The sequence below is a fragment of the Rana temporaria genome, chromosome 1, assembly GCF_905171775.1.
Source record: "Rana temporaria chromosome 1, aRanTem1.1, whole genome shotgun sequence".
Lineage (NCBI taxonomy): Eukaryota > Metazoa > Chordata > Amphibia > Anura > Ranidae > Rana > Rana temporaria.
In genome coordinates this window covers 405,700,858-405,772,946 of record NC_053489.1, presented here as the reverse complement: position 1 = coordinate 405,772,946, position 72,089 = coordinate 405,700,858, and positions in this window count along the sequence as shown.

The following is a 72,089-nucleotide window of genomic DNA, read 5'->3' as shown; positions in this document are numbered from 1 at the left end:
TACAAGGAATGTAAACATCCCTTGTAATAGGACTAGTGTGTGACAGGTCCTCTTTATGGAGAGAGGCGGGGTCAATAAGGCTGGAAAGCATGGTATTGGAAAAAAAAAAAAAAATCATCTCATGCTTTCAGCTGCAATCATGTTCGTTCAGCACAGTGGTGTAGTGTATAGCACTTTGACCTAGCAGCAAAAGGGTCGCTGGTTCGAATCCCGCCCGTGACTTCATCTGCCTGGAGTTTGCATGTTCTCCCTGTGCCTGCGTGGGTTTCCTCCCACACTATAAAAACATTCTGTAAATCGGATCCTGTCTAAATAAGCCCTAATATGCAGTAGTATATTTAGGATTTGTGCTGCCCTAGGCCTGACTACATTTCTGCACCTCCTAATAGAAAAATGACCCACCTCTTCCTGTCAAAGCCACACCCTGTTTTTGTATGACCCGCCCAGGATTTTTCAGGGCGCACACACACACACACACACACACACACTAGTTCTGGGGGGGGGGGTACTGGACTCCCTTAATTCGCATAGTTTTTCTCTCACTTCCTGTTTGGCTATGGGGCAGGAAGTGAAGGCAAATCTCTCCAATTGGACACATAATAAACTGATAGGGCCTATAACCCTCCCTCACTCTATCCAAAATTAAAGAAAATAAAAAGTGTTGATTCTAGTTCAAGCACAAATTTCAGAGAGTTTTATTGAGAGGCCTAAGAAAATATAACCATGCCAATAGGCCAGGATACAGCGTTGCTAATATGTAGGAATGTGTGTGTTAGGGCCACCCACGAACACCACCCAATGTTAACTAAAAAATTAGTAATTTGCAAATAAGTAGTATCTGCTCATTTTTTGGGGATGTCTGCACCCCTGATAGTGACAACATTTGTGAGGTGTCTTCACCCTTTCTAATTCAAATTCATTCACTTCCTGACACATAGCCAAACAGGAAGTGAGGGTAAAACCTTACTAATATCTTTTCTTGGGGACACAGAGATCAATCTAAATAGTTTCCCATTATGTAAATTGCACTCTAGCATTTAGGGATCTTGGACTTTGGGGTCCATTTACTAAAGGCAAATCCACTTTGCACTACAAGTGGACAAGCAAGGAAGAAAACAAAACAACTTTGCTTCTACAGGATTGGATGTTAAAACCGTGAGTGCTTCCTCTCTGATTTTCAGCAACTATGCTTGTACTGCAGAGTGGCTTTGCCTTTACTAAACCCCAAACTAAATAATCATTTGGGGCAGGGATCCTCAAACTACGGCCCTCCAGCTGTTGTAGAACTACACATCCCATGAGGCCTTGTAATGCACCGACATTCACAGACATGACTAGGCATGATGGGAATTGTAGTTCCTGAACAACTGGAGGGCCGTGGTTTGAAGACCCATGATTTGGGGTGTACACAGCAGTGCTGGAGTGCAATTTGCTTAATGGGGACACTAGTTAGATTGACCTGTGTCCCCAAGAAAAGACACTGGTAGGGCTTTAACCTCACTTCCTGTTCAGCTGTGTGACAGGAAGTGAAGCCAATTTTGAGAAAAAAAACACAAAGCTCAACCAAAAAAAAAACACAAGCAGGGGTTCTAACACTCACTTGGCTTCCCTCAAACACCCACAATTTGAATAGGATTGCCTTGCGCTAGATTTAAGCACAGTGTTGTAAATCAGCACTTCAAGCCTGTCCACCAATAGCCCCCCCCAACAGGCCATGTTTGCAGGTTTTCCTTCATCTTGCACATGTGCTTTAAAAGACAGTCTGGACAGCAATTCTTGATAAGAGAAATCCACAAAACATGTCCTGTCGGGGGTACTTGAGGGCTGAGGACCACTGCAGAAAAAAGAAAATACTTACCAGTTTGTCTTTAATTTCCTTGAGATTAAACATGGCAAACATTTCATGCCTACACACCAGGAAAGAAGCTTAGACAAAAATCACACATAATTTGTTAGGCCCAAACCTATTTCAGCTGCACCTGTCAAAATATGTAGCATGAAAAAGTAACAAAAAACAAAACTTCAAAATTTTAAAGTAATTTTTATTGGTCAACAAAACAAGGAAAGCAAAAAAAGACAAACACACACAAACAAAAATACATTTCAAAAATCAAAATAAACATAGGTTTAACGTCCTAACATCTTCACAATTTGTTTTCAAAATAAGGCCGCAGAGACAAATACATCAAAGTGAACATCATTTAAAAATAAACAAAAACCATTGGCAAAATAAAATTAAACATGCAAAAAAACACATTTCTGTTTAGCAACAGCATGCCTGCCTGCCCCTATGTGGGCAGCTGAGGACTGATCGATCCACGCTTTTTATAACATGTGCTAGTAATGAAGCAATTGAAATCACATGAACAAATTTCAGTCTCTAGTTTGGGTGAGCTTGTGAGTGCTTACACCTGGTAAGTGATTTTCACCTTTTAGGCTGGGTTCACACTTGTCCGACAAACGGTCCTACATTGGGAGCCTCATGTAGCATGACGTGTGAAAATCAATGTTTCCCTGTGAGAGCTGTCTTAACTGGTCCTACACAAGTCAGTCTGACTTTGAAAATGCTCCCTGTACAGCTCAGCGAAGCTGGCCCCCCTACAATCAGCACAAATAAAAACTCAAGTGTGTTTCTTTAGTGCTACGTTTGTGCTGTTTTGTGCCGCAAAAATTTACGTTTGTGCTGCTTTTATTTTGAAGATATTGGCAATTGTTTTTTCCAGACTATGACATCACACAGCCCCCCTACAACAGCCAAATGGCACAAAACTGGTCTCGTTGGTTAGTGCTACGTTTGTGCTGCTATTATTTCCGTTCTATCTTATATCGTTTTTGCGTTATTAATGACTTATTAAAGGTCACCAAAGGTCACACAGCCCCCCTACAATGCCCAAATGACACGAAACTGGTCTCGTTGGTTAGTGCTACGTTTGTGCTGCTATTATTTCCGTTCTATCTTTTATCGTTTTTGCATTATTAATGATTTATTAAAGGTCACACAGCCCCCCTACAACCCCAAAATGACACAAAACTGGTCTCGTTGATTAGTGCTACGTTTGTGCTGTTTTGTGATGCTATTATTTCTGTTCTATCTTTTATCGTTTTTGTGTTATTAATGATTTATAAAAGGTCACACAGCCCCCCTACAACCCCAAAATGGCACGAAACTGGTCTCGTTGGTTAGTGCTACGTTTGTGCTGCAAAATTTTTTATTTGTGCTGTTATAGTTTTAAAGTTATAACAGTTTATTTATTTTTTTCAAACCCCACTCACTTTGCCCACCTTACAATCAGCACAAATAAAAACTCAAGTGTGTTTCTTTAGTGCTATGTTTGTGCTGTTTTGTGCTGTTTAAATTTCCTTTCTATCTTTTATCGTTTTTGCGTTATTAATGACTTATTAAAGGTCACACAGCCCCCCTACAACACCCAAATGACACGAAACTGGTCTCGTTGGTTAGTGCTATGTTTGTGCTGCTATTATTTCCGTTCTATCTTTTATCGTTTTTGCGTTAATGATTTATTAAAGGTCACACAGTCCCCCTACAACGCCCAAATGACACGAAACTGGTCTCGTTGGTTAGTGCTACGTTTGTGCTGTTTTGTGCTGCAACCAACCAGCCCCTTTTCATTTTGTTTGGCTGTTGTAGGGTTTTTCAGCAAAGGCTTGCCCATAGCACAAATGATGTCTCCCTGTGCGTACATATGCGCATGCGCAGACTGGCAACTGGTCAGGCAGATGAGCGCGAGCCTGTCATCAATGCTGGCGCAAGACAGACTATTTAAACAGGCTGCAGTTTGGTGTGCAGCTTCTGTGTGTTCGTTCCTGATTGCTGTGTTTGACTTCTGATCCTAACCCAGCTTGCTCCTGACCTCCGTTTGACTGCTACCTTCCCTGACCATGGCTTGTCTCTGGATTCTGCCATCTGTTCTTGCCTGATCTAACTCCCGTTGCTGATTTGGCTTGTGACCCGACTATCCTGTTGTCTGCCGTCTATGCCTGATCTGCCCGACCATTATGGACCCGGCTCATCTGACCCTGCATCCTGCTCATCAAGCCTGCTACAGCTCTTCAGTCCAGCAAGGTCTCGCCTGTCTCCTGCATCCAGCTGCTTACCCACAGTCTGCTGCCAGCCAAGCTCAGTGCCAGCTTATATGCCACCAGCCGGTTCTGCTGCCACCACATAGTCTACTGGACTGATCACAGGCACCCATACCTCGCTGTGTTCCAATTGCTGCTGTCTAACCAGGAGATCACTAACCAGGTATGGGACAGTAGGGCAGGGTGATGTCATTGTCTGGGAAAAAACAAATTGCTATTATCTTAAAAATAAAAGCAGCACAAATTTGTATTTTTATGGCACAAACGTAGCACTAACAAATAGTATGTTTGTTTTTAAGATTTAATAACATGGGGTGCAAAGTGAGTGGGTTGTTATCATATAAAAACAAGCTGCTATATCTTAAAAACCATAACAGCACAAATAAAAATATTAGCAGCACAAACATAGCACTAAAAGTTTTTATTTGTGCAGATTGTACGGGGGGGGGGGGCAAAGTGAGTGGGGTTTGAAAAGAACAAAAAAACTGTTATAACTTAAAAACCATAACGGCACAACTAAAAATTTTAGCAGCACAGACCAGCACAAACGTAGCACTAACCAACGAGACCAGTTTTGTGTCATTTGGGTGTTGTGGGGGGCTGAGTGACCTTTGGTGACCTTAACGATAAAAGATAGAAAGAAAGTTTAAACAGCACAAACGCAGCACTAAAGAAACACACTTGAGTTTTTATTTGTGCTGATTGTAGGGGGGGACAAAGTGAGTGGGGTTTGAAAAAACAAAAAAACTGTTATAACTTAAAAACCATAACAGCACAAATAAATTTTTTAGCAGCACAAACCAGCACAAATGTAGCACTAACCAACAAGACCAGTTTTGTGTCATTTGGTCGTTGTAGGGGGGCTATGTGACCTTTGGTGACCTTTAATAAATCATTAATAACGCAAAAACAATAAAAGATAGAACGGAAATAATAGCAGCACAAAACAGCACAAACGTAGCACTAACCAACGAGACCAGTTTTGTGTCATTTGGGCGTTGTAGGGGGGCTGTGTGACCTTTGGTGACCTTTAATAAATCATTAATAACGCAAAAGCGATAACAGATAGAACATGAATATTAACAGCACAAACGTAGCACTAACCAACAAGACCAGTTTCGTGTCATTTTGGGGTTGTAGGGGGGCTGTGTGACCTTTGGTGACCTTTAATAAATCATTAATAACACAAAAACGATAAAAGATAGAACGGAAATATTAGCAGCACAAACGTAGCACTAACAAACGAGACCATTTTCGTGTAATTTGGGCATTGTAGGGGGGCTGTGTGACCTTTGGTGACCTTTAATAATTCATTAATAACACAAAAAAGATAAAAAGGAAATGTAAACGGCACAAACGTAGCACTAACCAACAAGACCAGTTTCGTGTCATTTGGGCGTTGTAGGGGGGCTGTGTGACCTTTGGTGACCTTTAATAAATCATTTATAACGCAAAAACTATAAAAGATAGAAAGGAAATTTAAACAGCACAAACATAGCACTAAAGAAACACACTTGAGTTTTTATTTGTGCTGATTGTAGGGGGGCCAGCTTCGCTGAGCTGAGAGCTGCCCCTCCAATGGGGTTTAAATGTATCTATCCCCATGTATAGGGTTTTTGATAGATCTCTGTGGTGCACCTCATCATAATGCCTGGAGACCGAGTGGTCTTTAAAGCCCCTTCTAATGTTGCCAATGTGCTCATTGAGCCTCACCTTCAGGGCCCTTTTGGTCCTCCCTATGTATTGGAGCCCACACGGGCATTGGATGAGGTACACCACACCCTCGGAGGAACACGGAATGAATGGCTCCACTTCAAAACTCCGTCCTGTACTGATGGACACAAAATTACATATCTTTCTATCTCTACAGCTGTTTAAAGTGCAGACTTGACAGTTCTTACACCGATGGTATCCCGTAAGTTGTTGAAAAAAGGATCTCGTGCATTTCTGGGTTCGGAAACACTGGGAGCAATCTTGTTCCCAAGCGATGGAGCTCCTCTAAAAATGATTTGTGTTTTTTCAGGTAGTATACTCTTAAGTACCCGATCACTTCCTAATATATGCCAATGTTTTTGGATCAATTGTTTAACCCTACGGTGCTGTACAGAGGAAGTGGTTATAAATAGGTACAGATATTTTATTTTCCCTTTGATCAACTCTCTCCATCAGAAGTGATGATCTATCCACTCCAAAACATGAACAGGCTTCTGTGTTGTCTGCCAGGTTTTTGGAGAAAGGTTACGACTCAGAAGCATTAGCCCAAATGGTTAGAACCATTAGAGGAGTGGATAGATCCACCCAATGTCTCCCGCTCCTTGACCCAACCTGCCCAGCGGCGGGGAGTCCGTGCACACCAGGCCCAACAGGGATCAAGATCAAGCCAAAGTTCCAAAAAAAAAGGAGTAAGGGTACAAATTACTGAACCGGGCAAGCAGGCCCCCTCCGAAAGTTTCCTGCAAAGTTAGTGGGGCCTTCCCCAGTAGTCTCAATCCAGGTAGAGGGGATTTACACCAAGGCCCTCCTGGATACTGGGGCTCAAGTGACTCTTCTGTAAAGAGACTTTTATGACAAACACCTCAGACACTTGCCGTTGCAGAAGTTGGAAGAACTGGAGATATGGGGTATTGGAACTCAAAACTTTCCCTATGATGGTTATTTACCAATCAAACTAACCTTTGACCCCTCTGTGGCAGGAGAAACAGACTTTGGCAGTGGACTGCCCTCGCCCACCAGGAGCTAGTAAAAGTTCCCTCATTATAGGGACAAACACTGACCTAGTCAGGAGACTACTAACACCTTTGGCCCTTTAAGGAAAATAGGAAGCTGAGAGAGTATTGCCCCTGGAGATTATTAAAGTTAGGAAAACATGAGTGAACAATGTGTTTTTATATCCTGGAACGTAAGAGGAATGGGGTCAACCACTAAGAGAAGTCAGATATTTTTTTAACAGAAAAGTTTTTATTTCTCTCCAATAGGAGAAGAAGTCAGATATTTACAATCATCGGAAAGACCAAGGCAAAAATAGTATGTCTGCAGGAAACGCATATGACAAAGGATAATTTAAAATATTTAAAGAAACCATGGGTGAATCATATATACCACTCATATCATACTCAAGGGGAGTGTCCATGTTGATACACCGCTCAGTGCCATGGGAATGTATTAAGTATAAATGTGACCCTGAGGGTAGATATGCATTTATTTATGGAGTTTTATATTAGTTGCCATTTGTGTTGATGGGAATTTATAATCCACCTCATGGGGGTATACAGGTTTTGAATGAGGCAGTGCTGTTTCTAGCTCAATACCCTGATGCCTATGTGATGTGCATGGGGGATTACAATATGTTATTGGATCCAACCCTAGACAGACATGGAGGGGCGACCCCTAAACGGGTCAGTAGAGAAAATACGCTAAAAAGGCTTCTGGTTGAGATAGGTTGGACTGACCTGTGGAGAATTAGGAATCCACAGACCAGGGCGTATTCATGGTCAGCCCCAGGAGGAAGCTGTTTGTCGCGGATAGATATGGTTTGTGGGAATGATAAAGTTAAACCATTGGTACAATCAGTTTGCTACCTACCTCGGGGGTATCTGATCATTCCCCACTATTGTTCGGATTAAATATTGGTCCTAGGGGTAACCAGCCAACCTGGAAAATGCGTCCATACTGGCTAGCACAAATTGGGCCTGATGACCGTATACCAGAACAACTAGATATCTTTATTGAGGCACATGGGACCTATGCAATGGACGGTAGTGTATGGGATGCATTTAAGGCATACCTGCGGGGGGTCTTAAAGTCAACTATATCACACGTTAAACGTGTTAGTAGGCAAGGAGAGGAGGAACTGGCTAAACAGTGTACAAAAGCGGAGGATGAGTTTATATGCAACCCCTCGAGTGAAAATCAGGCAAGGTGGGAAAACCTACGTAGGCTATATAAAGGTCAGATAGAAAAAAAAAAGCCAAACGGAAACAATTCTTTTTACGGCAGAAATTTTTTGAACAGGGGAACCAAGCTAGTAGACTATTGGCATTTATAGCTAAACAACAGACACCTTCAGCTATTTCCAAGATACAAAATGAACAGGGGATATTAGTTTGTACAATAGAAGAAATATTGAAATGCTTCCATGAATATTATGTTAAAATGTATGCCACCTCATTAACATGTGCAGAGGAGTATATAGTGGGGTACCTGGAGGAAGTAGAGTTCCCAAAACTAACAAGAGAAAATGTGAAATTAATGGACGAGGAGATTACAGAGGCAGAAGTAAGGGAAGCTATCGGCTCGTTGGCAAAGGGTAAATCCCCAGGCCCGGATGGTTTACCCCTGGATGTGTATAGTCGATATGTAGATCTGATAGCTCCAATACTAACTAAGGTATCTAGAGAGGCCTTTGGGAGAGGAGAACTCCCACACTCCATGTATGAAGCAACAGTAGTTTTACTATTAAAAACGGAGAAGAACCCAAGTGAATGTACCTCATATAGGCCAATATCTTTGTTGAACTGCGATTATAAAATTTTAGCCAAGATATTGGCCAAAATATTAAATACTGTAATAACATCTATAGTGCATGCCGATCAGACACGTTTTATAATTGGCAAATCAACATCGATAAACATTCGTAGAACACAATTGGTAGTACAGATGAAGGAGTATATTCAGGAGACAGGGGCTGTGGCATCTCTTGATACAGCCAAAGCCTTTGACTCCATAGAGTGGAGATTCTTGCAGGCAACACTGGGGAAGTTTGGATTTGGGAACAGATTTAAGCAATGGGTAAGGATACTGTGATGCATTTGCCTATATGTCTCAGTTTAATTCTCCCTGCTTGCCATGTGTGATTCAGTCCTCGGCTAACAGGTTATTGAAGTGCTAATGTCCCCTCACTGGCCCAGATTCAGGTAGATTTGCCCATTACTTACACATGAGCTGCTCAGCTGAATTTCTCTGCGCTGGAGCAATTTTGCCAAATTGCCACCTGATTCAGGAATCGTTTGTTCAGTTAATTTGCTCCTGTTTAAGGCAAAGCTGAGGGCACAAGGCCGTGCAAGTCAAAGTGGGTGTGCCCCTATGTAAATGAGGAATTTTCGGCTCAGCAGAGGTTTGCGCCGGGCGCGCGCATGCGCAGTTAGAGCGCTGCCGTCTGCGCATGCGTCAAACTGCGCCTAGCATAATTTCAGGGCAAATCCTGCTCAGCTGCTTGCACTGAGCAAATAAATAGGAGCAGACTTGCGCAGGTTCTTTGCTGAATTTCATCCTGCTTTTTCCAACCCCCCCTGAGCAAGGAAATTCAGCCCATTTGCAAGACATGGCACCTCCCAAAGGGACCAAAAAAAGGAAGGCCAACTTTGTGGCTGCGGAGATGGACATCCTAATTGCTGCACTCCAGCAGCATAAGGAAGTCCTATATGGTGCCCAGCGGGCAAACACCACCATTGCCCAAAGGAGGGCTATATATGAAGCCATTGCCCTGGAAATCAATGCCCTGGGTAATGAAGTGCGTACCTGGGATGACATCCAGAAGAAATTAAACGATATGAGGCGCAGGGTCCGGGATAAACTGGCTCTTATCAGGAAACATACCGGTGGCACGGGAGGTGGGCCGCGATGTATGATCCGGCTCAATCAGGAGGAGCAGCTTATTGCCCAAACGTTCGTGCAGGAGCAGGTGGAGGGACTTGAAGGGTACGACTCCACTGTTGGGAACTTGGGGACTGGTAAGTTATTTTTCTTTCATATCTGCTGTGCATCATGGGAGGGGGTACAAGTGAACATATTTGTGGGTAGAAGTGAAGATGTAAGTATTATTTTTCTTTCATATCTGCTGTGCATCATGGGAGGGGGTACAAGTGAACATATTTGTGGGTAGAAGTGAAGATGTAAGTATTATTTTTCTTTCATATCTGCTGTGCATCATGGGAGGGGGTACAAGTGAACATATTTGTGGGTAGAAGTGAAGATGTAAGTATTATTTTTCTTTCATATCTGCTGTGCATCATGGGAGGGGGTACAAGTGAACATATTTGTGGGTAGAAGTGAAGATGTAAGTATTATTTTTCTTTCATATCTGCTGTGCATCATGGGAGGGGGTACAAGTGAACATGTGAGAAGTGTGTTGCACCAGCAAAATATTTCGTTTTGGTGTCATCCACAGGTGGTGATGAGGAAGAAGAAGCTGGGCCGTCTTCGGCTGCGGCTCGACCCAGCCCATCCAGACCAGAGCCAGGGGTCCAGTCAGGCCCCATGGACATTCTGGCTATGCTGGTCCAGGAGGAGATCGTACCGGGGACAAGTATGGAGGAGCAAGTGGTTTTGGAGGAGGATTCCTTTTTCCTCATCCAGGAGGACTCTGGCTCCCTCCAGGAGGATACCACCATCCCTGTGCAACCCAAAAGCACGTCATCCCCCTCCAGGGCAAGCCCCTCCAGGGCAAGCCCCTCCCTTGTGGACCCCTCCCCTTCTCCCTCTGTCCATGGCCGAGCCTCTCCTCCCAGGAAGGCTCTGTCCAAAACGAGGCATATACCCTCCAGCCTCCGTGACGGTCTGCTGGAGGAGCAGGCCCTGCAGACCCGCCATATAGGGGCCATGGTGGGAGAGGTGCGTCGTCTGGCGGACAGCATGGCATCCACCTCCACCTCTATGCAGCATGCCCTCACCCTGCATGCGGACCGGGACAAACATGTCGCACAGAGCCTGGGGGAAATTAGTGGCAACTCTAAGGCCATAGTCACCTGCTTGGTGGCTCTGGAGACCACACCAGCTTTATTAAGCAGGATGACAGCTGCGGTGGAGGCCAATACCGCTGCTGTGCAGGCCAACACCGCTGCAGTGCAGGAGGAGGCGAGAGTTACCCGCCGGCATCAGCGGGATACCACCACCCGCCAAATGCGGATGTTGGCCCAGACCAACACCATCCTTGCCCGCCTGGCCAACGCCATGGAGGGCATGCAGCCACCACCTGCAAGGAGTGTGGAAGTAGGGGTTGATGCTCCTCCCCCCCCTCCATCCCCACCCCATGCCTCCTCCGCACCACGGAGATTGAGGAGCCGGGGCACCCTTGGCCCAAAGAAAAAAACAAAAAAATAATTTAATGTCTACATTTTTTTTTTCCCACAGAATATGATTTTTTTTATTATTTTTATATATGCTCAGGATATGAGTTTTGAGATTTATTTGTAGTCCCTACACACGGTGAGGAGTGTATACTACAGTGTGACTGGTGTGTGAATGGGGGGGGGTGGCACTCCTGCTGGAAAAGGGGTGTCACCCTCTGCCATGTGAAAGGTGTATGAATGGACAGCAACATAATTGGAGCCTTGACGCGGCGTTGCTGCTCCCTAATACCATGGGGTATTGTTGGGTCTAATCCAATTTGGGGTGCATGTGTCGGGTGTGTGCTAGGGACTACAGTGGTGTACATACATGCATTATACTTGTGACAAGATCAGGGTGTGTTTAATGTGCAAAGAGACGTTCCACAAGACCATTCCGGATTGCTCTTCCCTCAGAAGATCCGGTAGTGTTTCTTGGGGGGGGGGGGGTTGCGTGGTTCAGGGGTAAGGTCATTGCGTAGCTCAATGTGCATGCCCCTTCTTTGAGCTAAATTGTGGAGAATACTACATGCCCCTACGATTTGGCATACAAAGTTGGGTGAATACAATAGGGTCCCCCCTGATTTATCCAGACATCTGAATCGAGATTTAAGGATGCCAAATGTGCGCTCCACCACCGCACGGGTACGTGCATGGGCTTCGTTATATCTTTCCTCTCCTGGTGTTTGAGGGTTACGAAATGGGGTCATCATGTGAAGTCCCAGGGCATATGCAGAGTCACCTGGAAGGGAAAAGACAGGAGGATGTTAGTCGTGCATGTGCCCCTTGTGATGTGTGCATCATGGGGGGGGCAGTCATACCTGACACCCATGTCACTCACCAATCAGCCAGCTGTCTCCATACATGTTCTGGTCAAACTCGGTTGGGATGGGGCTGTGTCGGTAAATAAAACTGTCATGGCTTGACCCTGGGTGTTTGGCACGGACATGCCATATGAGGCTATGTGCATCCACAATCATCTGCACATTTATCGAATGCCAATGTTTCCTGTTGCAGTAGATATGCTCGAGGAGCCGGGGGGGGGCGTAGTGCCACATGGGTACAATCTATTGCACCCACAGTGCGTGGAAATCTGGCTAATGCATAAAAATCACTGATTGCCTTCTGCCGCAGGTCAGCCGTGGTTGGTTTGATAAATTGTGTGCCCATTCGTCTGAGTATTGCAGGGATCACTTGGTGCACACACCTGCTCATGCTGGATTGGGACATCCCCGCCACCACTCCACCTGTGCGCTGAAATGAGCCACTTGCCAAAAAATGAAGGGTTGCCACTACCTTCACCAGTGGCTGCACTGCCTGTCCCCGATGGGTCGGGCTGCTGATGTCATCCTGCAGGATTGTTACCAACTCAAGGATGACCTCAGGGCTAAAGCGAAACATGCGATACACCTCAGTATCAGTCATCTGAAAAAGGTTGTAGCGCCCTCTGTAAATCCTCTCCCGTGCCCTCCTACGAGTCGGCTCAGTCAATAGAATATCAAGAACCATAGCTGCCCCTGGCATGTTGGTGCACAGATGTGAGGTCCCGAAAATGTGGGTGCTCTGCTTGTTCAGCTCGTCTGTCTAGGTGCTGCTGAAGTTGCGCGCTCCTTCAGATGACATTTGGCCATCTTTTGCTAACTTGCCCTGCTTTTAGCAGGAGCAAGTTTGCCCAGGGAAAAAAGCTTGCGCGCTTCCAGAGCAAGATGCGCATCACACGCGCATGTTTCTGAATCATCGGCAGTACCTAATTTGCATATTCGCTGAGGGAATTCCATGAAGGCGCAACTTACACCCCGCGCAAAATTGCGCAGGAGCAGCTAGGCTGCGTGCGCGGGAAAATGGCCGCATTTCAGGCTTAACTGGTTTACAGAATCAGCCGCAAATTTGCATGGGAGCAAATCAGTACTTGCGCGGCGCAAATCACACTTGCTCCCGCGCAAGTGCTTCTTGAATCTGGGCCACTATTTCTAAAGGTTAATTGATCTATTGTGTTGTGTGAAGGAGATCTGTGTTTAAGTGGCTTGTGTTAATTATTCTGATTGCTCCATTGTGGTAATTATCTCTCTATATGCGGGGTCGAGCTGTCTAGTTAGCGTCACTGATGTCATTGTCTAAAGAAATGTGTCTTCAAGAATCGGCACCGAGATGTCTGCCTGTCCTCTGTATGAAGAGCCCCCACTGTGTGAAAAGGGGGTGGAGATTTCATTGTTCTTTGATTGGTGATTAGCTTGTAACCTGTATATATATCTAGCTGAATGCTGCCATTAAAGTTGTGTTGTTCAAGCAGTAAGCTTGTCTCATGTGTGGCTTATTGGGCGATCGCAGGAATATCCCTCCTCGTGGAATATTGGGGTGATTATCTTTATGGGAAGAAGGGAACGTTGACGGGGATATCATACCAATACCGTCACAGATACTATATGCAGCCCCGCGATCTAAGCTATTGATTAATGGGATATTGACCCCATCAATTAACTTATTTAGGGGTATGAGGCAGGGGTGTCCGCTGTCTCCTCTTCTATTTGCTATTACAATTGAGTCATTAGCTTTACGATTCCGTCAGTCTGAAGAATATAAGGGGATAGAAATGGGCGACAGTACAGAACAGATTGGACTGTATGCAGATGACATCATATTGTATATGCGAGATACACAGGATACCCTGAGGAATGCTATGAGTATAATAGATACATTTGGTAGGTACTCAGGACTTAAGATTAATTGGCAGAAGTCTTTTCTAATGCCAATGCATCGAGAGGGGGAAATGGAGGAGATGACGGATACCCCACTTAAGATAGTGGACTCCCTTAAATATTTAGGCATCGATATAACAAGACAACCCCAAACGGCATTGGAGGCCAATGTTTATCCATAAAATTATATTAAAGTTAAGTTGAGGATTTGGAGTAAACTTCCTTTGTCAGTGGTGGGAAGAATACATTTAATTAAAATGGTCCTACTACCAAAGTGTTTGTACATCTTCTCACACTCCCCAGTAGTAGTGCCTAAAAAGTTTTTTAAAAAGTTGAATTCACAATTTATAAAATTTATATGGGCAAAATCTAGATGTAAAGTAAAGCTGACAACATTACAGCGCCAAAGACAGAGGCAGGGTTGGCGCTGCCAGATGTCTATTTGTATTACTTGGCAGGACAAATGAGACATTTGCGTAACTGGTTTACACAGGAACAAAGCTCGGGAGTAGAGAAGTATTTGTTAAATATATTACAAGCTGAGAACTTTTTGGTAGTATTAGAAACAAAACGTATACATACACCAGGGGTCAAGATCCGATGCTCTCATTGGTACGATCAGTATGGCGGGAGGTCAAAAAATGTATGGGCTTCAGGGATATCCCTGCTGAGCTATCTATGTGGGATAATCCCTTGTTTGGAGAACTATATACATTCGAGGGTAGTATATTTTGGAAGCAAAAAGGAATAGTAGCTCTGGAACAGGCAGGGGCGTAACTAGAAATCACAGGGCCCCATAGCAAAATGTTGTATGGGGCCCCCCCAGAGCCGCCCTAGTGTCAATGCAGCGTGACCTGTGCCCCATACAGCGTGACCTGTGCCCTATACAGCGTGACCTGTGCCCTATACAGCGTGACCTGTGCCCCATGCAGCGTGACCTGTGCCCAATGCAGCGTGACCTGTGCCCCATGCAGCGTGACCTGTGCCCTATGCAGCATGACCTGTGACCCATACAGCGTGACCTGTGCCCCATACAGCGTGACCTGTGCCCCATACAGCGTGACCTGTGCCCCATACAGCGTGACCGGTTCCATATACAGCGTGACCTGTGCCCAATGCAGAATGACCTGTGCCCCATACAGCGTGACCTGTGCCCCATACAGCGTGACCGGTTCCATATACAGCGTGACCTGTGCCCAATGCAGAATGACCTGTTCCCCATATAGCGTGACCTGTGCCCCATACAGCGTGACCTGTACCCCATACAGCGTGACCTGTGCCCCATACAGCTTGGCCTGCCTGTGCCCCATACAGCCTGGCCTGTGCCCAATGCGGCATGACCTGTGCCCAATACAGCGTTGCCTGTGCCCAATACAGCCTGCCTGTGCCCAATACAGTCTGAACTGCCTGTGCCCCATATAGCGTGACCTGTGCCCAATACAGCATTGCCTGTGCCCAATACAGCCTCACCTGTGCAGAGGAAGAGGCAAGCTGGCCGGATCAGCAGAGAGTGGGATTGCCCGCTGTAATAGCTTTTATTTGAATTTCCCGTCTTCCTGGGGCTCATCGTCACATAGCCCCACCTCTTAGCCCAACGCCTTTGATGACGTCACATGTCCGACACTGAACCGGCAATCTGTCGATCAAAGGTGCCGGACCAAGAGGTGGAGCTATGTGACATGAGCCCCGGGAACACTGGAAGTCTTAATGAAAGCTATTACAGCGGGCAATTCCGCTCTCTGCTGATACGGACAGCCAGGGGTGGACTGACAACTCATGGGGCCCCCGGGCAATAGGAGATTATGGGGCCCCCAGGCTTAGAGATGGCCGCCATCTTTTTTTTTATGCAACATGAATGTGGGCAAACCCATGCGGAGAGGCACCAAGCTCCGTGACATGCTGAGTGGCTTTGAGTTGGTGACCCACTAAATTCACCAGAAGCCTCTCATGGGCAAACAATTGCAGCCTCACTGTGCCCCATTAAATGCAGCCACTGTGCTCCATCAAATGCAGCCACAGTGCCCCATCAAATGCAGCCACTGTGCCCCATCAAATGCAGCCACTGTGCCCCATCAAATGCAGCCACTGTGCCCCATCAAATGCAGCCAACTGTGCCCCATCAAATGCAGCCAACTGTGCCCCATCAAATGCAGCCAACTGTGCCCCATTACATGCAGCCAACTGTGTTCCATTACATGCAGCCAACTGTGTTCCATTACATGCAGCCAACTGTGTTCCATCAAATGCAGCCACTGTGCCATTAAATGCAGCCAACTGTGCCCCATCTAATGCAGCCAACTGTGCCCCATCTAATGCAGCCACTGTGTCCCATCAAATGCAGCCCACTGTGTCCCATCAAATGCAGCCAACTGTGCCCCATCTAATGCAGCCAATGTGTCCCATCAAATGCAGCCCACTGTGTCCCATCAAATCCAGCCCACTGTGTCCCATCAAATGCAGCCCACTGTGTCCCATCAAATGCAGCCAACTGTGCCCATCAAATGCAGCCAACTGTGTCCCATCAAATGCAGCCCACTGTGTCCCATCAAATGCAGCCCACTGTGTCCCATCAAATGCAGCCCACTGTGTCCCATCAAATGCAGCCCACTGTGCCCCATCTAATGCAGCCCACTGTGCCCCATCTAATGCAGCCCACTGTGCCCCATCTAATGCAGCCAACTGTGCCCCATCTAATGCAGCCACTGTGCCCCATCAAATGCAGCCAACTGTGCCCCATCAAATGCAGCCAACTGTGCCCCATCAAATGCAGCCAACTGTGCCCCATCAAATGCAGCCACTGTGACCCTCAGTCCCCCCCCCCCCACATGGGGCACAGTTGGCTGCATTTGATGGGGCACAGATGCAGCCACTGTGCCATTAAATGCAGCCACTGTGACCCTCAGCACCCCCCCCCCTGTTGTCTGACCGACACTTGCCCCATCTTGGTGGCAGGTCAGGCAGTGGGTGACGGCGGTGAGATGTGGGACGGGCAGCGGCGAGCTGCTTACTCCCTGCACCTCTTCTTTTCTCCTGCTAGGCGTCCAATAGGAGCGCCTGTCCTTTCAGCCAATCACATGATGGGTATCAGACCCGCACTTCCTGATTGGCGGAGAGCCGGTTCATTGTTAGAAAAGCAAACATTAATTTGCTTTTCTAAACCCATCTGGATGGGCTCTGAGTGCTCTGCGCTCCAAGCCCACCCTAATGTGAAGCCTATTAGAGCCTAGGGCTCTAATCAGGTGCTTCAAACCCCCCCCCCCTGCAATTTAGGCACCCAGCGTCCTAAAAGGGGATGGACACCTGAATTGGGGGTGGCCATGGATAGATTCATGCAATGCATGATCTATACATTCTACATAGAGGGGGTGGTGCCCTTAATGGATGGACCGCATATATATACCGGTATATAGTGAGAAGTGCCATGCTTCTGGGAGAAGGATGTGCTGAACTTCTCCAATCTCTGCTACATCTCTCTACTCATCACCTGCCCACCAGTACACAGGCACAGCCTCCTCTCCTGTATTACCACATGCTATGTCTGTGAGCTGCTGGGGCACTACAAGTACCAGCATGGCAGAAGGGGCAGGAGCAGTGTGTTCTATCAGGATGATTTTTGGAAAAAAAAGTGCTGGTGTGTGTATATATAGGATATATATTTATCGATATATACACACACACACCAGCACTTTTTTTCCAAAAATCATCCTGATAGAACACACTGCTCCTGCCCCTTCTGCCATGCTGGTACTTGTAGTGCCCCAGCAGCTCACATGTGGTAATACAGGAGAGGAGGCTGTGCCTGTGTATTGGTGGGCAGGTGATGAGTAGGGAGATGTAGCAGAGATTGGAGAAGTTCAGCACATCCTTCTCCCAGAAGCATGGCACTTCTCACACACAGAAAAACTATCTAACAGCAAGAGGAGCCCTGCTGCTACACAGCCTCCCCCTCCCCCTCCTCACCAGGATAGGTAAGCACTGAGTGATACAATTCTTCCAGCTTACCTTTTATGAGGCAGCAATCCACCCCACACTGCAGGCTGTCCCCTCCTCCCTCTCATCTCTCCAGCAGTCGGCATCTCCTGCTCGTATGTCAAAAAAGCCGCGCTGGAGAAGGGGGCGTGTACACTGTGCTCCCATTGGCTGAGACGGCAGTGGAGAGGCGGGGCAGCTACAATCTCGAGATTTGTACATCAAAATGATGTCGGTAGTGGCCATTTCAGTGAAAGATGTCAAAAAACACTGATTCCAACAAACTGTCCCTGCTTTTACCAAGGCTGGCAACCCTGATGGGGCCCCCTAGTGGCCATGGGGCCCTCAGCTCACCTCTTCCTCTCCTCTCTCTTCACTTCACCGGGCCCCCCTGATCCTCACTCGGCTGCGGGCCCCATAGCGCCCGCGCGGGTCGCTATGGCGGTAGTTCCGCCACTGGGAACAGGTATACCAAAGTGGGAATATATGCTCATTTGATTATTTGAAAACTCAATATAAACTAGTCGGTACATTCTTTTATAGATTTTTACAGTTAAGACATGCGTTAAGTGCCCAATTTGGTAGTAAAAGTATAGATATATCTAGATTCCCCCTTATAGGAATTATGAGAACTGAAGGACCAAAGGGATTAGTATCCAAGCTGTACACATATTTTATGCAGGCCAAGATACGGGACTCTCCACTTCAGATTAAGAGGAAGTGGCAAACGATATGTCCATCTATGACGGATGAGATTTGGGGGGAAGCCTGCAAATCACATTTGACAGTATCACCTGAATGAATGAATGAATGAAAAACTTATAAAGCGCGGCGCATGCGAACTGAATCGCTTCTGGGCGCTAGTTGTTCGTGTCTCATGACATCAAAAGAGCAGAGTTTTGATCTGTCTTCTGAAAGTCAGGTGGTTTTCCTCCAACCGAATGCTGGTTGGTAAAGCGTTCCATAGTCTAGGACCCTGAAAAGCAAACCTTCTTTCTCCTTTGGACTTGTATTTGGTTTTTGGTACCCTGACCAGATTTTGGTCGGTGGATCGCAGAACGCGATTCGAATTGTGAGGTTCTATCTTGTCGCAAAGATATTGCGGAGCCTTCCCATGGATGCACTTATGTGTCAGGCAGAGTGCTTTAAATGCAATTCTGTCTTTTACTGGCAGCCAGTGAAGGGTTCTCAACGAAGGTGAGATTGATTCCCATTTTTTTTTCCCCAGTCACCAGTCTGGCGGCCGTATTCTGAACGACTTGCAGACGGGAGATTTGGTACTTTGGGAGTCCGAGGTACAGGGCGTTAGCATAGTCCAGTCTGGAATTCACGATTGTTCCCACCACGACTGCTACGTCTTCTTTGGGGATAAATGGAATAAGTCTGCGTAGTAGGCGCAACAGATGGTGCGCTCCACTGACTACTGACCCTATTTGTGCGTCCATTGTCATGAAGGTGTCGAAGATGACCCCGAGACTTTTGACTTTGGAGCTAGGGGTGATGATTTGGCCCAGAATGGGCGGGGGTGTCCAGGTTGTTGCCAGTTGACTCTTTCGGCTGGCGTGAAACATAAGGAGTTCTGTTTTTGAACTGTTGAGTTTAAGATAACTCTTTGTCATCCAGTTTTCTATCAAAGAGAGACATTTCTCTAAACTGGGATGATGATCCTTTTTGTTGCAGATGCGAAAATACAGTTGCGTATCGTCTGCATAAGAGTGATAGAGTAGTTCTTGGCTACTGATAATATCAAAGAGAGGGCGAAGATAGATGTTGAAAAGCACCGGTGACAGGGGGGATCCTTGGGGGACTCCACATGACACCGTGCGCTTTTCCAACGTGAAAGAACCCAATTTAACTGTTTGTGATCGGTTTTCAAGAAAGGAAGAAAACCATGGTAAATCACCTTCTGCGACTTCTGCTACCTTGGCTAGTCGCATCAGTAACAGTTTGTGGTCAACCATGTCAAAGGCTGCGCTTAGGTCCAGCAGAACCAGGAGACAAGATTCTCCTTAGTCTGCGGCCTCGAGGGCATCGTCCCATATTTTGAGTAAGGCCGTTTCTGTCCCGTGTCTGGGACGGAAGCCAGATTGTAATGGATCCAGTAGATTGTGGGTATCTAGATGCTGTTGCAGCTGTTGTACCACTACTTTCTCCATTATCTTGGAGAGAACATTTAGGCCTGTTATGGGACGGCGGTGAGTTGGGTCCTTGGGATCCAGGTTAGGTTTTTTCAAGATGGGCTGGATTGTGCCCTCTTTCAACAGGGATGGCACTGTGCCTTCCTTAAATGACTGGTTTATAAGCTGTGTGATGGGTGGTGCCAGGATGTCGGCACATTCCTTCAGCAGTTTGGTGGGGATGATATCATTGGGCGATGTGCTGTTCCGCAAAGCACCAATGATATTTTTTGTGGTATCGATGGAGATCGGTTCCAGAGTGAACTTTGTTGATTGTAGAGCGTTTCTGTGGGTGTTTTGTGGTTGATTGACGGTGGGGTTGAGGGGGGTATTGTTTTGCAAGATGCTTTCCCGGATTCTTTCAATATTGTTGATGAAGAAATCCGATAGTTCATTACAGAACTCTTGGGTGTCTGAGTTGGGGACTTCAAGACATCCTGGATTCATGGTCTGGGTGACCATCTTCAAGAGTTTGCGGGGGCGGTTAATAATAGATTGATACAGTTTTACATAATACAGCAGGTTTATCTTACTAAGCCTGATGGGGAGAGTAGTAAACGCGGAGTGTGCAAGATGTCACCTACCACGGGCTGACTTCGAGCACATGATGTGGTCTTGTCCGGGCATCAGTAGATATCGGAGACAGGTTTTGGATATATTATCAGAAGTAGTGGGAGGATGTGTCCCATTTACTCCAGAAGTATGTCTATTGGGGTTAATCGCGAGTCAGAGGTGGAATGTATATGCTAAGACTTGTTTACAAGAAACTTTATTTATGGCCCGCAAACAAATTGTACTTGGATGGATGCAACCTACGCCCCCTTCGAAGGGACAATGGCTTGGGGCGGTAAATCAAATTCTTCCATATGAGAAACTATTGTACGAGCATAGAGGGACACCCCAGAAATATTATAGAATTTGGGATGAGTGGTTGAACTCAGGGTTAACTTTTAGTGGTGAATAAGTAGAAGAGGGGCACTAATAGAAGGAAATTCTGATTATTGGAAGTCAGTAAAGAGGGGGAGGGACGCTGCAACCAGGGTAACGGGGTAGTTTGTCTTTTATTGTTTTGTTTCCTTTTTGTTACCTGTTGTTTTTTGTTTTTCAAGGTGGAATGTAATGTATAATTACACTTTTTCTGTTGATGTGGTTGTATTTATGAAATGGGAAAAGATTTAATGAAGAAATATAATAATATTGACGGATGTAGACATGTGAAAGAATAAAATAAAAACGTATTAAAAAAAAAAAACAGCTCTGGCCCAGGGGCAGAGTACTTCAACTGCAGGAGTGCACCCTATGTTGAAGCAGGCGTATCAGCGTCTAGTACTAGAACAAAAGGCTCCAGCAGAAGGAGTAGGCAGGATCTGGCGTTTAGGTAAAGGAGAGAGAGTACTACAGCCAGGAGAGGTGACTTGTCTGAGAGCATCCGTTAAGCTTACTTAGAAGCAAACTGGCCCCTTTATTGTCCTTGAAATGGACCAACGGAAGGAAGGAAAGAAAGGGGATAGAGATAATCCCCAAAGTGGTCCAACTGAAGGCCCTGCAGAGGAATCATGGGAAGGTCTCAGTGAGTGTTCGCAACACGACCACCTCACCTGTGAAGGTACCGGCCTGAATGCCGTTGGGCCAAGTGAGCACAGCCACCCCAGTCACACCATCTGACTTGAAGGAGGAGAGGGGTGAGACCCCAGTAGAGAAGTTCTACCCAGAAGACACCACCCTCCCACCAGATTGGAGAGAGAGAGTTAAAGCCCAGATCGCCCCATGGGAGGCTGCCTTCTCCAAAAACGAATTAGATGTAGGATGTGCAAAGAGTGCTACCCACAATATTCGTATGCAAGAAGACAAACCATTCAGAGAAAAGGTCAGACGGGTTCCTCTGGGGGACTTGGAAGACCTACGTGAACAACTGGCAGAACTCAAAGGAGCGAGATTATCAGAGAATCCAGGAGCCCCTACGCTCCTCCAATAGTGGTGGTGCGGAAGAAAAATGGGCAACTAAGGCTGTGCATTGACTACCGAACACTGAACAAAAGAACTAATCCTGACCAGTACACCACCCCCAGATAAAAGACGCCCTGCAGAGCCTGTCAGGGGCCAAGTGGTTCAGTGTGATGGACCTGAAGAGTGGGTATTACCAAATCCCCATGCACCCTGAGGATAAAGAGAAAACTGCCATCATTACCCCTGTAGGGTTCTTTGAGTTTGACCACATGCCTCAGGGGTTGTCAGGAACCCCCGGCCACCTTCCAAAGGCTGATGGAGAAAACAGTGGGTGACATGAACCTGATCGAAGTGCTGGTGTAGCTGGACGACATCATAGTGTTCGGCAGGACTATGGGAGAGCATGAAGAGCAGTTGGAGAAGGTCCTGAAGAGACTTCATGATGAAGGCCTGAAGCTCTCCATAGAGAAGTGCCAGTTCTATCAGCCCTCAGTCCACTACCTTGTCCACATCGTGTCTGCCAAGGGGATAGCCACAGACCCTGAGAAGCTGGATGCCGTCACCTCTTGGCCAAGACCCACTAATGTGACCGAGCTTCGGTCATTCCTGGGATTCTGCTCCTACTACTGTAGATTTGTAGAGGGGTTTGCCAAGATAGCCCGCCCACTCAATGAACTACTGAGGAGTGAAGGAGAGGATGATGTCCCATAACCAGTCAAACCTGTAAGGCCCACAATAGGGCCTAGAAAACCTAAAGAGTCCATCCAGGACCAGTGGACTACCAAGTGTGAGGAGGCCTTCATTCAGCTGAAAAGGAGCCTAACCACTGCCCCAGTCTTGGCCTATGCTGACACCACCAAGCCCTACGAACTACACGTCGATGCCAGTCGAGATGGACTGGGCGGGGTGCTAGATCAAGAACATGACGGCCACCTACGGCCTGTTGCCTATGTGAGTCGGAGTTTGGTCCTTGCTGAAAGGAACCATCCCACGCATAAGCTTGAGTTCCTGGCTTTGAAGTGGGCTGTGGTGGATAAATTGAGAGACTACCTCTATGGGGCAGAGTTTGTGGTCAAGACTGACAACAATCCACTCACCTACCTTCTCACTACAGCCAAACTGGATGCCACGGGACATAGGTGGTTGGCTGCCCTCTCTGGGTTCACCTTTAGTCTGAAATATCAACTGGGAGTTGGGAACAGGGATGCAGACGCCCCTATCTAGAAGGCCTCATGGCCCCAGTGACCCCACAGAAGAATGGACTCAGCTGACACCAGAAGGAGTGCAAGCCTTATACCAGGGAGCTGAACGTCAGGCTGGAGGAGGGTCCAGGGCTGAAGAGATTGGAGTTTCGGCTGCTGGTGTACCCAAATGCTACTGCAATTTGACCCAAGTGGGGAATGAAGGCCTGCCAAAGCTGTCAAAGAAGGATCTGAGAAGGGATCAGTTGGAAGACCCTCTGGGAAACTTGGCATTGAAGGCTCTGGAGAATAAATGCTCTGACATGCTCCTCACTGATTACTCAAAAGAGGCTTGTCTGCTACACCAAGAGTGGGATCGGTTGGAGCTGCATCAAGGGGTGGTCTACCGAAGGGGCCCCTCTGATGGTCCTGAAGAAAAATGGCAGCTGTTCTTTTTTTTATAATTACTTATTTTCTTTATTATGACGAATTACAACATATACAAAAAAGAAAATAAGCACCATACAAAACATATAAATACATCAAAACCATATAATATACACTACCCCCCTCCTCGAGAGCACCCTCAATTTTTTTTTTCTTTGCTTCCCTTCCTTCCTCTCTTCCCCCCTTTCTCCCCCTAAATCAACCCCCACCTACGGTAGAGAGAATTTTTTTTTTAAATTAAATTGTTCCTCCCTTTAAAAAAAAGAGGGGCTTAAGAGCTCCCTAATTCGTGACCCTTAATAACTCTTTAAATCCCACCACCTTATGGCCCCATATCACACAAAAAGGAGAAAAACAGAGGGGCTTAATATCACCCTATATAAGATAAATCCCTAATATTTATTTGTTTCGTGACTTGACATCTCTTCAAAACCCCGCTTCCCATTCTTATGGCCCCCTCCAACCAAAATCTTTAAAGAGGGGCTGAAAAAAATACATTTTTTTTTAACCCCACCCTCATTATCTTCATAAAGTGTTAAAGCGGTTGTAAACCGCATAAACTTATTTTTTTTTTTCAAACCTACAAGGCAAAAGGCATAATCGGCTAGTATGCACTGCATACTAGCCGATTATGAAATACTTACCTGGTCCACGCCGAGCAGGATGTCATCTTGCTCCGGCGTGTCTTCCGGTTATCGCCGCTCCAGCGCTGTGATTGGCTGGAGCGGCGATGACGTCACTCCCGCGCGTGCGCACGGGAGATTTAAAATCGGCAGGGTCCGGCAGATGCCGGTCCTTTCGCCGTGGATTCCCCCCTGCGCATGCGCCGCCCGCATTGCGAGGGGAATATCTCCTAAACCGTACAGGTTTAGGAGATATTCTTTATACCTACAGGTAAGCCTTGTTATAGGCTTACCTGTAGGTAAAAGTGAAAAAGTGGGTTTACAACCACTTTAACTAGTTTTAATTGTTCTACCTCTCTACTGTGCACATTATCCCAAAAAAATTAGTGTCGTTGAGAACTGAAAAAATAAATAAAAAAAGGGGGGGGGACCGAAATCCCTTCTCTCTTTCCATACACTTAAAGGATCACTAAATTAAAAAAAAAATTGCTGAAATGACTGTTTACAGGGTATAGAGACATAATAGTTAACTGATTCCTTTTAAAAACGATTAAGAATAGATAAAAATCAATCATATAATCTGCCTCTTAAGGTTCGTACACACGGTCGGACATCCAACAAAATTTCCCTTGGATTTTTGTCTTAATTGATTTGTCCGATCACACCCATAGCATACACACACTCAGACTTTTTCGGCAACCAACACGAACGTAGTGACGTTTCAACGTACGGCCGAGAGATTAAAAGAGGAAGTTCAAATCACGGACGTCACCCGTTGCGTTCCTTCAGCTACTATATAGTTAGTTGACGTTTCGTGTGAGTGCTTTCCCGATTTCCAGTTCGTGCCTTTTTGCTCGTTCCTTTGCGTGCGTTCGCTCGATTCCGAAATGTTGCGTAATCCTGCGAGAGAGCGTGCTGTTTATGGTCTTGGAGTTCTGGCTATTGCTCAAGCCCGGACCAGGACCAGGAAGAGGAGGACTGTTTGGACCAAAAATTGGTTGCTTCATCGGGAACAATTTTCACATATGTCATTGCTCAGGGAGCTGCAAGAAAACAATCCGAATGATTTTCGGAACTATCTTCGGATGTCAGATGCCTGCTTCCAGCGTCTTCTAAATTTGCTGTCCCCATATATTAGCAAGAAGGACACCTGTATGAGGCCTGCCATTCCTGCAGAGCAACGGCTCATAACCACTTTGCGTTATTTGGCCACAGGAAGAAGCCTCCAGGACATCAAGTTCACCACTGGGATCTCTCCCCAGGCTCTGGGACACATAATTCCGGACACTTGCTGTGCCATTATTCAAGTCCTGCAGAAGGACTATATTCGCGTAAGTTATTTTCTTTGATATCACATTAGATCCACATCATGATTTATCCAAAAATGTATTTTTTTTGTATATATTATGTTATTCTCTAGCCTCTGGTGTGACAATACCAAAAACCCCAAGTGGGTTGCAACATGATCCTTCATTGTTTCACCATATTGGTCCCATGGAAAAGGAGAGAGTTATTAACACTTTAACCATTCAACATCATCTCCCCAAAATGTATTTAATGTGCCACCAGAGGGAGTCAGGAAGCATATTATTATGTCTGATAGTCAATTTTTAGTCAACAAACTCTTTGAATTTTTTTATTGTTATCTTGCCCCTATAATGTATGTGTTAAAATTGCTGCAAATATTTTCTGCTTAAGTATTAACAAATGTTTCTTTGCTTGACTCCACAGTTTCCTTCAAACCCTGAGGAATGGCAGGATGTTGCGGCCCAGTTTGCCAATCAGTGGAATTTTCCCAACTGTGGGGGTGCCATTGATGGCAAACATGTCAGAATTGTTCCTCCACCGGCCTCAGGCTCTTATTTTTATAATTATAAGGGCTTTAGCAGCATAGTTCTGCTTGCTATTGTTTCTGCCAACTATGATTTTCGATATGTGGATGTTGGTATGAATGGTCGTCATTCTGATGGAGGTGTCATGGCTCATACCGAATTCTACCAGCGTCTTACGAATGGCACCTTACATTTGCCACCTGCGCAGGACAACGTGGAGGGCCTCAACTTTGTTTTTGTGGCAGATGAGGCGTTTGCTCTTGGGGAACATGTGATGAAGCCCTTTCCAATGAGCAACCTCACCCCTGAGCAACGGATCTATAACTATAGACTTTCCCGTGCCAGAAGGGTGGTTGAAAACGCCTTTGGCATTTTGTCATGTCGGGTTCGGCTTTTTCTGACTGCCATTCACTTGGCTGAATACAAACTTAACCATGTGGTGTTGTGCTGCTGCATCCTCCATAATTTTCTACGGAGGAATGCTGCTAACTACATTGGTTCTGGCCATACTGATGACCCCTCAGGTGTATGGCCAGCTGAAGATGCAGTGATGCCAGCCCTGCAACTTACTAGACCTGCTGTCTCCTCCCAGAATGCCCGTCTGGTGTGGGAGCAGTATATGGAATATTTTGAGGGTAGAGGGGCAGTGCCTTGCCAGCAAAATGTCCTGTAGTTTGTGTTAAATCTTTCTGATGTTCCTCTTGAAAAGCCTAATTTCAAGCTACTGTTATCTGGGTTTATTAATATTAATTAAAATCTGTTTCTAATTTTGCTGTGATTTGCATTAAATTTTTTGAACCAAGCAAATGTTGAATTTTGACTTTCTAAAGTTTGAAACAGCTATGTGGAGTATTATTATGTGTTGTGGTTCTGCTACACCCCTTTTCCAATAATACACTGTCACTTTCCCTAGACAAATATGCAAATATACTGGTAGTAGTGATCAGATAAATAAGAAGCCACACATTTTTTGCAAAAATATAATTGTTCAATCCTGCACAATCCAATGTGACTTTTTGGCATTTTACAAAATACAAAAACATTGGTAGTTCAGGAATAACACCAATTTTTGGTGATTTTTTAACGCTAAACATGCATCTTTTAAAACTGAGCAGTAGACATTGACAAGTGTTTTCAGAAGAAATTTAAACATTTTCAGCTTTATTCGCGCAACAAAATATTATTTACTAATGTAAATGTCTGACCAGATGCATTTGTGTTCATTCTGTGTAGCATTTTTTCGTGGGGCAAAAAGGCATGCACAGTGGTCTCCATGCGCTCCGTGGGTTCTGGTTGGCTGTAGCTCACAACATGTAGTCATCCTTATCACCGGAAACGGACTACCATGTTGTGAGCTAGAGCCGACCGGAACCATAATGGAGTGCATGTCAAACACTGTGCCTGCATCTTTGTCGCACACAAAAATGCACACCAAAATGAATGGAACTGCATTTGATGCAAAATGCCCCTTAGCACAGTCTTTCTCAACTCTCCTTCTCCTGGTGCAATCCCAGGGTCATATTGACAAGATGTTCCACTTTTGGCCTAGATACATTGTACATTTTTGGATGTGCATCTTTTCCATATTTTAAGGTCTAGCCCTTAAATTGAATAATGAGATGTTTAAGCACCAGGAGAAGAGGAGTGGAGAAATACTGAGCTGAGACACAGAAATCACACATAAAGATTGTCATTTTGTGTTAATGACCAAGCAATTACAGTATTGAATTGGCCGAAAAATCACATGTGCTAAAATGTGCGTATTGCAAAGAGAAGTAGTGCAAATTATTTGAATTAGAACAAACTGAGCATGTGCAACCAAGGCTAATTGCAAAAATGTCCCTGAAAAAAAAAATGAACACGAGGGAACAAGTGAAACTAGAAATGTACTACCAAAAAAAACTAAAATTTTGCTAACAGGTCGTAATAATCCCTGATTCGTCTCTGAACACCAGTGGCAGCCTCCTTTAGATTTTCCAGCTCTGTCATTGCCTGCAGCATATCAGCACTGATCCGACCAATAGTGCATCCTGGTAGTTGGTGGCCTTGGAAGAAGATAAGAAATTTGAATGGGTTTGATGGTCAAGTGACTGAGGCAATAAAAAAAGGAGCACATTATTATTCAGGGCTATTTTCTGAAAATACTTACCTAAACCTAGACACTCAATTCTTGCTTGCAACCTTTTTGCTCTTCATAATACACCTACACTACTAGGGAATGTACACACTACAGATAATACTCTGTAAATCTTGGGCCAGGTGCACATCCATGTGTCTTCACATGCATCTACCTAAACAACTCTGCCACCTCTCCCTTCTACATGCTCAAATGTTGAATACACTACATAATTTTATACTGTGTTGTGGGCGTGTTTGGTGTGGACATCTAAACAATAAACAGGTCTTGATTTTGCAATGCACATGTTCAAAAAACTTACTGGGGCAAACAACAGCCTTCAAAGGCTCATCTTGGAATTCTTGCACTCCTTCACCCTCAGCATATCTGGTGTCTGGGGATGTGCTGTCGACTGGTGGCTCTTTGCTGGGTCCGGCGCTATCCTCCAAATCCTGCAAAGGTTGGTGCTGGGCACGATCCTCTAAAATGAACCAATAAATCATCTATGAATCTTCCCCGAAATTACATTATATTACCAGAATCACATGTGCTGCTTTTAAAGTACAACAACCTTGCCCTGGTGAACCAGTTTGCTCCACACTAGTGCACTACACTATGCATTATTAAAATAAATGCAATGCTAGGGAACAGGAGTATGATGTCATTTAAAATGTGTGAATACATGTCTATATATAGGCCACATTAAACAACTCAGACAGATGACATCCATCACTCTTGTTTGCTATGGCAATATGGGATATATGATGTGAAATCTAGCAGGCGTGACTCTGTGTGACTCTGATCCCCAGGGCCTCTCCTCTACCCATGTCTACCCTGCAAATGTGTCATTAATGGTTAGTGATGAGCCACGCATCTAACATAAAGTGTAATGTGCCCCCTTAAGTTCCGCCCTGAGCCTTTGTCCTACCAATAAACACCCCTGTCACTGGAAAAATCACATTACTATTATTATTAACTTACGTTTTGGGGACGATTTTGGGCCTGTTGTCTCCCCTGTTCTCTCCCCTGTTGGAGCCCGGCCAAGGGATGCCTCCCTTTGTCCCCTGTGGTGTTTTTCTCTGTGCCTTTGTCCTGTGGAAAACATTAGAATACAGTATATGAAGTATTTGACTAAAGTAGCCAAGACAGAAAAAACAACTTTACAATTTTAATGAACTGCATGAAAACTTGAATTAACTTCTTCTGTAGGCCCCACCATCAAAAATACACATTAAAGTTCATCCATCTATAATGTACAGACAAATAATTATATAATTACATGTACTTACTTTTTTTGATAATGGTGCGGTGAATGGAGTCCAAATTTTCTTGCTCTCTGTGCTTCAAATCTGACCATCGTTTTCATATTTGGTCTTTCATTCGTTGGACCCCATAATCTCCTTCCAATACCGCAAGGACCTTTTTCAGAACCCAGTCTTTATGGCTGTTGGGCCTATCATAGTTCTCCATTTTACAATCGTAATCGTATTTCTCAAAGATTCAAACCATCTCCACCTTGCTCATGGGGGTGGCCTTGTGCTTTCTATAAACACCTCCACTGCGGGGCCTGCTCGTTTTCGTGGATACCGCCATCATGTTCTCCCTCACACATCCCAGAATGTCGCATGCAGAAAAAATAATGTTGTTCCGCCCCAGCGTCATGACGCACGTAGAGCGGAGCTTCACGCATGCGCAGGCTATATAAATCAAGAACGAGCGGTCGATGTCACGGACGCATGCACGAAGCCAGCGGTACGACTCCACGTGCAGCCGAAGGTATACGCGGAACGAAGGTAGGTGAATACATTGTGACACTAGTGGTTAATGCATGTTTGAGCTTATAGAAAGAAACAGAGATTGTATAAGCAGGTTAGGAAGTTAAAGCAAGGACTTATTGGTTGTATTGTATCCTTTATTGCAGAGATCTCCTAAAAATAATGCCTAAAGCAAAGGGTGGAAAGCTGAATTCAAAAGCCTTCATCACAGCTTTTATTGAGCTCTATAGATCTCACACCTGTCTGTGGCAGGTCACCAATAAAGACTACTCAAATAAAAATAAAAGGCAGGCAGCAATTGATGAACTGGTGGCAGAAGCAAAGACTATGTACCCCAGGGCCAACGAGACACAAATCAAAGCCAAAATTGGGAGCCTGAGGAGCACTTTTCTGAGGGAGCTCAAGAAGATTGAGGGTTCAAAAAGATCGGGAGCTGCAGCAGATGATGTGTATGTGCCCAAGCTATGGTACTTCAGCAGCCTGATGTTTTTAAAGGACCAAACTGAGCCACGCCAACATCTTTCCACACTTCCATCCGCATCAGCAGAGGCCACAGATACTGAGGCTGAACCAACACAGGATGAGGAGGAGGAGGAGCTCAGCTTGACACAGGTATAGTATTATTGAAAATATGGCCATTCAAATATACTATGATGTTAATGTGTTGTTATGATGGCAAGAAAAAAGAAATGATGCTCCTTTTTCAGACACAGGACCTTGGCAGCCAAGAAGAGGCTGGGCCCAGCAGCCAGTTAACACAATGCAGAATCCCTACACTGAACCCTCCTAGAAAAAGGGCCAAGAAGAGGCAACATCTGGATGAGGCCACAGCGGAATTTCTGAGTAGGGCCACATCGGTCATCACCACAGCACCCGATAGTGCAGAAGGGTTTGGCTGTTTTATAGCCAATAAGTTAAGGGAAATTGATGCCGATCAAAGGGAGCTATGTGAGGGGATCATGGTACAGCTCCTTAGCAAGGCCAGGAGATGGGAGCTAACCCCTAATTCACATGTCTGTGATTTAGATCACGCACCTACAGCGAATCTACAACAGGCCTACCAACCACAGACAGCCTAGCAACCCCTGACAAGCTACCAACCCCACCCAGCCTACCCACACCAGCCAACCTACCCACACCAGCCAACCTACCCACACCAGCCAACCTACCCACCCCAGCCAACCTACCCACCCCAGCAAGCCAACCCAACCCAGCAAGCCAACCCACCCCAGCAAGCCAACCCACCCCAGCAGCATGGTGGTCAGTGGCCAACTCAGAGCCCAGATTTTAGGGGATACTAATTTGTAGAACAATAATATGATTTGTAACATATTTTTTGTTGTGGGAAATTTGAGTGTCTAATTTTATGTTTTGCTTTTAAAAAATACCAGATTAATGGCAGAAAAGATTTTGCTTCAATATATTCTTGGTTTTTGTATTGTGTTGGGAGTGGGAAAAAAATGGCCTCAGCTGATGGGGATTGAAGTGTGGAGAGTGTTGGTCGTGGTTCAGTTTGGTTTTTTAAATTATCAGCCTGGTGAAGTACCACAGCCTGGGCACAGATATGTCTTCTGCTGCTGCTCCCCATCTTTTGGAGACCACAATCTTCTTGTGCTCCCTATATTTAATTTCATGCTCAGGTCCCCAAGTTTGGAGATTAAAACATAATTTATGTATGCCCTGGGGTACAGAGGCTTTGCCAAGTCAACCAGTTGTTATATTGCTGCCTTCCTGTTGTTTTGGATCTGTCATTATTTTTTACATTTGTTTAAAAATAAAAGGATGATGTTAAAAAGTCTTGGATTATGTGTGTAAAGTCAAATGTCAGTTTGTGAGTAGGCAGGCCCTTTGCTAATATTAAAGTGACACAAATAGAGTAGTTATTACTTTGACCAGCATCAATAATTGGGGATAATGGGGTTGACACACAAAAGAATTGAGAAATTTGCTGGATTCAGATCAACAAAATACACTAATCCAAAGTAAATACATTAGATTTTAATCCGTCCGTATCACCAGCAAAGCAGATTTAAATATTATGACATTAGAAATACAAAGAGAATATGTGCTGCTTTTTGAGATTTCATGTGCCGCGTGACGAATGAAAATGAACGCTAGTTTTACTAGACAGATGGCTTCCGGGTGCTCTTTACTTCGGAGCATGCGCATTTTGACTTTTTCCCAAAGTCCGATTGTTTTCTGTACACACGGTCGCACTTTGCACCATCGGACTTTTCTTGACCTAAAGTTGGTCCGTTCACAGGCCCAACTTTTTGTCCAATGAAAGCCAAAAAAGTTTGTCCGATGGAACTTACACACAGTCGGACAAATACGAAAAGTGACGGATTTTTAAGTTGGTTGGCCAAAAGTCCGACCGTGTGTACGGGGCTTTAGATGCAAAAACGAAACTAAAAGTAGTTTAGTCTTTGCATGTTATTTTATGCCTCTGTGCTGGACAGTGCCATAGAGAGTCATGGCTAGGAAAAAAAAACTAAACTCTCCCATGACTTTTTTCATACGGAGCCAGACAACCAGGAAGTGTCCAGAACAGAGCAGTTTTACAGCAACATCAGAGCAAAAACGAGCAATGAGGACATGAAACCAGGACTGCAGTAAGGTAAAGGAAGCTATTTAGCTTAAAAAAAAATTCCTTTAGTGACCCTTTAATCCTCTCTCTCTGGTGCCCCATGGGGGGGGGGGGACACAGTCTCTCCCTCCCCACCCACCCCCCTAGACCTCACAACCCCGGGCTAATCCACCCCCATTTCAGGAGAGTAATATATCCATCCCACCCATATATCTTTAAATTTGTCCTGCTGGTCCTTAACCGTATGTATCCATCTCTCTGCTTCAATTATCCTCTCCACCTCCCTTTTCCATTCCATTATATTGGGGACTCTGGATTGCTTCCAAAATCTAGGTATCAATGCCTTTGCTGCATTTAACAAGTGTAGTGTAACACTTCTTTTATAGAACCTAATGGATGATGGCATCACATGAAACAGGAAATGTAATGGAGATTGCTCAAAAGGTCTTAGGCCCCGTACACACGACAGAGTTTCTCGGCAGAATTCACCGAGAAACTCGGTCAAAACCCGGATTCTGCCGAGAAACTCTGTCGTCTGTACAGTTTTGGCTCGATGGAGCCGCCGAGGAGCTCGACGAGAAAATAGAGAACATGTTCTCTATTTTCTCGTTGTTCTATGGGAGAAGGCGGCCCGCCGAGCTCCTCGGCGGCTTCATCCCAAAACTCGACGAGGAACTCGACGTGCCAAGCACGTCGAGTTCCTCTGTCGTGTGTACGGGGCCTCAGTGTAAATTTTTTTATCCAAGGGGATATCTCATCCCAGAATACCCTAATATTGGGACACTGCCACCATATATGAAGAAATTAACCTCTTTGGTTACACCCCCTCCAACAATTGGCGTCCGACGAAGGATAAATCTGGGCCATACGGGTCGGTGTATGATACCATCTAGTCAGAAACTTATAAGACATCTCTTGTATATAAGAGCTTATTGAGGAGTGGTGTGTTGTTTCCATCAAAATCTTCATTTGTTCTGCTGTTAAATTGTGGCCCAACTCCCTCTCCCATTCTCAAATATAATATGGAGTTGTCTTATTTTGCGCACTCTGGACCAATCTATGCATCCGAGATAACATTTGGCCCGGTTCCAAAGGGTTAACACACCACTCCTCAAAAGTAGTCATGGAATTTACTGATCTAAGTTGATGTTTCCATTTATAAAACAGGTCTGTCAACTGCCAGTATTTCCAGTCCATCATTGACACCTCCCCAAATTTTTGAACCAAATCTCCCAAAGGAAGCAGTTTCCCTTGTGGGGCCACCCCTGCACAATTCCCCTCTCCCTCCCTTCCCTAGCCCTCTAAACTTCCCTTCTCTTCCCCCCAGGGGGAACCATGGGAAACCCTCCAGAGGGGTTATAGGCGATATTGGAGGGGCAAACTTTCCTGCCTTGTTCATTCTATCCCAAATGGATAACATTGTTATAGTTAATCGTGAAACATATTCCGACAGCCCCCTGTATGCGGTCGGGATCCAAGGTGCTCCCGCCAAATCCCTTCCTGACAATGTTTTCTCCAGGGGTACCCATACTTTACCCTTCGAATCGTGTCGCCAATTCATAATACGGGCTAAAGCCATGGCTCTATAGTAAAGTGCCATATCTGGGAGACCTACCTCCCCTTCCCCCTTTGATCTTCTCAAAATTTCATATGCCAGCCTGGGGTGTTTATCCCCCCAGACAAAAGTCCTGAACGCTTTCCTTATTTGTTTGAAAAATATTTGTGTGAGAGTTATAGGGATAGCGTGCAGGACATAGATGAGCCTTGGTATTGCACTCATTTTAAGGGCACTTACTCTCCCAAACCACGTCAAAGTATGGCTTCTCCATTTCTGTAGGTCCCTTAGTATTGATGAGAGCAGGGACTGTATTGAGACTTATTTTTTCAATAAACCATTTGTAAACAAATAAATTGTATAGGCGTTTGACATCTGGGGCTATATGTATTCCCAGATAAAATATAGAATCCAAACGCCACGCGAAGGGAAAAGATCTTTGCAACTTTTTCCTCATCCACAAGGGCACCTGATTCGGCATCAACACCGATTTCTCTATATCAGGGGTCTCCAAACCCCGGCCCGCGGGCCACATCCGGCCCGCTTGTGTGTTTTATCCGGCCCGCTGTGTAAACAAAGCTGCCCATGCTACCACACCATTTTTTTTTTTAACTAGACAAGCAGCGCCGTTTTTTTTCATTGGCTGCTGCCTGGGACCACCGAGGCTTGGCACCTCCCCTCTTCCCGCCGCTGTATCAAGTTATGATCCCTTCACGAGTGACATCACAGGTGCGGCACCTCCCCTCTTCCCGCCCGCTGCTACACTCGTGGAAGGATCGTTAGTTCAAACGAAGTTTGGAAGTGCCGCACCTGGACGTCACTCGTGGAGGAACTGTAGCTTCAAACAGTGGGCGGGGAGAGGGGAGGTGCCGCGCCTGGACATCACTCGTGGAAGAACTGTAGCTTCAAACAGTGGGCGGAAGAGGGGAGGTGCCGCATCTGGACGTCACTCGTGAAAGAACTGTAGCTTCAAACAGTGGGCGGGAAGAGGGGAGGTGCCGCGCATATGATGTCACTCGTAGAGGGATCATAACTTCAAACAGCGGGCGGGAAAAGGGGAGGTGTTGCACCTCGGAGACGGGAGCTGCAGAAGAGCTGCAATCAGCTAGTATGGAGGTAAGAGGCTGACAATGTTATTGTGTTGCACAATGCTGATAAGCACACTACAGGGGAGATTGCTACATTGCTGTGCTGAAGGGAACATTGCTGGGGACACTGCTGATGGGGACACCTCTGATGGGGACACAGGTGTCCCCATCATGGTGTCCCCATCAGCGATGATGGGGACACCGGTGTCGCCATCAGCGGTGTCCCCATCATCAGAGTCCCCATCATTGGTGTGCCCCTCAGCAGTGTCCCTATCAGCAATGATGGGGATGCTGCTGATGGGGACTCCGCTGATGGGGACTCCGCTGATGGGGTCACTGCTGATGGGGACACCGCTGATGGGGACATGGGGTTTTACCGCTGATGGGGACACCACTGATGGGGACACCGCTGATGGGGACACTGCTGATGGGGACACCGCTGATGGGGACATGGGGTCACTGCTGATGGGGACACTGATGGGGACACTGCTGATGGGGACACCGCTGATGGGGACATGGGGTCACTGCTGATGGGGACAACGCTAATGGGTACACCGCTGATGGGGACACTGCTGATGGGGACAACGCTGATGGGGACATGGGGTCCCTGCTGATGGGGACACCGCTGATGGGGACATGGGGTCACTGCTTATGGGGACACTGATGGGGACACCGTTGATGGGGAAACCGTTGATATTGTCACTGCTGATGGGGACACTGCTGATGGGGACACCGGTGTCCCCATCAGCGGTGTCCTCATCAGCGATGATGGGGACACCGTTGTCCCCATCATTGGTGTGCCCATCAGTGGTGTTCCCATCAGCAATGGTGATGGGGACACCGCTGATGGGGACATGGGGTCACTGCTGATGGGGACATGGAGTCACTTCTGATGGGGCACTGCTGATGGGGGCACTGGTGAGGAGACCGCTGATATTTTATACATAACTGATTTTTTTCGGCCCCTGAATACTTTTAAAATTTACAATGCGGCCCTCGTGTTGAAAAGTTTGGAGACCCCTGCTCTATATTTATTTTAAAGTTCGAGATACAACCAAACCTGTCTATCTCTCTCATCAGTTCTGTCAGAGACTCTTGAGGCGAGGAAAGATACAACAATAGATCGTCCGCATATGTGGATATCTTATGTTCCATTGAACCTATAACTATCCCTTTGATCCCCCTATTCCCTCTAATCATACACAAGAACAGTTCCAATACCATAGCAAATAACAATGGGGACAATGGGCACCCCTGCCTAGTCCCATTCCTTATTTCGAAATAGTCTGATAATCTACCATTAACTTTGACCCTTGCTCTGGGGTCTGCATACAATGCCATCACCCATCCCATCATTCTTTCCCTCAAGCCCATCTCCCTCAGAACTCCGACCATAAATCCCCATCCTACCCTATCGAAAGCTTTCTCCGCATCCATTGAGATCACCACTGCTGGGGTTTGATTTGGGCCTCTATGCATCCAATGTAATACATGGAGGGCCCGTATTGTATTATCTCTGGCCTCTCGGTTTTTCATAAATCCCGTTTGATCCGGGTGAATCAATTTAACAATGTGATCTTGTAGCCTCAAAGCTAGAATCTTAGACAGGAACTTAACGTCAGAGTTCAGGAGGGAGATGGACCTGTAACTAGCACAGTACTGAGGGTCTTTCCCCACTTTCGGGAGGACAGTTACATATGCCATTAAGGCCTCTGGTGGCAATGGATTGGAAACCGAAACAGAGTTGAGATATCTACAAAGAGGGGTCAGGAGTATAGAGGCAAACTTTTTGTAGTACATATTAGTGAAACCATCCGGTCCCGGGCTTTTACCCTGCGCTGCGACTGATATCACTCTCCCTAACTCCTCTATGGAGATGGGCTTTTCCATTTCCTCCAGGGCTGCAGATGTTCGCTTGCAGCCCTGAAGCCTCCAGATATTCCCGGATCCTATCCTCCTGTCCCCCCTATTTCCCCCCCCACAACCGAGTCTATGTTATAAAAAGACGAGTAAAACTGATGAAATTCAGCTGCTATTGCTTGGGAGTCTACTATCTGTTTATTCCCTGCCTTTATTATGTGTACGTGGCGCACCTCCTGCTGTTTCTTTAATTGTCTGGCCATTAACCTCCCACTCTTATTTCCTTGCTTATAAAAGCGATGGGCAAAGTATCTGTTTTTATTTTGAACTTTTTGATCCATGAGCTGTTTAAGATCCGCCCGTAGCATCTCTAAGTTTTGTGCGTCTCCTGGCTTTAGATAGGCTTTATGTTTACCTCTATTTTATGTATCTCCTCTAAAAGTGCTACGATTTCCTTCTGTCTTTCTCTTTTAATACGCGATCCCATTGAGATTAGCTCCCCTCTCATTACTGCCTTATGGGCCTCCCATACCACTTGGTCCGACACCCCATCCGACCCATTAATCTCAAAGTATGAGGCCAATGTGCCAGACAGGGATTCTACATTTTGCTTATCATCTAATATCGCTTTGTTTAATCTCCAAGTTCTTTCCCTGCTCCCAACCAATGCTGATCTCACCCCCAAGCTTATTGGGGCATGATCTGATATGGTGATTGACTCAATAGTCGCAGAGTCCACCAGACTCAAATAATATTGGTCAATCATCAACATGTCAATCCTTGAGTTTACATTATGCGTCTTGGAAAAATAACTATAGTCTCTGTCCTGCTCATGTAACACCCTCCAACTGTCAACCAAGTGTAGGGAACGGAGGCCCTGTTTAACACATCTTAACGCTTTCTGTGACAAAAAGGTTTTCCCCGATGAGGTATCTAAACTTGAGTCCATAGTAATATTAAAATCTCTCCCCAAGATTAACAGACCTTCTCTAAATTTCTCCAACTTTTCTAAGGTTCTAATTAGAAACTTCACAGTTTGACTATTCGGAGCATAAATCGTTGCTATAGTGTAGCACTGGCCCTGAATCTTCCCTTTAACAAAAAGATATCGACCTTCAAGGTCCTTTTGTATTTCTATAGGTATTAATGGACATTGTTTGTGTATTGCCATTGTAACTCCTCTTGCCCCCGAAATGGGTGATGGTGCATGAAACCACTGGTTATATAAAGAAAGGGGCATACGAGGGATCGACTAGCAGCTTCAGTGAGATGTCCCGATCACCGGCCGAATCCTCTCATGTTCAGACTAGCCAGGATGAGTCACTCAGAAAACCGGAAGTGACTTCCGGTTTTCTGAGTGACTCATCCTGGCTAGTCTGAACATGAGAGGATTCGGCCGGTGATCGGGACATCTCACTGAAGCTGCTAGCAGATATGGTCTGATCCTGTGAGAGTCACCTCCAAGTCACTGCTACTTCCCCCTGTCCTGGTTTAAGTGATGTCTTCAGGGTATCCTTCCAATCGTACATCCAGATCCGGCTGATGTGCCTTTCACCAACTCATTTTCAGCCTTTTTTGACCCTTTAAGCATACGCTTATTTGGGTTCAATACCTCCGGTAAGCCTCCCTTTCTGGTGGTGGTTATTTTCACATTGATTTACTCCGATTCACCTTGGTGTTTTGTATTATTCATCTATCAACAATTTATTTTTAACAATTTACTGTTATTGACTTATCATATATGGACTTTTTTTTACACCGGCACTTGGTGTTGACACAGACTTTTACGTGTTTTATCATCATTCTCATCTTAGTGCCACAAAATTGTTTTTGTATATTTTCACTGCTTCCTTGTTTCACTAGATTGTTTGTGGCTGCTTATCACCTTGATAGCGCAGATTTATTTTAGTTTTCGCATACGAGGGATCGACCCTGCCACAAAGTGCGTCTCCTGCAAAAGAACAATCTCGCCCCCAGACGACGCAGTTCGTGCCAGAGACGCCCCCTCTTGCCACCTGAACAAAGACCTCTTACATTGTTAGGCCTAGTACACACGAGAGGATTTTCCGCTGGAAACGGTCCTCCGGACAGTTCCCGCGGATAAATCCTCTGGCGGATTTTGATCTGATGGTTGTACTAACCATCAGATCGAAATACGTGCGGAATCCATCCGCGGTGACGTGGCCGCGCCGTCGCCGCGATGATGACGCGGCGACGCTGGAAGGTAAAGACTTCCACGCATGCGTCAAATCATTACGACGCATGCGAGGGAGGGGATCGGACGGATTGATCCGGTGAGTCTGTACAGACCACCGGATCAATCCGCTGGACAGGATTGCAGCGGATAGATTTCTTAGCATGCTAAGAAATTTTCATCCGCTGGAAATCCATCGGCCCGAAAAATATCCGCGGATAAATATCCGCTGGGCCGTACACACCACAGGATCTATCCGCTGGAACTGATCTGCGGATAGATCCTCTCGTGTGTACGGGGCCTAAGATATAATTTTCATTCTATCTGCCATCTTTCCGAACCTTGCCTACTATATTCTCCCCTCCAACCATCCCCACCCCCCCCCACAAAAGAGGGGGGGAACCGGATAGGGGAGCAGGGGTTGGAACAAGATCCCGGGCGAGCGAGAGAGAGAGAGGAGACAAAAAAACAAAACAAAAAAAACCCACAAACCAAACACAAAAAAAGAAAAAACACATATAACATATAAACCACCATATATACATATGGTTTACCCCCTAAAAGGGTGTCATGTCCGGTCAGGGCCTTACATCCATACCCGGACTCTCCACCCCGTCTACTCCTTAACGGAGAACCAAGTCCCCTACCTCGGGACCTACCCAAAGGGGGAGAAATTGTAAAAAAAAAATGTAGTGAGCACCCCTGCTCCCCAGGCTTTTTCTCTTATTTTTCCCTTTCACATCTCTCTCTTTTCCTTTTTCTTTCCCCTTGCCTTACATCATTTAACCCTTTAACCATTTAACCTTCTACATTTTCTTTCTTTTTTCTTTTTCCCTTTACATTTGTATTACATTTGCATTTGCTTTTAACATTTGCATCAGAGATAAAAAAAAAAAAAAAACAACACAAACCCTAGAACCGTGAAAGGGGGGAGGGGGTGGGGGAAGAGAGGGAAAAGTAGGGCCAAAAATAAACAACCCCAAGGACAGGAAAGGAGGGGAGGGAAAAAAAGGAAATATTGAATAAAACACAAAAAAGGAAAAAACAACCCAAACCACTAATAACACCCTCCTCCATCCGTCCCTCTCCACAGACCCTCCCAACCCCTCATCATTCACAACTAATACTTATAATAAGACCAAAACTGACCCCTCCCCCCCGCCCAAATATATCTCTAATGCCTTCCCTCTACTTTTCCTATTTGTCCTTAATCGGCACTTGTTGCCACTGTCCTGGTCTTTGCATAGCTAGCCCTTGATTCTTTAATCTCCAATCTGGGAAGTCCACCTGCGGTAACTCTAGTACATCTATAAAATGTTGCAAATCATTTTTATTTTGAAGTGTTGTTGTCTTCCCATTTCTTGTTGCTGTGATCTTAAAGGGATACCCCAACGATATTTCACATCAACTGCCCTTAACGCTCCCAACAGGGGTTTAATCATTCTTCGCTGCATAAGTGTTCTACGTGATAGATCTGATCTGGAAATAGTGCAATTTGTGCCCCCTCAAATTCAATTCCAGCCCCCTCTCGCGCTGCTCTCATGATAGCTTCTTTTACGGGGTATCTATGCATTCTGCAGATTACATACCTTGGTCTTTCTGCATTTTGAGGAGCTGGAAAGAGCGCACAATGTACTCTATCTATTTCAATCTTTTCTGGTGCAGGTGACCCCAGAATTGACCGGAATAGCCTACTAACTAGTGGTTAAAGTTCATTTTGTTGCTCTATCTCAGGTAGACCCCGTGGCCCGGATTCAGATACATTGGCGCATATTTAGGCAGGCATAGCGTATCTCTTTTACGCTACGCCGACGCAAGTCAGAGAGGTAAGCATGGTATTCAGAAAGTAAATGCTCCCAACGATGCGCCGGCGTAACGTAAATTCGTCAGCGTAAGCCGGCCTAAGTAAAAGTAGGAAGGAAGTGGGCGTGATCCATTTAAATGAAGCGTGACCCCATGCAAATGAAGGGCTGAACGAACGGCGCATGCGCCGTGACGTCAACGTATGTCCTGCGCCCCTCTGCGCATGCTCACAACTATGCCCGGCGTAACCCCTAAGATACGCCGGCCCACTGCCTATGTCCAGTGCATAAATACGCCCAGACATGCGCCCGTCAAGTGCAAAAGTTTACTGCTAGTACTCTTGTCTCTTGAGGTATGTCTGCACCAGGAACTACTAAGGACCGCAGGATGAAAAACTTCAGCCCTGAGGAGAAGGCTATAATTATTGATGCCCTCTCCAAATACGGCGCGTGCCTCTATGGGGCACAGAGTGGCACGACCAGCAAGGTCCAAAGAGATCAAATTTTGTTGGAGATTACCACGCAGGTGAATGACCTTGGCATTGCGGCTAGGAAACCCAAGCACATAGTTAAAAAAATAAACGATCTGCGGCGTCTGGTAAAAGAGAAGCTGGCGGCGATCAGGAGGCATCCCAGTGGCACAGGAGGTGGACCAGCCGCTAAGATCTCCCTGACTGCTGATGATATGGTCATTGCCAGGTGCCTGGAGAGGGAGCTGGTTGAGGGCCTGGAGGGCTTTGATTCAGTTGATCAGCCCTTGAGGACAGGTAAGTGTGTTTTATCTTCTTTCCGGTGTGTAGCATGTGTGGGGGGGCAAGGGAACATGTGACAAGTGTGTGGGTCCACCAACATGTTAATGTTTTGTGTCATCCACAGATGTGCAGGAGGGAGCTGGGCCATCGTCGGCTGATGTGCGACCCACGCCATCCGTGGTGGAGAGTGCCCCTACCTCACCTCTTGAGGAAGTAGAGGAGGAGCACGTTGGTATTGAGGATGCTTTATACCTTGTGGAGGTGACCCCCATACCAGGACCCTCCCAAACCTCCTCCCCCATCAGGGATAGCCCCTCAAGGGCCACCCCCCCCCCCATCAGGGATAGCCCCTCAAGGGCCACCCCCTAAATCCGGGCCACAAGCCTCTCCTGCCCCCAGGAAGGCTACAAGAAAAACCAGGGGTGATCCGGAGGAATCGGAGGATAATTTGGCGTGGGACCAGGCCAGGCAGACCCACCATATGGGTGCCCTAGTGGGTGATCTGCACCGTGTGGCAGAGAGCCTGGCCTCCTCGGCCCAGAGCCAGGCTGCCTGTACCTTGGCTGTACAGCAGGCCCTCACCCAGCAGGCTGAACAGAATTCCGCCATCACTGACAGCCTGCAGGATGTGGTTGGAAACCGCACAGCAATTGTAACCTGTCTGGGGGAGCTGCAGGACACCACATCAGGCCTTGTGACTGAAGTCCGGAGCCTGGCAGCTGCCGTCCAAGAGGAGGGGAGGCAGACAAGGCACCACCTGCGCAAGCACCACCACCCGCCAGCTGCGGATGCAGGCTGTGACCAATATTTTCCACCACCGCATAGCCCTGGCATTGGAGGGCAGGCAGCCAGGGAGAGACCGGGGGATGTTTCACCACCAGACGCCCCACCCCCCCACCTGAGGCTCCCCCCAGGCAACTGCGGCCCAGGAGCCTAGGCACCAGGCGTAGCCCACGACAGGGCAGATGATTTTTTATTGGGTTTTCTTTTATGCTCAAGTGATGAGTTTTTGGATTTATTTGTATACTCAGGTGATGAGTGTTTTTATCATTTTCACTCAGGTTATGAGTTTTTTTTTGTATAATCCCTGCACACGGGGAGTAGTGCAGGCTACAGTGTGACTGGTGTGTGAATGTGGGGGTGACACTCCTGCCAGTAAGGTGTGTCACCCTGGGTCGTTGGGGAGAAGTTATCCCCACGACCGTGTGAATGTGGTATGAATGGACACCAACATAATTGGAGCCTTGGCGCGGCGTTGCTGCACCCAAGTCCTGCATGGTGGACTTGGGCTAATCCAATGTGATGTGGATGTGGTGTGTGTGAGCTAGGGACCACAGTGGTGTGCATGTGTGCATTGTCCATGTGCCATGATGAATGTGTGTGTTTAACGTGCAAAGATGCGTTCCACGAGACAACTCCTGACTACTGTTCCCTCAGCAGACGGGGTAGCCTCGGGCAGGGGGTGACTGTGTGGTTCGGGGGTCAGGTCATCACGTATGTCAATCTCCAAGTCCTTTCTCCTGGCGTAGTTGTGCAAAATGCAACATGCACCGATGATCTGGCACACAAAGTTTTGGAATACAACAGGGTCCCCCCGGATTTATCCAGGCATCGGAAACGGGACTTCAGGAGGCCAAATGTGCGTTCCACCACGGCACGGGTACATATGTGTGCAGCATTGTAGTTTATCTCTCCTCTGGTTTGGGGATTCCGGTATGGAGTCATGAGATGGGGCCCAAGTGCATATGCCGCGTCACCTGGAAGGGAAAAGACAGGAGGATGTTAGTCGTGCATGTGCCCCTCGTGATGTCTGCATCATGGGGTCGGACAGTCATGCCTGACTCCCATGTCACTCACCAACCAGCCAGCTGTCCCCGTACACATTCTGTTTGAATTCTGTTGGGATGGTGCTTTGACGGAATATGTAGCTGTCGTGGCTGGCCCCTGGGTGTTTGGCACGGACGTGCCATATGAGGCATTGGGCATCGGCTATCGACTGTACGTTGATGGAATGCCAATGCTTACGATTGCAGTATATGTGCTCTGTGGCACGGGGGGGCCGTAGTGCCACATGTGTGCAATCAATGGCCCCCACGGTGCGTGGGAATCCTGCAATTCTAAAGAAATCTGCCATTGCCTTCTGCCGCAGGTGCTCCTGGGTGGGTTTGATGAAGTGGTGGGACATGCGTCTGAGGATTGCGGGGACAACCTGGTGCACACATCTGCTCATGGTGGATTGTGACATCCCAGCCACAACTCCACTTGTTCTTTGAAAAGATCCACTTGCAAGGAAATGCAGTGTTGCCAGTACCTTGACCAGTGACTGCACTGCATGTACGCGGTGTGTCTTGCTGGTGATGTCATCATGCAGGGTTGTGGCTAATTCCAGGATGGCATCAGGGCTGAATCTGAAGATGCGATACACCTCTGAATCATCCATGCCAAAGACAATGCACGTGCGGAATATCCTCTCCCGTGCCCTCCTACGTGCCCGTAGACGCAGTAGTGCTATGACCACGGCTGCCCCTGGCATGTTGGCATACAGATGTTTTGTCCTGCAAGTGTGGTTGCTCAGCTCGTCTGTAACGGTGCTGCTGTAGCTGCTCTCCAGCTGACCTGTGCAAGTCTGGTGCAAAGTTACCCCTGCTTTATGAGGGGTAACTTTACGCCGGACATTGCACTTACGTGCACCGCGCGTAGCCTGCGCCGGCCAAACGTACGTTTCTAAATCGACGAATCTCACTCATTTGCATATTTGAATAGGAAATCAATGGGAGCGGCAGATGCGTCCAGCGTAAATATGCGCCTACGATACGCCGGCGTAAGAAATTTACGTCGGTCGGAAGAAGCCTATTTTCCGGCGTATCTTGTTTTCTGGGTACCGCGCACAGATACGATGGCGCATATTTACACTTACGCGGCGTATATCGAGATACGTTGGCATAAGTGCTTTCTGAATCCGGGCCCTTATGCGTATATTTTGCCTACGGTCTCGATTCTCATAATTATCCATTTGGTCCAACATAGAATTCAGCACTTCTTCATGTTTTTTTTGTCATATCTTGAATATCTACCACTGCCTGTCTAGTGTCCTCTTGATCCATCTCCCATTTTTCCACTCTCTGCCCCAAGGTTCCCACTTCTCTAATCTCTTCCACCACCTGTTTGCACGATGACTCTACAGCGCTTATGGGTAACATTATATCATTCTTTGTTGGTAATGCCTTTATATGTTCCCCTAAGTCCCAGTCCACTCTCAACTCTACTTGCCCGCTGGTTATTTCAGTGGTGGTATCCTTATTGTGGACTTCCTCCTGGGGGTTAATCAGGCACGGACTGGCCATTGGGACTACCGGGAGTTTCCCGGTGGGCCGATGGCTCAGTGGGCCGCTCAGGTGCAGTCCTCGAGCCGCTCCTCTCTGACAGTGAGTAATTTGCAATTTCACTCCTGTCAAGAGAAGCAGCAGCCGTCACTTGCTGGAGTGGGTATTAGCCTTTCTGCTCCCTCCCGCCCTATAGGGGGAGATAGACAGCCGGCAGACTTTCCTTCCTCTCTCCCCTTATCACTTGTCACTTATCACATGACTGGAGAGAGGAACAATGCTGCCTTTCTGGAGAGTTGTGAATGAGTACATGTGGGAGGGGGAGGAGAGGGGGGCACTCTGATTCAAGGGGGGGACACACTGATGGGGGACACTTTGATGGGGGACACCTTGGTGCAATGGGGGACACTCTGATTCAAGGGGAAGCTCTGATGAGGGACACTCTAATGCAATGGGGGACAGTCTGATGCAAGGGGGGCTCTCTAATGCAATAGGGGGCTCTCTGGTACAGGGGGGACACTCTAATGCAAGGGGGGCACTCTGATGCAAGGGGGAACACTCTGATGTAAGGGGAGACACTCTAATACAAAGGGGGCTCTCTGGTACAAGGGGGGACACTGATGCAAGGGGGGACACTCTAATGCAAGGGGGGCACTCTGATGCAAGGGGGGACACTCTAATGCAAAGGGGGCTCTCTGGTACAAGGGGGGACACTGATGCAAGGGGGACACTCTGATGAAAGGGGGGCACTCTGATGCAAGGGGGAACACTCTGATGTAAGGGGGGACACTCTGATGCAAAGGGGGCTCTCTGGTGCAAGGGGGGGACACTCTGATGCAAGGGGGGACACTGAAGGGGAACACTAATGCAAGGGGGATCTCTGATGCAAGGGGGATCTCTGATGCAAGGGGGACACTCTGATGCAAGGGGGGACACTCTGATGCAAGGGGGACTCTGATGGGGGACACTCTGATGCAAGAAAAACTCTGATGGGGGACACTTTGATGCAAGGGAGACTCTGAAGGGGGATACTCTGATACAAGGGGGGCTCTGATGCAAGGGGGACTCTCTGATGCAAGGGGGACTCTCTGATGCAAGGGGGGCTCTGATGGGGGGACATTGATGTAAGGGGGACTCTGATGCAAGGAGGACACTTAAAATTAAAGTGGGCCGGTCTGGCTGAAGTCCAGGGCCAAATTTCTGTCCCAGTCCAGCCCTGGGGTTAATAGACTGTAGTTTCTTTATGAGTGTTACCCCAGTAGCACCTCCATTATTAGTTGGTTCCAGATCATTATTAAATTTTATATTTGTCCTTCCTCCATTGAGACTTTCCTCTTCTCCCGGGCTCAGACTTTCCCCTACTTGCTCCTTATCTGGGGTGACCCCCCCCGGTCACTGAGCCTATTGACCCCTCCTGCACCTCTGGAATCTGCTCCGGGTGTCCTGCTACTTTGCTTTGAGTTTAAAGGGGATTGCCCTCGGCCGGGTGTTGTATATTCTCTCCCTAGTCCACCCCCTCCACGTCCCTGGGCCTGGGGGTCCCGCCCTGCCACTTTCACTCCACCTTCTGGGTCCGGGGATCCCTGTGTCATCCCCTCTTGCACCGATATCTTTTTTATTGTACCTCCTTGGTCCATATTCTGTACAGTTAAAGAGGCTCTAAGCCCGTTTGCCTGACTTCTCCCACCACCTGATGGCTGCATAGCTGCACGACGGCGTGTGGACATTCCGCTGGTGCCCTTTATTACAACTTACACTCAAATGCATATACAAGTTCAACTTTGGGAAAAATGAACATATTTGAAAGTCTGTATATTTTTTTTTTTTTACTTTCCTTTGGGTACGTCAGCTGCTCCGTTTATTCAAATGGACCAAGTAATGACTCCAGCGAGTATACGGGTGCATAGATCTGCCAATCTGCAGGTATCAGTAAAAAAAAAAAAAAGGGAAAGTACTTCTATATGTGCCTATATCCTTTCATATGTACATACTGGGGCTGATTTACTAAAAACAATGCGCTGCGCCGGTTCATGGCTTAATTGGCACGCCGGATGAATCCTTAATTAGGCGCATGAACCAGCGCAGCAGCCAGCGCAATGCAATTAATATGTAAAGCCGAACTCCCTTTAGAAGTCTATGGGAGAAATCAAAAGTGTTCATTTTAAAGGTTAATATGCAAGTTTTTTGTCCTAAAAAGTGTTTGGGGACCTGAGTCCTGCCCCAGGGGACATGTATCAATGCTTTTTTTATTTTTTTAAACGGATGTTTTTTCGGGAGCAGTGAATTTAATAATGCTTAAAGTGCAACAATAAAAGTGAAATATTGTAGTGTGGGTTGTGATACCGGCGCAAAAAACAAATAAAAATAAGTGCTAATATAATTATACATCAGACAGGAGGCTCATATCTTATGCATGATCTTTCTTTATTCATGCTCACAGCAGAAAACCAACTTTAGTAAAAATGTTATAGAAAAAATGTTTCTTTAAACTGACAACCAGAAGCTACACCCCCGGCAGCCCTCTAGGTGGGTCTGCCAATCACGAGGTAGTCCAGTCATTATATAAAGGCCTGTCACTTTAGGAAACCTCCTCTTTCTTTCTGCTCACAGATCAGAACTCAGATAAGTACTTTTCCTAGAAATTTTTTATTTATCATATTTTATCAGATCTTTGAGCAAGATTGTTTACAGGGTTACATTTATATATATATATATATATTCACTCTTTTCTCCTGATTCTTGTCATCCTCCATCCCCCCCCCCCCTCTCCTCGGGGCGCTGGGTATTTCTCCACATTTCTCTTTAATATATTCTTGACAGAATCCGTTTACTTTTACTATTCATCTACCTTTGATGACCTCTATTTATTTTCCTGATGGCGCTCTGGTCAGCGCGCACCCTTCCGACACTCTGTCTGTCCCGAGTCCTCTCACTCTCAACCGCGTGATCTCACCAAATCCCGCGAGATCTCGGCGCCATCTTCCTCCTTCCTTCTCAGCTCTTTCGCGCTCTTCCTTCAGCGCGCTCTCACAGAGGGAGGGCGTGTCGCGACTCCTCGTCCTATCTGAGCAGGACGGGAGTTCTCGCGAGACTACGCCCTCCTCCCCCGTGCTCCGCTCCTCCGTCACGCTCAGCAGTGTGTGAGCGATCGGAGAGGTGGACGGAGCACGGACCCTGCGGTACAGTTCTCTTTCCTGGGAATTTATTCCCTTAATCCCTAAAATAGTTTTAATAAGTATTAATCAGCACTAAATAATTTTTAATAATTATCGATCCAGCGCTGCAGCTTTTCCCCCTTTAGTGCTACTGCACTTATACCACATCTGAAACTTCAGCATCCCTAGCCCTCCTTTAGCAAGCGCTGCATTTACCCCTGATAACTATTGCCATCAGATTTTCACATGGCAGAAGGCAGAGATCCCACCACTATGGACATACCCATAGAGCTCTTAGATCCTTCACAGGACACGCCTGTAGTCATGACTACAGCACAAATCCAAGAGCTAATAAAACAATCAGTGCAGGCTGCCATGGCCTCGGTGGTACCTACCCCACCTATACCCCATAGGTCCGGATCTGCTGACACCGGCATACCTATTATAAAGAAGGGTAAAGCGTCTCAGAAACGCCGCCACATTGAGTTGGCTCACGACTCCCCGGCAGGGGAAGTACTAAACATGTTCCAGACAGTACCATCCCAGGACTGTCGACCCACTGTTCTCCCAGACTCGGTACGACCCCCGGGCCTCGGGGAGATAAATTTACAGAGGCAACGATCCGCCAGGCGGACAAAACCGGACTCCTTTGTGGACTCCTCTCCTGAGTCGTCCGCGGAGTCCGAGGCGTCTGACGCCTATGAGTCTGGAGAAGATGATGAGGATTATGAGGACAGTGGGCACCTGTCGGCTAAGAACGGCACCAACCCTGTACCCCAGGGTGAGGTTTTATTGGACTCCCACGGGGAGCCATTCTTTGACCCCGAAGCCATTAGTCACCCTAGATCCGGTGATTGGACACCCCTACCCGAGGTGGCTCAATACATCGAGTACTGGGCTCGGAGGTCGGTCGACAAGACCAACAGAAACAAACTTCGCGCGGAATGCCCCCGCCCGTGTATTACCAAAAAGGTAGTGAGCACTCCTGAGGTGGACCCCATCCTCTTGAGATACCTCACCAAGAGTGGGAAATATTCTAAAAAGGGAATAGAGAGGTCGTTCAAAATGATCCAAGACCGAGTCTTAGACCTATTTGGCCCCATCACTAAGATCCTAAATCTCAGTGAACAGGCTTCCGCCTCTGGACAACCTGTCGATTTATCTCAACTCAGGGGATGGGCCCAGAGAGCGGTGTGTCTCCTGGGTTCAGCTAATACTGCATGCTCCATGGAGCGTCGTCGCTCTATACTCATGAGACTTGATCCCCAACTCTCCCATCTGGCCGACTCCGAACCAGGACCGTCTGCCGACGGCATGCTATTCGGGGATTCCTTAATAAAGGACATAAATAAAATGGTAGGGCTCTATTCCAGCCTGGACAAGGCCCAAACGTCTCTGAAGAAGACTAACAACAGAGTTTTTCACAAGGCCGGTAGATATAGAGGCCGCTCTACCGGCCGTTTCTCTTCCTCCAGGCCATTCCAAAGAGCTCCCGTGCAGTACCAGGCTCCTCCGCCCTACTCCGTACCGGTTGCCCAACCAGCACTCTTTTTTCCCCCCCGGGGACGTCCATGGAGAGGCCGAGGAACTAGAGGTTACCCCCGTTCCAGACCATCTTCCGGTGAGTACGATACCTCTACATTTGTCCCAAATACCGATAGGGGGAAGATTGAAACATTTTATCCACGCCTGGTCTGCGATTACGGCAGATTCGTGGATACTCAATACAGTAGCGGGCTACCAAATAGAATTATATGCCCTTCCAGTGATGGACCATACTCCTCACCCCATCCGGTTTTCTATCCCAAACGCCAGTCTGATGGACACCGAGTTACAGGATCTCCAGTCCAAACTAGCTGTAACAGAGGTGGACGCAAACTCTCCCGGTTTCCTCAGCAACCTTTTTCTAGTCAGAAAGAAGGGCGGAGGTTTCCGGCCGGTCATAAACCTGAGGAACCTCAACCAACATGTCGTCTACCGACATTTCAAGATGGAAGGCATTCACTGCCTAAGAGACCTCTTACGCCCGGGGGATTGGTTAGTCAAGGTGGACTTAAAGGACGCCTACCTTACGGTTCCCATCCATCCGTCCTCTCAACACTTACTCCGTTTCCTGTGGAGGGAAAGAGTGTGGCAGTTCACTTGTCTTCCCTTCGGTCTTTCATCAGCTCCTTGGTGTTTTACCAAGTTACTAAAACCTGTAATAGCATCCCTACGGAGCAGAGGCGTGAGATTGATCGTCTACCTAGACGACATACTCATTATGAGTCGCTCACCCCACCAAGCAAACGTCCATGCATCCTGGACAGTCACCCTACTTCAGGACCTGGGTTTCCTAGTAAACCACGAAAAATCGGTCCTTATCCCATCTCAGGAGATGGAGTTTTTAGGATTTCTGGTAGACACCAACCTAGCGGTCCTTCGTCTACCCAAATCCAAACTTTTGACCATACGCAAGGAGATCAGCCTCGTGCTCAACAAACAGAGGGTGTCCTTGCGCGGACTGGCACGTCTCGTCGGCCTATTGGCAGCGTCGATCCAAGCCATATTTCCTGCCCCCCTCCATTACCGAGCCCTTCAGAGGCTCAAAGCCCTTCACCTCCGCCAGGGGCTCCGCTACGCGGACGAGGTCCGCCTGGACGCGGAAGCCTTGGGGGAGCTTCGATGGTGGCTGCGCCATGCCGTAGAATGGAACGGCAAGACCATATTCAGTTCCAATCCGGACTTCATTCTGGAGTCGGATGCCAGCCGCCATGGATGGGGCGCTCGATGCGGTTCATCCTCCACAGGAGGGACGTGGTCCGCGGAGGAATCACTACTTCACATCAATGCGTTAGAACTCTTAGCAGCCTTTTTCGCCGTCAAGAGTTTATTACCTCACGCTTCCAATTGTTGTATATTACTTCGCATGGACAACGTCTCCGCTGTCCAATACGTCAATCGGCTGGGGGGCTCCAAGTCCAAGATCCTAGCGGATCTCGCGAGGGAGTTCTGGCATTTCTGCCTGGAACGCAACATCATTCCAATCGCGGAATATATTCCCGGCATCTCCAATGTAGTAGCAGACTGGAACTCCCGTCACCTGTCCGATTCCAGCGATTGGCGACTGGAACAGACAGTATTCCTTGCCCTCAATCTCCTGTGGGGTCCATTTACCCTAGACCTCTTCGCGTCCCGCCTCAACCGCCAACTCCCACAGTTCTACAGCTGGAGACCGGATCCGGAGGCTCAGGCGGTAGACGCTCTTCGCCAGACCTGGCCCCGAGGGACGCACTATGCGTTTCCCCCCTTCTCCCTGATCCTCAGGGTCCTTCTCCACATTACACACCTGAGAGCGGCGGCCGTCCTGATCACTCCATGGTGGCCGACGCAACCATGGTTCCCTCTCCTCCTGGGGATGGCAGTGGATCTCCCCAGACTCCTCCCTCACTCCCCTCACCTTCTCACCGGCCCCAACGGGGACCTACATCCATTGCTCGTGGACAACTCACTTCCTCTCCTCGCTTGGTTGGTTTCGGGGTGCCCGACGCAGGCTGCGCTCTTTCAGGAGCAGCTAGGAATCTCCTCACCATGGCCTGGGCCCCCGGAACTAGGTCGGCATACCAATCAGCCTGGAAGCTCTGGGTTCGTTGGTGTGATCAACGACAGGTTGATCCCATTCAAGCACCTGTGACCCTAGTGGTCAATTACTTAGCGGAATCTTATGGATCCGGGAAATCTTACAACTCCCTCAATGTGTATCGATCAGCGATCTCAGCCTACCACTCTCTCGTTGACTCGCTACCGGTAGGTAGACACCCTTTAGTGTGCCGCCTACTACGGGGCGTTAGGTTTCAACGACCCCCACGACCCAAGTACCATCATACTTGGGACGTGACCAAAGTCCTCTCCATGTTTTCGGATTGGAACGACAATGATTCGCTGTCCTTGAAGCTACTATCCTTTAAATTGACTGTTCTCTTATGTCTGATCTCCATCAAACGGGTGTCAGACGTCAGAGCTCTGGACATTTCCAGACGCCAGTTCTCACCTCAAGGGGTGAGGTTTACAGTCGTGCGGCGTACTAAGACTGGTCTCCAGTCGGTTTTTTACCCCTTCTTCCCATCTCATCCGCACCTTTGTGTGGTTCGCTGTCTTCAAACTTATGAGTCTAGGACGTCCCCTTTACGGTCCCTGCGTTCGTCACAACTTCTTGTTTCTTACGTTAGACCTCACCTTCCAGTTTCTTCGGCCACTTTGGCCAGGTGGGTACGCTCTGTCATGGACATGGCAGGGATCGACACGTCCCTATTTGGCGCTCACTCCGCCAGAGGGGCAATGGCTACTAAGGTCATTACTGCGGGAGGTTCTCTATCGGATCTACTACTAGCAGCAGACTGGTCTTCAGCGACCACATTCCGTCAATTTTATTTCAGACCGGAGGAACACGTATCTATGACTGTGTTATAATAATGTGTTTTTACTGTATGCTTGTTATAGCTTTAAACTTGCATAAGATATGAGCCTCCTGTCTGATGTATAATTCTAGATTTTCCTAGCTTGTGACGGAAAATATTGATTATATGAAGACAGGAGGCGAGTATCTTCCCTCCCGACCCATCCCTTTCACTGTATTATGTCTCATTTATTCTAGGTTATTGAACCACGCATGTTCCAGTTTTATGGCTGACTGTTCCAGCACGTCCTGTTGATCTCCTGTTGGGATCGTTTCGTCAGGCTTTCTTCAACACTTGGACCGGTTGTCCTCACAGATCGGAGGGGGGGCCCCCTCTCCATCCAGATGCCCGACTGTCGATTGTCTACGGCTTCAGAAGTTCCAGTTCCAAGGATTAGAGGTCGGCCTGTTATCGTTATCCGGGTTTGTTTGCAGTTCGCGTCAAGAAAGAGGAGGTTTCCTAAAGTGACAGGCCTTTATATAATGACTGGACTACCTCGTGATTGGCAGACCCACCTAGAGGGCTGCCGGGGGTGTAGCTTCTGGTTGTCAGTTTAAAGAAACATTTTTTCTATAACATTTTTACTAAAGTTGGTTTTCTGCTGTGAGCATGAATAAAGAAAGATCATGCATAAGATACTCGCCTCCTGTCTTCATATAATCAATATTTTCCGTCACAAGCTAGGAAAATCTAGAATTATAATTATAGTGTTTAGTCTGCTGCAGTTGTGATTTACTCCACCAGGTGGTGCAATTGTGTAAAATGTTATAGGTGTTCGTACAGTTGTACTACTGCGCTGACTTCAGTGAAATAAATAAATATATAAATAAATATATATAATTAAACTACCCGTTGCAATCATAAACAAGCTCATATATTATACAAATGTTGTCCCCAAGAAATATATTGTGACGTGATCACATATATAGGATAAAAAATGAAATAATATAAATAAAAATGTGAAAATATCCCCTTTGTTCACAAACTCAGAAGCGCCAATGCGCTAATAATCAATAAATGTGTATAAATTATAAACAAATGCAACGAAGCTATAAACGATCTATGTATGAAATAGTCCGGTATTATTGTGCATTAATTCAAAATCCTCAAAGCGTGTTTCCAAATTTTGTGCCTTGCTGCAATAAAATTCGTGACTTTTCCACCTTAGATGCAAGTGTCACCACCACCTCCTATTTGGCTATGCTCTCACCAGATCCAAAAAGATAAACAGCATGTAAACATATGATGTGCGGATCCACTGCTGGTCCCGGACCTCCGCGTTCCAACTCTCTATGGGTTCTTTTTTTGCTCCCAGAAAAAGAAAAGTCCCATATGGTGTAGTACGTTTTGAACATTTATTCATAAAACATTAAGAAAGCAATATATACACTCACATTCTCTTGTGCCTAAGCCGGCACTAGCCTGTCCAGCGTCACTGCTATCTCCCCGGCGTGCGCTCCAAGCCTCGGCCGTAGTGCGTTCCAGCGGGCGGAAGTGCCTGTGCTATGTCGTTGCGGAAGTCAGAGTCGTGCGGCGTAATTACAAAATCGTGGTACCCCGAGGCCTAGGGGTACTACACCATATGGGACTTTTCTTTTTCTGGGAGCAAAAAAAGAACCCATAGGATCTGGTGAGAGCATAGCCAAATAGGAGGTGGTGGTGACACTTGCATCTAAGGTGGAAAAGTCACGAATTTTATTGCAGCAAGGCACAACATTTCTGCACATACTGGAAACACGCTTTGAGGATTTTGAATTAATGCACGATAATACCGGACTATTTCATACATAGATCGTTTATAGCTTTGTTGCATTTGTTTATAATTTATACACATTTATTGATTATTAGCGCATTGGCGCTTCTGAGTTTGTGAACAAAGGGGATATTTTCATATTTTTATTTATATTATTTAATTATTTATCCTATATATGTGATCACATCACAATATATTTCTTGGGGACAACATTTGTATAATATATGAGCTTGTTTATGATTGCTACGGGTAGTTTAATTATATATATTTATTTATATATTTATTTATTTCACTGAAGTCAGCGCAGTAGTACAACTGTACGAACACCTATAAAATAAAAGTGAAATATTACTTTTAATTTCGTACCTAGGGGGTGTGTAAAGTAAGCATGTGAAATAGTGCATGTTTCCCGTACTTAGAACTGTCTTTGCACAAAATGACATTCTGAAGGAAAAACAGTCATTAAAAAAATCACTCGCGGCTATAATGAATTGTCGGCTCCCGGCAATTCAGAGCAAATTCATTCATGTAAAAAAAAAAAAAAGCGTGGGGTCCCCCCAAATTGAATTACCAGGCCCTTCAGGTCTGGTATGGATATTAAGGGGAACCCCGCCGTCAAATAAAAAAAAATGACGTGGGGTTCCCCCCAAATATCCATACCAGGCCCTTCAGGTCTGGATTTTAAGGGGAACTCCACCCGAAATTTAAAAAAATAAATGGCGTGGAGTTCCCCCAAAAATCCACACCAGACCCCATATCCGAGCACACAACCTGGCCGGCCGCAAAAAAAGAAGGGGGGACAGAGAGCGCCCCCCCTCTCCTGAATCGTACCAGGCCACATGCCCTCAACATAGGGAGGATGCTTTTGGGTCCCCCCCAAAGCACCTTGTCCCCATGTTGATGGGGACAAGGGCCTCATCCCCACAACCCTGGCCGGTGGTTGTGGAGGTCTGCGGGCGGGGGGTTTATCGGAATCTGGAATACCCCTTTAACCACTTAACCCCGGACCATATTGCTGCCCAAAGACCAGAGTACTTTTTGCGATTCGGGACTGCGTCGTTTCCCCCGCTGACAGGACTGGGAGCTGTGTGTTTACACACACAGCTCCCGGTCCCCGCTCTGTAACGAGCGATCGCGTGTGCCCGGCGGCGATCGCGCCCACCGGGCACACGCACGGGAGTCGGGGGCGAGCGGGCGGCGCGTTTGCGCCCCTAGTGGCGGCTGAAAGAGCCGACGTAGTATGACGTGCTCTCGCCCAGGAGAGCCAGCTTGCCGACGTAGAATGGCGGTGCGCGGTCGGCAAGCAGTTAACAAAGGTGAAAAAACCCAAGGGTTGGCGCTGCGCTAAAAAATTAGTGATGAAAAAGTGATGAATGATGTTATGAACAAACAAAAGAAAGATATGTAGCAGCTAGCACTAAAATGTGTACAACAAATTAACAAGCATAAATATAAAAAGCAGTGCAGCGCTGTTAATATTGATAGAATGCTTAAATACAATTAAGTAAAAACAGTGTAAACAAAAAAGCTCTTTGATAAGAGAAAGAGACCAAATAAATTAAATGAATAAGTGATAGAAAAAACAGCAAAGTCCGTTTAAAACCCCAAAAATAAAAAAGTGTCTCAATCTGGTGTGAAAAAAATTCCTTAATTAGCAAGATGTGATGAGATCTTGATTGCTGTGAAAAGGTGTTCACCCATGCAATTCGTGAAGATAGGATTAACCGCTTACCAGAGGTAAAACGGAAAATTGTATCATACTTACCAGTAATTTTCCTTTCCTGGTGCCTATCCATGGCAGCATACCTGTGACAAGCTCCGCCTTGGCTCCTCCCTCAGGACTAGTGAATATTATAAAAGAGTTGGTTAGCAGCGCCCCCACATTCTCCGTAATATAGAATACCGAGGGTGGGAGCGTATGCTGCCATGGATAGGCACCAGGAAAGGAAAATTACTGGTAAGTATGATACAATTTTCCGTTTTCCTGGTGCCTCCATGGCAGCATACCTGTGACAAATAACTAGCTGAGACGGGTGGGATGATGCTTAGGAGGTTTATTTCAAAGGAATTATTATTATTATTATCAATAATTAGAGGAAGCAACGGCTGATTTGATCGCCTGTCTGCCGAATTCTACCGATGAGAGAGCTCCTGGGTCTACTCGGTAATGCTTCAGAAAAGTATGTTGGGACGACCAGGTCGCTGCCCTACAAATAGTTTTGATTGCCACGTTCGCTCTTGCCGCCCAAGAGGCAGAGACCGCCCTAGTGGAGTGTGCCCTGACCATCAAAGGGGGGTCCAGACCCTTTGCCCTGTACGCCTTGTGGATAAGCTTAACAATCCATGAGGCAATTGTTCTTGCTGACGCCTCCTTGCCTTTGTTCTTCCCCCAGGGAATTATGAGCAATTTGGTAGAGTCTCTGAAAGGTGCCGTGACCCTGAGATAGCATTTTAGGGTGGAGGCAATGTCCAGTTCATGAAGAGAACCTGATTCCTGTTCTAGAAACGTTGGGAGAGCCCAGGGTTCCGACATGGCCAAAGATGACGTGACCTTGGGGATAAACCCTCGTACTGTTCTCAGTTCCACTCTGTCATGGTAGAATATGATATGGTTATCATCCGCCCCCAGAGCTTGGAGCTCTGAAACCCGTCTGCCAGAGGTTATGGCTATCAAGAAGGTAAGCTTCAAGGTTAAGTTCCAAAGTGATGCCGAGTCCGAAGGAGCAAAAGGTGGGCTGGCTAAGGCCTCTAGGATGACAGCGAGGTCCCAGGTGGGAAAAGCCTGTTTAGTTGGTGGACGGATCTTTCTGACTGCCTTAAAAAATTGGATTATTAATGGGTCCTCTGCCCACCTTCTGCTGGTTGCTGTTGAAATTGCTGCTACCTGTACTTTTAATGTACTCATAGCAAGGCCCACATCCAGGCCTGCCTGCAAAAATTCAAGTATTTGCGAGGATGATGGAGAATCTGGATCGCAGCTTCTGCTAATCATGAAGGCCTTGAACTTGTTCCACACCCTATCGTATATACTGTTTGTGGAAGGCTTTCTAGCCCTGAGAAGGGTTGCGATAACCTCGTTGGAACATCCTAGTGATTCAAACCTTTGCCTTTCAGCAGCCAGATGTGAAGGTTCAGCCTGCCTGGATCTGGATGGGTGTGACATCCCTGAGCGAGGAGGAAGGGTATCAGCGGAACCTTGACCGGCGGCTGAGTACTCAGGTACATTGCCGTAGGAAACCAAGGGCGTCTCGGCCAGTATGGTAGAACCGTTATTACTGTTGTGGACTCTATCATGATCCTCGCCAGGAGTTTTGGAATGAGGGGCCGTGGAGGGAATGCATAGGCCAGTTTGCATGCCCATGGGGCTGAGAGAGCATCTATTGCTTCCGCTTGGGGATGTGGGAGCCTCGAGATGAATCTTGGAAGCTTGGAATTGCATGCAGTTGCAAATAGGTCCAGTTCGGGGAGCCCCCACTGGCTCACTATCCAGTTGAAGATTCTTGGGTGTAGAGACCACTCGTTGGCATCTATGAACCTGCGAGATAGGAGGTCGGCTCTTGAGTTGAGATGACCTGGTAGGTAGATTGCCCTTAGGTCCTTTAGGTTTCTTTCCGCCCAGAGGATAATGGGCTCCACCTCCCTCAGCAGGGACCTGCTGTGCGTCCCTCCTTGACGGTGTATATAAGATACAGCGGCTTTGTTGTCCATCCGTAGAAGGACTGGTCTCCCTGTGATCTCGAATTCTAGGGCTAGTAATGCACGGTAGGCTGCCCGGATCTCCAGGATATTCGACACCAAGCCCGTCGCACTGAAGGACCATCTCCCCTGCACTGAGATCTGGTTGCAGTGTGCTCCCCAACCTGCTGAACTGGCATCGGTGGTAATTGTGATCCAGTTTACATGCCCTAGCGGACGTGATTTCATCAGCGTGTGTTTCTTCATCCACCAATGAAGACTTCTGAGCATCAGGGTCGTCAGATGTATAGGTTGAGATAGATATCGTTTGTTCCACTGCCTCAAGAATTCCAGTTGGAAATATCTCAAATGCCAATGGGCCCAAGGGACCATGGGGATACATGACGACATCTGGCCTATCAGGCTCAGACACTTCGAGGCGGTCAGATGGAGTCTCGCACTCACACTCTTCATCTGCTGAATAATAGACGCCACTTTCTGAGGTGGAAGGGACACTGTACCATTCTCTGTGTTGAACAGTGCACCCAGATAAATCATTTCCTGGGTTGGAGACAGATGACTCTTCTCCTGGTTTATCTTCCATCCAAAGTCTACTAGCGTCGTTAGAAGAACTTCCCTGTGTTCCATCAATTGGGCTGGATCGCTCGCTAGGAGAAGAAGGTCGTCCAAATAATGGTATACTCGAAGCCCCTGTTCCCTTAGAGGGGCTATCACGGCAATCAGTGTCTTTGTGAAGACTCTCGGTGATGTGCAGAGGCCAAACGGGAGACTGCGGAATTGAAGATGTACCTGGCCTACTGCAAACCTCAGATACTTCTGGAAAGAGGGGAGTATGGGTATATGCAGGTACGCATCCCGTAAGTCTATGGATAACATCCAGTCCCCTGGTTGGATTACACGGACGATTGTTTGTAGTGACTCCATCTTGAATCGTTCTAGGAAAATGTAACGATTTAGCCTCTTTAGGTCTATGACAGGTCTCCAACCTCCGTTTTTTTTGGGGACGAGAAACAGGGTGGAGTAAAAACCTGTAAATCTTTCCGATGGAGGTACTGGGATTACTGCCTGCTGTTCCTGTAAGGAGAGAAGAAAGTGCTGTAGAGCCTCCGCTTTTTGAGGGGACCTTGACATCCTTGTTGGAGAGAAGAAGTCTTTGGGGGGTTTGTCTAGAAACGTCCAGAAGTGTCCGTATTTTACAGTGGAAATTACCCAGGGATCCCTGCACCTTTGCTCCCAGATTTTCGAGAAGTGTTGGAGTCTGGCCCCCACCGGAATCGCTTGGGATGGTTCGGCGTCAAAAGGACTTAGCAGAATCCTGCGGAGTAGGCACGGATCCCTGTCTACGGTTCTTGAGGAAGGTGGACTGCGTGCTTTTCCAATTTTGCCTAAAGCCTCTTCCTTGCCTGGACTGTCTGTAGTCCTTGTTCTTAGAATATTGGAATCTGGGTGTGAATGTTCTGAAGCGCTTGGATCGCCTGTCCTGGGGCAACAGACCCGACTTCCCGCCAGTAACGCGAGATATGGCTTTATCCAACTTCTCCCCAAATAGGGCTTTTCCATCAAATGGTATTTTGCACCAATTCTGTTTCGATGCAATATCTGCTGACCATGGTTTTAGCCACAAGGCCCGTTTGGCCATTACTGTGTTGAGCATTGCCCTTGCGGAGCATCGAACTGAATCGATGGCAGCTTCCCCAATGAAGTCTGCAGAGAGTTTTAGCTCATCTAAGGCCTTAATAATGTCTTCCTTTGGGACATCCTGCTGGATTGCCGACTCTATATTCTCTGTCCAAACGCGTAGCGCGTTGGAAACCGATGTTAAAGCAACCGCGTGCTTGCAGGCATTGCCCGCCATCTGGTAGGCTTTTTTGAGGTCGAGATCCATTCTTCTATCCAGTGGATCCTTGAATGACGTTGAATCTTCCATAGGCAGCGTAACGTTTTTCGCTAACCTTACCACAGCTGCATCGACCACTGGAGGGGCCTCGAGCATTACAGAGTCTTCTTCCGATAGAGGATATAGTTTTCCTAGGCGGTTAAGGGAGAATCTTTTTTCGGTCTTTCCCCATTCTTCCTCGATCACACCCTTAATCTCGTCCATGAGAGGGAAAAAGGAAATCTGGCGCTTGAGAAAGGGGAAGTATGCCTTAGACTTCTTGCCTTCTGTCTCAGTTTCCTCCCAACCAATTGCCTGTTTTACTGCCTGCACATAGGGCTGGACCATGGAAAAGGCAAAGCCGGAGACATCCAGGTCATCCGAGGAACCCTCTGAAGCGTCATCCTCCTCCTGATGTTTAGAGGATGAGGCAGGTGTCGGTCGAGGAATTCCGCTAGTGGACGGTCCGGGAATGGCCTACCCCGCCGGCTGCTCCTGGAGAGGAACCACCGGTTGCGATGGCATTGAGGCCACTAATTCTGCAAAGGAATCCTTTATTGCTTTCTTAAGCAGGTCCGCCACTTGCATGCCCTCGGACTCTCTGTCCGCCGCATAGTCCCTCATGCAATCTTGACAGATCCGTTTATGTGGAAGAGGGGTAGCTCCACAGGCTTGACACTTTGGAGATCTGGGTCTCGGGGAGCGTGAGTGATGGCGCTCTTTGGCCAAAGACTTCTTGCCACTCTCATGGTCTCCTCGCCTGGAAGACCTTCCCCTGCTGTGGCTTGAGTCGGAGTCTTCATGACGCCTTGATGTCTTCTTAGACGTCTTCTGGCGTACAGGGCTGCAATACATAAGAGTATGCGCCTTAGTGCACTCTTTTTTTTTTTTTTTAAAACTTACCTGGACGTAGGTCCTTACCTTAATTGTAGAGTAGGATCTTGTATGGACGGCGAATGGCTCATGTTAGGTGGATTAGCGGAGGAAGCAGCTAAGGAAAGAACAGGAAAAGGTTAAACGCCATAACCTAACCCGGCTAAACGGACACATTCCTAAGTGTTATTGTTTTTTTTTTTTTTTTAGAAAAAAATTATTTTATGTCTTCTTTTTTTTTTTTTTTGTAATAAATGGCCCCCTTTTTTTTTTTTTTTTTTTTACCTGTAGAAACAGGTCTTTTGCCCTGGAGCTCTCAGTATTTTGGTTCTCCCTGGACAGCCTCAGGCATCTTAGTGAGGCAGCCAGGGAGTTATAAAGGGTTCAGGTGAACAGAGGAACGCCTCTGCCCTGAACTTTTGGAGAAAGGGCAAAAATTCTATGTTTTTCCCTATTCCAAGATGGCCGCCGGAGCCTCCGGGCGTACTGCGCATGCGCGAACCGGCGGCTCTAGGACCCGGAAGTCCCGGCCGTCGGCGCCAGCGTCGAATGCAGCAGAGGACGCCCCCAGCCATACAAAACGGCTGGGGGTGACGCACGCGACCCCTAAGGGGCCAGGAGACAATATGGAAAGTGAGGGATGACCGGGGCAGGCGAGGGAAACACCGGGGGAAAACGAGGGGGAAAACGAGGGGGACCGCAGGTGAGCCATGGGATTGCAGGGACAGGAAGGATGCCAGAAAGGATTTTAGGAAAGGGGGAAAGAAATAAATAAAAAAATAAATGAAAAATAAATGAAAAGTAAAAGAATTAGCTGCTGCCTCCGTTACCATGGGAAGCCAAATGCCTGAGAGATACACTGCAGATAGAGCTCTTAGTTAAGAGACAAACTGCCTGTCCCAAAAGATCCTACAGAAGGGACTCCCAACCTTATTAGCGCGTTTAGCTGCCCAAGAGAAGGGACCGCATCCGGGAGAGGCTTGAACCCGGATGGACGCTGCCGAATGCAGAAGGTAGGACGATCGACCAGTATTCACTGCCATGAGGTATGAGGAAAAAAAGGAGAATGTGGGGGCGCTGCTAACCAACTCTTTTATAATATTCACTAGTCCTGAGGGAGGAGCCAAGGCGGAGCTTGTCACAGGTATGCTGCCATGGAGGCACCAGGAAAGACTGTTTTCCACCAGTCTTATAGAGCCTGTGGGAAGTCTGGTCTCCCAATACCTTTTCAGCAATATTAAACCTCAGCATTCGATCCGGGTGTCAATAAGAGACACTCACTTCCAGAGACTCTCCGCTCTTATCCTAGACTTCAATTCTGAATTGAAGTCTAGGATAAGAGCGGAGAGTCTCTGGAAGTGAGTGTCTCTTATTGACACCCGGATCGAATGCTGAGGTTTAATATTGCTGAAAAGGTATTGGGAGACCAGACTTCCCACAGGCTCTATAAGACTGGTGGAAAACAGTCTTTACCTCTGGTAAGCGGTTAATCCTATCTTCACGAATTGCATGGGTGAACACCTTTTCACAGCAATCAAGATCTCATCACATCTTGCTAATTAAGGAATTTTTTTCACACCAGATTGAGACACTTTTTTATTTTTGGGTTTTTAAACGGACTTTGCTGTTTTTTCTATCACTTATTCATTTAATTTATTTGGTCTCTTTCTCTTATCAAAGAGCTTTTTTGTTTACACTGTTTTTACTTAATTGTATTTAAGCATTCTATCAATATTAACAGCGCTGCACTGCTTTTTATATTTATAGTTAACAAAGGTGACCCCCAGATCCCGCCCCCCCCCTGTGTGAAATGGTAATTGGGTACATTGTACCTCTACCATTTCACCCAAAGTGTCAAAAATGTAAAAAAAAGACAATAGACGGTTTTTGACATTTCCTTTATTGATGTCTTCTTTCCACGCTTCTTCTTCTTCTTCTTCCATCTTCTTCTTCTTCCTCTGCTTCTTTCTTGGGTCTTCTTGTCCGCATCTTGCACCGGCATCTTCCTCCATCTTCTTCTCCTTCCTTCAGTCTTCTCGTCCGCATCTTGCACGGCTTCTTCTTCCCCGCATGATACGCTTCCAATTGAAGTCATCCGGTGATCCTGCCCCCCTCTGACACGACGGGGAAAGCCATAAGAAAGTCCCTGTGTGGTACATGTGCGTCAGAGGGGGGCGGGGTCACCGGATGACGCCGCGTCCTCAGTTATAAAATTACTGTTAGAAGAACGGGAGAGTCACATGGCGGGAACTTCAATTGGAAGTGGATCGTCCAGGGAAGAAGAAGCAAGATGCGGACGAGAAGACCGACCGAAGGAAGGAAGGAGAAGAAGAAGATGGAGGAAGAAGCCGGTGCAAGATGCGGACGAGAAGACCCAAGAAAGAAGCAGAGGAAGAAGAAGATGGAGGAAGAAACCTGAATAAAAGCAGAAAAAAAGAAGATGAAAGAAGAAGCGCGGAAAGAAGACATTAAAGGAGTTGTAAAGAAAAAAAAAATATTTTGCTGAAATTACTGTTTACAGGGTATAGAGACATAATAGTTAACTGATTCCTTTTAAAAAATGATTAAAACTAGATAAAAAACAATCATATAATGTACCTACAGTTTAGTTTTGTTTTTGCTGTTGTTTCCTGGTTCTCTGATGTACAGAGCCAGAGAGCCAATAGAGAGCAGTGATGGTTTGTAAAACGAAACTGGATTGGTGCTGAGGGGTTTTAGACACACAGTAATCACACCTCCTTGATTAGTCACCACAGTGAGAAATTTCCCAGTACTGTGGTGATCAGGAAACAGACAACCAGGAAGTATCCAGAACAGAGAGGAATTACAGCAACATCAAAGCAAAAACGAACAATGAGGACATGAAACCAGGACTGCAGTAAGGTAAAGGAAGCTATTTAACTAACAAAAAAATTTCCTTTAGTGACCCTTTAATAGAGGAATTGTCAAAAACCGGCTATTGTCTTTTTACATTTTTGACACTTTTTTTTGGTGAAATGGTAGAGGTACAATGTACCCCATTACCATTTCACACAGGGGGGGCCGGGATCTGGGGGTCCCCTTTGTTAAAGGGGTCTTCCAGATTCCGATAAGCCCCCCGCCCGCAGACCCCCACAACCACCGGCCAGGGTTGTGGGGATGAGGCTCTTGTCCCCATCAACATGGGAACAAGGTGCTTTGGGGGGGACCCCAAAGCGTCCTCCCCATGTTGAGGGCATGTGGCATGGTACGGTTCAGGAGAGGGGGGGCGCTCTCTCGTCCCCCCTGTTTTCTGTGGCCGGCCAGGTTGTGTGCTCGGATAAGGGGTCTGGTGTGGATTTTTGGGGGAACTCCACGCCATTTTTTTTAAAAAATTTGGTGTGGAGTTCCCCTTAAAATCCATACCAGACCTGAAGGGCCTGGTATGGATATTTGGGGGGACCCCCACAATTTTTTTTTGTTATGAGAAATAACTGTTCTCTGTATTCTTTATAGCCATGAGAACTTTTAAATTACTTTTTTTTCCCCTTCAGAAATGACATCTTGTACAGGGACAGTTCTAAGCACGGGAAACATGCACTACTTCACAGGCATACTATACCCCCCCCCTCCTTTTTTCCACTTTTATTGTTTCACTTTAACCACTTCCATACTGCGCCTGCGCCTGACCCCCAAACATTATATATATTTTTTTAGCAGACACCCTAAGGAATAAAGTGGCGGTCATTAAAATGTTTGATTTCCAACGGTATTTGCGCAATAATTTTTCAAACGCCTTTTTTTTTCTGCCAAAAAAAAACAGTTTCATGAATTAAAATATAACAAAACAGTAAAATTATTGCTCTCGCTCTAACGCATGTGTCAATACCACACATGTGTGGTTTGGTTTACATGTGCGTTCGCTTCTGAGTGCGAGCTACTAGGGACAGTGGCATTTTTTTTTTACAGATTTTTTTTGTACTTTTTTTTTCCTTTGATCACTTTTATTCCCATTACAAGGAACGTAAACATCCCTTGTAATAGGACTATTGTGTGACAGGTCCTCTTTATGGAGAGAGGCGGGGTCAATAAGACCCCACATCTGTCCTCCAGGCTGGAAAGCATGAGCTCGGAAAAAAAAAAAAACACTGATCTCATGCTTTCAGCCGCAATCATGTTCGTTCAGCACAGTGGTGAAGTGGATAGCACTTTCACCTAGCAGCAAAAAGGGTCGCTGGTTCGAATCCTGCCCGTGACACCATCTGCCTGGAGTTTGCATGTTCTCCCTGTGCCTGTGTGGGTTTCCTCCCACAATCTAAAAACATGCTGTAAATCGGATGTCTAAATAAGCCCTAATATGCAGTAGTATATTTAGGTTTTGTGCTGCCCTAGGCCTGACTAAACTTCTGCACCTCCTAATAGAAAAATGACCCACCCCTTCCTGTCAAGGCCACACCCTGTTTTTTTATGACCCGCCCAGAAATTTTTTGGGGGGGGACACACACTAAATCTGGGGGGGAGGGGGGCATTGGATTACCTTAATTTGCATAGTTTTTCTCTCATTTCCTGTTTGGCTATGGGGCAGGAAGTGAAGGGAAATCTCCGCAATTGGACAGGGATGGAACAAAATAAACTGTCAGGGGCTATAACCCTCCCTCCCTCCCTCTATCCAAAATGAAAAAAATAAATAAAAAGTGTTGATTATAGTTCTACTTTAAGCACAAATTTGTGATAATTTTATTGAGAGGACTAAGAAAATATAACCATGCCAATAGGCCAGGATACAGTGTTGCTAATATGTATGAATGTGTGTTAGGGACCCCCACAAACACCACTCAATGTTAAATAAACAATTTTCTCAATTTGCAAATAAGTATCATTCCTTCCTCAGAGACCTTTAGCAGCAGTACAAGCAACTTCCTGTTGGGGCGTGATGTCCTGTGTGCTGGCCACCGCTTTCCGAGAACCACATATGCGCATATCCAATACACAGTGGTCGCGCATCTACGTGCAGGAACCCAATTTTTAGGAAAAATTATAGTAAAGCAGATGCAGATTTCCAGGATCGGACTAACAAATGTTTCTAGTGAAAGGCAACTGGTGATTTCTAATAAACAAGGGCTAAATGGGCCATTGACATGCATCACAGTTGATCTGAGGAATGTGTCTTTGCAAATTTAAACTAAATTAAATCCTTTCTTATTTTTGCTTGGGGCTAGAGTGCAGAGGGATTAAAAGTCTGCTAATTTTTTGGGGATGTCTGCACCCCTGATAGGGTGAAGTCACCTCCCAAATTTTGTCACTTTCTACTTCAAATTCATTCACTTCCTGTCACATAGCCAAACAGGAAGTGAGGGTAAAACCTTACTAATGTCTTTTCTTGGGGACACACAGATCTAAATAGTTTCCCATTATGTAAAGGGACACAAAGCCCAACCCAAAAAAACACAAGCAGGGGTTCTAACACTCAATTGGCTTCCCTCAAACACCCACAATTAGAATAGGATTGCCTTGCGCTAGATTTAAGCACAGTGCTGTAAATCAGCACTTCAAACCTGTCCGCCAATACCACCCCAACAGGCCATGTTTGCAGGTTTTCCTTCATCTTGCACATGTGCTTTAAAAGACAGTCTGGACAGCAATTCTTGATAACATAAAGCCACAAAACATGTCCTGTTGGGGGTACTTGAGGACTGAGGACTGAGGTACTTGAGGACTGAGGACTGCAGTAAAAAGTAAAAAAAAAATTACTTACTGCTCTGTATTTTTCCTTTCCTGGTAATTATACATGGCAGCACAAAATCAATACATGAAGGCATCAGGAAAGGAGCTTCGAGACAAAAATCACACCTGTTTTGTTAAGCCAATCAGCCTATTTCAGCTGCAGCTGTCAAAATCTGTAGCATGAAAAAGTAACAAAAAACAAACTTCAAAATTTGAAAGTAATTTTATTGGTCAACAAAACAAGGAAAGCAAAAACAAACAAAAAATCAAACAAAAATAAATAAATATAAAAAATAAAAACAAACATAGGTTCATTTGAGACGGTAAACTGAATATGGTTTATGCTTTGGAAATTAACAGGATAAATAGACCCAGACATCTATTAAGGATTGAAACATTAATTAGTCACAACATCTTGAGAAAGATTTAGCAAAATAATGCAACACAGACAATTACATCAAAGTGAACTCCCTAAAAACAACATACATTGACAACCTCACAAATATTTCAGGCGAAGATAGCCCCCTCACAAAATAAATAAATAAACCAGTCAAAAAACCCCTGATCAAAAACATATCTGTTTTGCAAAGACATTCGATAAGGACACACAAATATAATCTTGCCAGCCGGCCCCACACACACAATCTGGGCTCTTTTCAGGGCAGGTAACAACTGCTCTATGCAAGCTTTATATAACATAGGCTTGTGTGCTAATGAGGCAATAAAAAGCGCATGCACAGCCCATGAAACACACATAACACAAGTTCACCCAATGTAGAGACTGAACTTTAAAGTGGGTACACCGCTCCCCCCACCCCAAAGCACCTTGTCCCCATGTTGATGAGGACAAGGGCCTCTTCCCGACAACCCTGGTTATTGGTAGTCGGGGTCTGCGGGTTGGGGGCTTATCGGAATCTGGGAGCCCCCTTTAATAAGGTGTCCTCCATATACCGGCCCCCCACCCTATGTGAATGAGTATGGGGTACCCCTACCCATTCACCTGGGGGGAAAATGTTAAGTTAAAAAAACACACTACACAGATTTTTGAAGTCATTTATTAGTCAGCTGGGGGGTCTTCTGGGAGGGGTGCGCCCGGTCTTCTTCGTCGTTTTCTGCCGGGGGGGAGCCGGACTTCACCGCCGCCTTCTGCGGGGGCACCCTCCCCCTCTAAGCTCTTTTACATTGGGGGGCGTTCGCCTGGTCTTCTCCGTCGTTTTCTGCCGGGGGGAGCCGGACTTCACCGCCGCCTTCTGATGGGGCACCCTCCCCCTTTAAGCTCTTTTACATTGGGGGTGCGCCCGGTCTTCTCCGTTGTTTTCTGCCTGGGGCGGTCTTCTCCGCTGTCTTCTCTGTTCCCTCTTCTGCCGGGCTCCAGCGCGGGGCCCGGTTTTCTACTCCGCTGTCTTCTCTGTTCCCTCTTTTGCCGGGCTCCAGCGCGGGGCCCGGTCTTCTCCTCCGCTGTCTTCTCTGTTCCCTCTTCTGCCAGGCTCCACCGCGGGGGCCCGGTCTTCTCTTTCAGCGATGTTGACACAACAAGCTCTCCAGCTGTAATGCCGCGTGAGCCTTGCACAATGACTTATATAGGCATGGGGCGTGGTCACTGGGTGATGCCACCCGGCGACCCCACCCCTTGTTACATCAGATTCCCGGGGCATGATGGGAATGTGATGTAACAAAGGGTGGGGTCGCCGGGTGGCATCACCCGGTGACCACGCCCCATGCCTATATAAGTATTTGTGCAACGCTCACACGGCATTACAGCGGGAGAGCTCGTTGTGTCAACATCGCTAGAAGAGAAGACTGGGCCCCCGCGGTGGAGCCTGGCAAAAGAGGGAACAAAGAAGACAGCGGAGGAGAAGACCGGGCCCCGCGCTGGAGCCCGGCAGAAGAGGGAACAGAAAAGACCGCCGCCCCCCCGCAGAAGACAGCGGAGAAGACCGGGCCTACCCCCCCTTTGTAAAAGAGCTTAAAGAAGAAAGGGGGGGCCGGCAGAAGACCCCCCCCCAGCTGACTAATAAATTACTTCCAAAATCTGTGTAGTGTGGTTTTTTAACTTTACATTTTTCCCCCAGGTGAATGGGTAGGGGTACGATGTACCCCATACTTATTCACATAGGGTGGGGGGGGGCCACCTTATTAAAGGGGGCTCCCAGATTCCGATAAGCCCCCGCCCGCAGACCCTGACAACCAACGGCCAGGGTTGTCGGGAAGAGGCCCTTGACATGGGGACAAGAGTGCTTTGAGGTGGGGGGCGCAGTGGCCCCCTGCCCCAAAGCACACACTCCCCCATGTTGAGGGCATGCGGTCTGGTATGGCTCAGGAGGGGGGCGCTCGCTCGTCCCCACCCCATTCCTGCCCGGCCAGGCGGCGTGCTCGGATAAAGGTTTGGTATGGATCTTGGGGGAACCCCCACGCCGTTTTTTCGGTGTAGGTTTTCCCCCTTGCGATCCATACCAAACCTAAGGGCCTGGTATGCTCCTGGAGGGGAACCCACGCGTTTTTTTTTTTAATTTGTCGCGGAGTTCCCCTTCATGGTCAGCGTAAGCTGAAAACGATTCGGGCATTCACGTGTGCTGCTTCAAGCCACGCAAAGGCAGCTACGCCACTTGATATTTACCAACATTTTGCTGGCGTAGTGAGGCGGCGTGCGTAAGTGTCCGAATTTGCCGCTCACGCATGCACAGTACTCAAATAAAACTCCCGCAGGTTTAAATGTACTTGCAGGCGTAGCGGCTCGTTTTCACAAAAGTCACTTTCAATTCGGCCCATAAAAGTTAAACAAACACATGTCACTACACTTCCCCACATCCCCCCCTAATAAACTCACTCCCAAACACTTTCTTTTTACATTTCTAAATGCCGTGCCCCAGGTCCATAGGGGTGCACCATGCGCCCCCTCCTGGGCGCAATCTGCATTATAGTAAATAAGGAATTGTGCTGCTTTAGCAGCGCATTACTTTAGTAAATGTCAAAGCGGCTGTTGCTCCAGCCTTTGCTCCATGAATCATGGAGCAAAGGCTTGGTAAATCAGCCCCGAACTGTCAGTCCATATGGAGCAATTTGTTCTTATTATTTAACTTAACAGAGGTTGTCACTTAGGGTTCTATATTACAGTCCCAGTTTCAAAATATGCACTTGATTGTACAGACCCCACGCACCAATGGCTCTTGAAAAATATATAGGAAAGGTATATCAATACTTAAATCAGCATGCAAATGTCCATGACTGGAGTGCAGGCAAGTATACACAGCTACAAGCGAGTACACTGACAGGCATGCAGATCAAGCACATGTAGCTCTGTAGTTTAAGCCGATAGGGGGGCTCAGGGATCTACATTCAGTAAAGGATTTTAGGCAGCTTTTTAGTCCTTATCCACCAGCATTCCTCACCAGCTCCCCCTCACCTCCTGCATCTGTGAACAGTTCTCATTGCATGCATTTCAGTGTATTTCAGTGTGTTTTACAACCTGCCAGCTGATAGCTCCGTCCGACCAAGCCCCTCTCTGCTCCAACTCAGATCTCCAGCTCCTCCTGCTGTGGACGCGGCGTCTCGGCTTCAGCCTCGCTTAGTCACACATGAGCACCCTCGGCACCGCCGTCACTGACTCCCAGAAACCCTTGCTAAGCCCCTTGCGAGCGTTGTCCCCTGCTTCACTCCATCCAGTCCCGCTGAGCGGGCTCTCCAGTCGGACGTGATCCCCAGTCAGGTAGGTCAAATGGTTTTCTAGATGCGACGTGGGTGCATTCCTGTTTGAAAGTTTTAACTTTCAAATACATTCTACCTGGAGGAGCCTAACAGAGCTCACCGCCTCATGCTACTCCTCACTCCTTCCACTCTGCGCCATGTTGTAGCTCCTCTCCCAGCCTTTCTTCCACCTGTACTGCCAGCATGGCAGCTGTTTTTACCCAGAAAACACAGAGAGACAGTGTTGACAGCCCTCCACGATAACCATGGCCACCTAGGGCCTGAAAGGACTTTCCATTTGGTGAGGGACCGATTCTACTGGCCCTGCATGTGGGCTGAGGTCGAGGGTTACTACATTGACTTTCTTTGCCTGGAGCCTGATCTGAGTGGGCAGGGGAACATTCTGGTGGTGAGTGATCATTTCACTAGATATGTCCAAGCATTCCCAACAAAGGATCAGCAAGCCTAAACAGTGGCCACGGTCTTAGTGGAGAAGTTCTTTGTGCACTATGGCTTGCCCCAATGTATACATTCAGATCAAGGGAGAGACTTTAAAAGTAGCCTTATCAGAAGACTTTTAGACCTGTTAGGCCTTGTACACACGAGGATCGCTTTCATCGGACATGTCTGCTGGGAGCTTTTGGTCTGATGTGTGTACACACCATCAGACCAAAATCCCTGCGGACAGAGAACGCGGTGACGTAGAAGACACAGACGTTCTCTAACACGGAAGTTCAATGCTTCCACGCATGCGTCGAATCAATTTGACGCATGCGCGGGATTTCGGGCCGCTGGTTATACGTCATAACCAGCGGACATGTCCGATGAGTCGTACTAACCATCGGACATGTCCGACGGACAGGTTTCCAACGGACAAGTTTCTAAGCATGCTAAGAAACTTTTGTCCGCTGGAAACCTGTCCGCTAGGCCAGGAAACCTGTCCGCTAGGCCGTACACGCGGTCGGACATGTCCGCGTACACACGGTTGGACATGTTCGGTCGTGTGTGGGGGTGTCAGGACCGTTAAGGTAAGTACTCACCGAGACCGAGATGCCGAGGGTGGCTACCTTTGCGACTCTGTGCACCTCACCCTCTGGAGATGGAGACAGCGAGGAGGGGCACAAAGAGGCACCGGCTGCCGGCAGCGGAAGATGATTAGCTGGAAGTCATTGAAGCTATGATTCGGAGACACCAAGGGAGCTGTAGCAGATGAGGTGAAGATGCCGGTGCAAGTCAGAGTCCACGGGTTTGAGAGCCTGATCAGGTCAAGCAGGAAGTCCAGGAAACAAGCCAAATGGTCAGGGGTTCCAGAAGGTAGAGAGTCCAAAACGGGAAGCCAGGGATCAAAGGAATGGAGACGGAAGCGGGTCCAGTAAACAAGCCAGGAGGTCAAAGCGTAGGAGAAGGCAAAGAGTAGTCAAGTCCAAATCCGGGTCAAAACAGGTCAGAATACAGGTAATCTTCAAAGGTACTTCAGGTAAAGCTGACAACGAACCAGCAATTAGCAAGGAGGAAGGGGCTGGCTTAAATAGGCCGCTCAGGCCACTGATTGGTCCAAAGTAACATAGGTTCAGCACCAGGCTCCAACGGACAGCAAACAGAATAACACTGAGCAGTGGCTCAGAGGCAAGGACCCGGACCAGCAATGGAGAGATCCAGGGTTCAATTCCACCCAGAGCCAACTGGGGAATGCGACCGTAAAAGGTTAGTGCCCTGACAGTGCCCCCCCCCCCTAGGGGCGGACTCCGGACGCCCAAACTGTCCATTAGTTCTGGATGCTCCTGATGGGAAGCTCGGATAAAACGG